Source organism: Perca fluviatilis, chromosome 10 (assembly GCF_010015445.1).
Source record: "Perca fluviatilis chromosome 10, GENO_Pfluv_1.0, whole genome shotgun sequence".
NCBI classification, from domain to species: Eukaryota; Metazoa; Chordata; class Actinopteri; order Perciformes; family Percidae; genus Perca; species Perca fluviatilis.
In genome coordinates, this window is record NC_053121.1 from 7,975,546 (window position 1) to 8,047,634 (window position 72,089).

The 72,089-nt window shown below is 40.9% G+C and overlaps 1 protein-coding gene and 1 long non-coding RNA gene across 2 annotated transcripts; one reads left to right on the forward strand and one right to left on the reverse strand.

The window, feature by feature from the left end:
• Nucleotides 1-12,785: 12,785 nt before the first annotated feature.
• On the reverse strand, nucleotides 12,786-20,399 carry slitrk4 (SLIT and NTRK-like family, member 4). The gene is made up of 2 exons (XM_039813713.1): nucleotides 19,070-20,399; nucleotides 12,786-18,263 (listed from the first exon to the last, which is right to left on the reverse strand). Exon 2 carries the CDS (start codon nucleotides 18,219-18,221, stop codon nucleotides 15,630-15,632), a length of 2,592 nt encoding a protein of 863 aa, XP_039669647.1. The 5' UTR covers nucleotides 18,222-18,263; nucleotides 19,070-20,399; the 3' UTR covers nucleotides 12,786-15,629.
• On the forward strand, nucleotides 20,001-21,604 carry LOC120566970. The gene is made up of 3 exons (XR_005640494.1): nucleotides 20,001-20,093; nucleotides 21,141-21,221; nucleotides 21,441-21,604. It is a non-coding gene; the product is annotated as an uncharacterized LOC120566970 (long non-coding RNA).
• The last annotated feature ends 50,485 nt before the right edge of the window (nucleotides 21,605-72,089 follow it).

The window sequence follows — 72,089 nt, forward strand, 5'->3', positions numbered from 1 at the left end:
GTGTCTCTGGTTCTTCCACACGCATACAAACTTTGAAAAAAATCCATCCATGCTGTTTTGAGTGAGATACGGTTTCTGAATGTATCCTGCCTTCAGTCTCCTGGTGAGCTGTTCAAAATCTGCAGGGCTTTCTACAACACAAGCCGAAACGAGCTGGCTAACCGCAACCGTTAGCATGCTAGCGTTAGCATGCTAACGCTAGCATGCTACCTCGTTCTCAATAGCAAAGCACTGCTACAACACACACAAGTTCACCATAATCTACAAAAGAACTACTTACATGTGCGCCCTTATTTAGAAATCTCCCAGATAATCCTGCCTTGTAACTGACCGAAGTTGGAGAAACAACCTTTCTTTTACCGTCTATGGAGCTAGCTAGTTGACATGATCTACATCTGAGCTACTGCGCATGTGCGAGTGCAATCAAAGATAGTAGGAAGAAGAAGAAAAGAGGTCTCACTCTGTAGCTAAAACAGAGACCAGGTGAAAAGAGGATCTGCAGCAGTGAGAGAGAGCTGTGCAGTACAACAAAAATATGGTGTTTTTTGAAAGTTAAACCCTGTAAACCTATTCTGGTACAACCTTAAAATACAATTATGAACCTGAAAATGAGCATAATATGGGTGCTTTAAAATATATCACAGAGCCTTTCAGCTACAGGCCCTCAGAGTGTGGATAGACCCCTCATCTACAGTCCCATGGAGAGAAATAGAGGAAAACCTCACTGGAAGTCTAAGACTGCAAGACCTTGTATTTGCAGGTCTGTGTAAAAAAAGTGTATGCTAGCCTATGGCCCTATTATCACTAACACATTGACCAACTTTAAACAGGTGGAGGAGCAACTACGCTACACAAATAAGTGGCATTTGAATACCCCGATTTGGCACAACACACACTTAATGTCTGGTAACAAACCTTGTGTTTGTAAACCAGTGGAGTGATAGAGGTATTTATACTCTAGTAAAGTTAATCAATGGGGAAAGTATGTTGAGTTTTGAGGACCTGAGAGCTAGCTTTGAGATCCCTAGGACATCCTTCTTCCTTTATCTTCGCTTAAGGTCAGCCCTAACATGTTATGGAGTACCATTGATCATTAAATGGCTTGTTGATTTTCCTTCGAGAGGATTGGTGTCCAGGATTTATGCTAAACTGATGCAGGTATCCATAGGAGAACTCCCAATAGTAAAGAAATGGGAGTGAGAGTTAAGCTCGGAGGGGAACGTAATTAATTGGGAGACAGTTTGGGACATTTCCCACTGTTCTAAGAACCCAAATCACCAGCGGATCCACTTCAACATATGCCATAGGACATATTGGACTCCTCAGAAGAGATTCGTCTCTAAAGGCATTCATACTCCCTATTGCACGTTCTGCCAACCTGAACAAACTGGAACTTTCCTGCACATGGTCTAGGAGTCTGAACAGGTGCAAGTTTTGGAATAAAACAACATCAATAATATCTGATGTGATAGGATGTCGAATTCCTACTGACCCGATTGTTTTGTTACTCAATGGTGACTCTAAATTACATCTGCTTGGGAGACAGAAGAAAATTTGGCTAGCTCGCTCAGCCGCGGCCAAGAAAATGATAGCTCAGTGCTGGCTCCCTCCCGCACTCGCATTTTCTAGACATAGTTATGCTTGAGCTCTCTACAGCAAGGATTAACAAAGCCAAATCATCGATTATAGACCTGTGGAAAGGCGCAGCAGCACAAGTATCAGTCCTAATGACCTCAGCATCACAAGAATTAGAGGAGAGTGACTAGGCAATGTGTGATTTCTGTTTTAGTTTATTTATTTGTTTGTTTTTTCTTTTCTTTTCCTTGAGAATGCGGAGGATGGGGGGGTGGACACATAGGTAACTCTATATTACATATTAAGTGATCTTTGTGATTGTCTCCAGGGTGACCAGACATAAAAGATATTTAGGGCAGTCCTGAATTATGAGCAGTTGTCTAGAATCCTGAAAATTAGACTAACCCCAGATTTTGATTAGTTGTAGCCTAACAAAACATTAAATACTAATCGTTGTGAACATTATTTTGGTCTTTCCCACCGATGGACACTGTTATGTCTGTTGCCTATATAAATTATATCTATTGTAGTTTTTTTTTAAGCCATGTACAGTAAGCCAAAAAGTAAAAACGTTACTCCAGGTACTGGGAGGAGGTGGCAGGAGATACCCGTGGATCATTGCTGTTTTATAAGATCCAAACAAAGCATTTTGTCAAATCTGCAGGAAAGAATTTAGAATTTCACATTCACGTCATTGTGTTTCTTTTTCCTAATGACAGACAGTTGGTTTTATGTTATGAACAAAAGTAACAGATTTTAGTGCGAGTTTTGACTTTGACGTGTTTTACTGTTGACACTAAATGTAATGTACTGGAGGCCACACCCTTTTTTTTCTTTCTCTCTCTTCTCTCTCTCTCTCTCTCTCTCTCTCTGCTGCACTCAGGTCTCTCTTGCCACCTGATTAAATAAAGGTTATGCACATATATTCTGGTGATGTAGATTTCAATCTGTAAAATAACAGCGTGTTTTTCCAATTTCTTCAGATGAGCTGTAAATCTTGCTTTCCATAATATACCACATGGTGTTTAGACTCAAATATGTTTTATATTCATACAGAACAAAACATGTAATTATTTTGAACAGACAACAAGTTAACCGTGGGTTGGGCTAGTGACTGTGATGTTATTCCAGGCCCATACGAGGTTTGTTTGGCACATTTTCCCCTGCACAAATCAATATTGTCACCCTTTGCATTATTAATGTGACATTCTGAATATAAAAACCAAACAATGATGGAATAGACAGAGAGCAAAACCAAACATTACAGGTGCAATGATATGAATGATAAAACACACAGCGACTGACGGAATGACCACTGACTTTAAACAAGATACATGATGACATTGATCTTCATCTTGATTTGCCTTCATCTACTCGATAGCAGTACAGATCCATATTCCATTATATTGCTTGAAAAAAGTGTCATCAATACTCAGTGGCCTCTATGGGTGTAGTTAAATGCTTTCTAACATTCACATCATATAATGAAGGAAAAAGAAATAGTAGGAATTTACCATCGTCATGCTGTTGTTTGACATAAAACTAAGACAAACCTCTTTAGAATTAGATGATAATAATGATTTGTTTCCTGCATTTCATCAAAATAATACATTCAATTGCAGCAATCCAAAATGTGTTGGAGTTCCCACATCAACACTGTATAACTTAAATTTAAATGACTGAAATCTATCTACTAATCTATCTATTTTTGGACTCACACACTTGTTTTTGCATGGCCATCCATCACAGCAGTGCAGAATAAAAAAAGGCAGTTTAGAGAGAGAAATTCAACACTGGGATGATATCAATGACTATGTTTACATGCACATAATAGTCTGTTTTTTGCACTTATTCCGAAAAAGACAATATTCCAGCTAAGCTGTTTACATTGCTAATGAAAGTGAATATTCCACTAATATTCCCGTTTACATGCATCCGTGCAAAATAGGATTTTGGTGGCGGACTTGTTCAACTGAGCGTCGATCTTTCAATCCTTCAACCACCGTCTTGCCATTTTATTACAAAAAAAGAATGACCATCATTTCCCTGTGGCATGTCTCTATGTGACAATATGCAAAACGGTAGCTATTTAAAAAATTAAACCCCAACAAACCCCATGCTAAAGCTAAATCCAAATAAACACTGTAAGCGCTAAATCTGGGGTGTCAGGAGTCTTTGAGCTGCCTTCAGCAGAGTCCACATTAATACCAAAGCTGGCCTGCTACATGTCCTTGAGGGGCCAATTCATTAGTTAGCTGAAAAGCCCAATCAATCACAATGTATCGGGGAAGACTACAGATCATAATTCAGCTCAGGTACAGCAAAGAGAAAAGAAGGAAATGAGACGATGGATGGATAGAAGGAAAGGCAAACAAGACAGATTGGCAGGCAGGGGGAAAGGAAGAGGGATGATTGCAGCTTTAACAGCGGACAGTTTTAAGGTGGTATCCCATGAGTTGCTTGGTGTTGCAGTCGTTTGAGGTCACCTGCCAATCATAAAGACTGTAGTATTTTGTATTTTGCTTTTCTAGAAATGGCGGAAAAGGGTTTCTTTCTGAAAATAAAAGTGAAAATGAACTGAGCATGTAACAACATACGGAAATACTTCATGACCTTTCGAACCGTATAGTCTGATAAGTGATGGTAAGCAGCAAAAAGGGCATTCATTGTATTATATGAACATTTTTATTTTACTAGATGTTTTAAATGAAAGGTTTGTTAGCTGTATTATCGCGGCTCAGGTTTCATGATGAAATATGAAGTATTGACTAAAGAGCAAAGGGAAAGGCTGTGCTGTGCTCCCCTAAGATTTCAGCAAAGGAAAACAGATTACTTTAATATACATACACACAAACAACCTCTAGGGGCAGTCCCAAAGGTCTGTATGTCTCCTCTACTTGTCTGCAATTGGTCCCCATGCCTTCATTGATTTCTCATACTGTAGATCAATGTAAAAAAAAAATAGAAACAGGTGTAGGTTTGCACCCAGAGGAAACAGCAGCAAATTAATCACAGCCTATGCTCAGATATGATACCCATGCAGCTGCTCCGGAGCTAACATGAATTGGTTTAACAATGATTTTCAAGGCTTATCTATCAAATTATAAGAGTTTTAATGACTTTCAAGGCTATTGGCTGCTTAAGTGTGATGATTCAAAACAAGGGATTTAGAGCTTCAAAGATGTAAAGTAGCTAAGTAAGTACTTTACTAAAGTCTAATGTTGAGTTAATGGTATCTTGCTTGAGTATCCCATTTCTGAAGTCAGCATTTGCTACTTACTATGCAGAAATGTATTTAGCAGAAGGCTAAACTATTAGCTAAACTACCCAGCAGTATATGCAGTTAGTACACCTTAACACCAAAACATTAGCTATATACCTATAAACACAAAACCCACGAGTCAAAGTATTTTTTTCATTGTGATATTGTTATATTTAGCAAAATGATTTGTGTACTTTGTCTTCCTCTTCTTATATCCTATCCTATAAAGGCAAATGAGCAGAATGATGAAAAACAAAAAGAAGTCGGAGAAAAGAGGGATGGCAGTGAGTATTCAAGGAAATAGCAGTTATGAGACAACCTTAAATATTTCCCAAACTGCATACGATTCGTCATAGTTTACTATTTTACCAGTTAGTAAGCAATAAATCAACATGCTAAACAAAACAAATACTTGTACTTAATACTACTTAGTACTAAGCAAGCTATCTTGTGGTACATTTTCATACTACATACTAATTCTGAGCAAGCTTTGAGCAACTGGGCTGTTAAGTTGCATAATTGTCCGACAATGCCATGCACAAAGGAAATGAAGGAGCTACTCACAGCCAGAGAAAGATTGTGGATGGCCGTGAAACAGCTCCAAAAAACACCTCAGAAAACACAAAGCAATTTGCGCTCATTGTCACGTTTAATTGGTAGTGACTTTCCAAAGTCACCGCTTGATCTCGTCATTTAAGTCATTTAAAACAGTAAAGCACATTGATTTTTTTTGGTGACTTTTATGGGAAAGGAAACGTATTCTGTAATATAAAACTTAGTATATAAAAGATACAATTAGCATGTAGTATAGTATAGAACAGACATTTTCGCAGCAGACATTTTGGTGGAGTTAATAACATTAATACTAATTGCATTCAATGTATGCGAGCTAGTTCCAGGGTGCTGGTATTGTGCATGCTGGCTCACTGTCATGGCTCACTGGGACACTTGATGGAACTGAGCCATCGTTAACATCTGCCCATTGCACACAGTGGTAAAACTACTTAAACAACTATTTTGTATATATCTGTTTCTGTATTTATTGTTTATTCTTATTAATGTTTAATATGTTTGTTTTTGTATGTATGCACCAATCACCAAGGCAAATTCAAGGTAGGGTAACTACCGTGGCAATATATTCCTTTCTGATTTCTGTAGGTTTTCCTGCTACGACAAGTCAAACTGTCTGCTGTGAAAAAGGTCTATTGGGACAATTTAGAATGTCACTGCTAATTAAACATAAAGGTTTTAATACTTTCTCCTGGTGCTGTTTTACCACTTGTTCTAATTATTTGCAGCTGTCTGTAGCTCCTCAATATCTTCTTCTTCCAATAGTGTTTATCAACAGTATGCACACTGACTGGATTGAGTAGATTTAATTTTGTCACTACTCCAGTGTGAACACACTATATACTTAAAAGGCTGCTCAGAATTAGTATGTAGTATGGAATGGAACTGGAACACAGCCAGGTCTACCTACAGCTTTCAGAATCCCTAAAAACACACTTATCCCCCAAGAACAAACCTGTCAGTTGCCTTCATGACATGCATCTGCCATAGATGGTTAGGTGTAGTCAGAGCCTGTCTATGGAGAGCCTGTTCACTCCCTATCTCACTCCCTATTAGCCCCATTGTACCAACCCGGAATTTTCCCGAGAGTGGAAGTTCTCCCCTTATTAGACATTCTCTGGTGTAGTGTTTAGGGCTCTGCACACCCACACAGGTGTTTTCATTAGTCTGGCTGATTAGACTTTAAGTCAGTCAATCTCCAAGTTAGGTGGAGCTGATTTGGGATTACACAGTAAACCTTTTTCACAGCAAACATTTGGCTTGTCGAAGCAGGAAAAGCAAAAGTGTAATTGATCAAATAAAAAATGACTGCATTCCATTCATGTCCTAGTTCCAGGGTCCTGGAATTCTGGATGCTGGCTCAAGCTTGATTTATGGTTCTGCGTTGAATCTACGCCATAGGTACGTACGTAGAGGATCCTACTCTGTAGCCTGACGTGCTAAGAAAACTACAAGTCACGGCGACTCATTTCCTGAGTACTTTTTCTCCACGAACAACATGAAATCAAGAATAGGGTTAACTTTTCCTGCTACAGCTTTCCAACCGTGGTCAGAAATCACAGGGGAGACACTTTGTTTCTCCGCCTAAACCGCCTGAGATGGTACTCGCTCCAGAGCTAATCCCTGTCACTCTCTCACTCGCTCTACCACACTCTCCCCACGCATACACACATGCCGTCTCTGCTATTCTCTTAAAGATATACACAAGAACAACGCAGACACACCAGCGCATAATAGTATAAAACCTCTCAATGGCGAATGCCACTTACGTAGGCTAGAGCGTAGGCTCTGTGTAGAGAAAATAAGTAGTATTGTTTTTTTAAATGGAGTCTGGTGCGTTTAGAGCTAGCAATGTCAGTGCTGTTTCTGGTTAAACAAAAAGGTCTTAAAGAGGTTTTTAAAAGGCCTATCTCTTTAGGGATCCTTTCCATAATATCAGACACTTAGAATAATAACCTGAGCTTGTCAGTGGCAAGAATGGCACTTTTAGTGGATGAAATTGACGATACACTTTTTCCCTATTCTAGCTAAATACCTGGACCAATTTCAAAGATTGTTGTCCCCATCAGTCACTTACACACAAAACATATGGAAACAGGGTCCAGGTTAAAAAGAAAACAGGAAAAGGAATGTGTACAATGTGTGAAACAATGCTTTGATAACAAAAATGAAATATGACAGGACAAAATAAATGACTCTTTCTGAGGTTTACTACTCTAAGCAGAAGACAAATTAGAAATGTGTGTTGCCTGAGAGAGAGGTTTTAATAGTGTCATTAAATAGTGACTTTTACTTTAATTCTCTCAATTTGTGATAGCAGGTGTCACTTTCTTTTTTAGAATTTGGATATCTCATTTGGTCAGGAACTCATTATCCTTTTCAGACCAAGCTGGTGCAAATAAAGTATTGAAAGGACAGAATTTGAATGGGAAATAAAATTAATTAATTTCCCATAGCATAGACATGGAAGCCAAATAGGCTCCGGAGGGGCTGTGGAATTCAACTGGAGTGTGGTGTTTAATATGTAGCTGCATTAAATTAAAGCCAGAAAAAGAAAAAGGAGAAGATTTTAGCACATCACACTGTGCTACTGTCCTGTGAAAAGGTGGCATGCCTCTATCAAATGTTTACACACTAATGCTGACGTTTCATGAGTACAACGTGTATATATCTACTCTTGAAACGGCAACACATTCTCACTCTCCCATCGCCTAAAATATGGACGCTTGGTCAGGGGCCTTTGGCGTTTGTTATTCACACTAAAAGTCTCCTTTAGCATCGGGACTCTTGGCGTCCTTTGGCGTTTGTTATTCACGCTATAAGTCTCCTTTAGCGTTGGGAATCTTGACGTCACTTTTGACGCACTGGGTCGGGACATACTGACTGACATGCAGCACAAGAACGGTTTAGGAAAAGATGTGGGTGGGGTTATAAAATGTATGTTTATGGACATGCGGGACAAGAACAGGAGAGTTAAGTTTAGGAAAAGATGGTGGGTGGGGTAATAAAATGTATGTTTCTGTGACACGCGGAACAAGAACGGGACATGGACCCTGGTCTCCTGGGTGAAAGTCCTGCTGTGTTGTTTGACCCATCCACCACCCCAGCCAACCTTACGGTTTTTCATACTGCTCACTACCGCTACTACATCATCTCACAGCACCGTGGTCTTGCTGTTGCTCTGCCCCATGTGTTCCATACAGACGCTGAAGGGTGCTTTTTGCATCGTATCTGACGCTTCAAGCCACTTCCCAAATGTCTGTATTTTACGAGTTGGGAGTGAGAAGAGGTTGGAAACGATGACTCTCTGAGGCTGTGATGGCCTCAGTAGAGAGGTGACAGGAGATTTCCTTTGATCGGCTTTTATGAATGTCACTAAATGGTGTGAAAATGGCAGCCAAGTAGCTACAACAGAGCAGCACTGGTGGATTTGTCCACGTTTAATGAAGCAGCTGGTGGGGAGGCGAGGCATTGTCTTTCCTCTCATTGGGGATTCATTGAGATAGTTTGCAGTAGCCAGGGAGATGCCATCCCCTTTCATCCCTTTTGACGGAAGCCAAAAAAAAAGCTCAGCTATTCCTGAACACATGGTTGGGATTCAGCAGACATGGACCACCACAGCTTAATAAGGTGTTAAAGAGGCCATGACAGTGCAATTAAAGCAAATAACACATAAAGAAACTGGCCAATGGTTCCATCAATCAATGTGAATGAAGTCTAGCATGAAAGCCAACAGAGGAACCAATGGTGGTAAATGTACAATGGTTATCAAAACAAATTCAAACAAAAGCATTGTATAAAAGTAATACAAAATTTACAATGTACTCATTACCCTTCCAACACTGCTGGTACCAACACTGGATCCATCATTATGTTGTGCAGGAAAGCATTGTTCAACCCCACAAAAATGTTTTTAAAAAACCCAACCCATTCTCACTCTGAACTCGTAAAATACGAACGCTTGGGCAGTGGCCATCAGCGTCAGATACGACGCAAAAAGCACCCTTCAGATTGTATGAAGAACGCACCGGGCAGAGCAGCAGCTATGCGGCGCTTGAAGATAACGTAGTATTAAGAGCGACAACGGTAGCGAGTAGTATGAAAGCCCAAAATTCCGCGTAGGGAGGGTGGTTGGGGTGGTGGATGGGTCAAACAACACAGGTCTTTCACCCTTTTGGATAAAGCGCGTTTAGATATGACGCTAAAGGAGACTTTTAGCGTCAACAACAACGCCAAAGGCACCTGACCAAGCGCCTGTATTTTAATCGACTGGAGTGAGAATGTGTTGAAAAAACCATACCAGTGGTTTTACATGGTTTAGCACATTCATTACAAAGGACTATCTTAGGCTTTACATCACGACTTACTATTTTGCAAAACATGCTACTGTTTTGTCAGGAAACAGGAAACTATTTTAAACTCCTTAAATGTGCTAGAGTTATCAACCCATCACACTGAGCATCAGGCCTGCATTATTTTTTCTGTCAGTACAGAAATGTGAGAGGGTAATGTAGTGCATTATTTATTTAGCATTGCACTTCCATTAAGGCAAGACACTCCAGGTGAGTAGGGTAACATCTTTAACTAATAGATATCACCATGTAACTTCCCCAGTTGATTACCTACATCAAGACAATTATTTCTCGCTTTACAAGTGTTCTGAAACGTTATATTTAGATATGCAAATGAAGCATTATCTTATGAAACAGCAGTAATTTGTATACATTTCCAGAACAGAATTCTAATCATTGGATAAAACCAGATTTGAAGTTACAGTTTCATTTTGTTGACATATTAAAATCAGTTATTTTACAGAGGGCATTGTGGATATATCTTTTCATCACTCCACAAATCACAAAATGCTGTCAACGGCCAGAAAAAATATCCATATTTTTGGGAATAAAATGTTATATAACTCTATGAAGACTATGAATGATATATGAGCTAACCCCTTCTGTAAAGACCTTCAGAAAGGATGTCAGTGCTACTGAAGTGGAGATTCAGTATGCATGATTTGTAGTTCAAACTTCACACCCTTCACATTTAGATCAAGATTCAAAATACCAATAACAGCTGTTTAGAGTACGAGGTTAAGGAGAAATCAGGGCAAGGAGGTTAAGAAATGTGCAATTTAAATAAACTCACTTTGTGACACAATTACTTTGAATTAGCAACCATCAGTTGTGAGGCTGTTTCATATTTAGATACATGGAAGTCGGCTAACAAGTCCGGTAGGAGACAGTGGACATTTTTTTTACAATACACAAAATAATGCTGAAGGATAGAGATTCCTACAATGGCTTATTAATTAATACAATATGGGAATGACTAATTTTTTTTTTTTTATCACATCTACCTTTTTGAAAAAAAAGAGATACCTCATGAATGCATTATTCCTGTTCCTGGAAGGACATACGATAAAAAGACAGTTGAATAAATATACAAGATGAATAAGAAGACACTCTCTAATACAATTACTTACAGTGATGTGCAGTAAAAACCAAAAATAGTAAAGTGATATAAAACAGAGATGAAAAGACAGAGGTAATAAGACTGCATATTCTAGTTACAGGTATCATTTGCACTCAACACAATAAAATAATGAGTGCTTTGTAAGATACATAAGACAATTTGTAATTATGAACAAAACGGTAACATTCTCTTGGGGTAAACGGCCAATTTCAAAAAATAAATTGAAACAATTTTAAATGATACACAATATTTTAAATTTTACCGAAACTATTATGCTGTGTTAAAGTGCTGTGGGGAGAGTTTGACGTCCAAGACTTCCAGGCGCTGTTTCAAAGCACTACCATTGCATACTAATCTGTATTTGAACCGATGTATGTAGTTCAAGACAGAATTCGATAAAAAAAATGTGATCATGAAATGATGAATAAGACGGTTAAATGTTGATCCCATCCAACAATGTAACTTTGGGTTCAACATTGGGGGGGTTGAGATTTCCACTTTTGAGGGAAATTTATATTTTGAGCATATCAAACACATTCTGGTGATTTTTTTTGCAAAAAAGTGTGCCTTTTCTGCATCAATTTATGGTGCATGTCTTTAATTATGGAAAGGAAATTATTATTATTTATTTAGTGGGGGGGGGGGTGTGCTGGCCAGTTTTGATTATTGGGGGGGTTGTAACCTCCCCCCACCCCACCCCCCTTGTAAATTATGCCTATGATCCCATCACATTCTTGACATTATTGTTTGCTGCTTGGCATGATCGAACACGGTAGTTTCCAACCTTTTTGGCTTGTGACCCCCTCAAACAAGGCAATGTCTTTGGCTGACAGTTCCTCACGTTTTTTTCCCCTTGTGTTATCTTCTCATTGACCATGCAACTTTTTGTTTTTCTGGATCAAAATAAAAACTTTTGTCGCTATTCCCGATGTTTTTGTCACTTTTTCCAATGCTTTCGTCGATTTTTTTCTGCGCTTTTTTTTTTGGACGGTTTTATTTCAACGTTCTTTCATCAATTGTTTTTTTTTCCAAATGCTTTAAAATTGAATATAAAACACCCAAATTCAATGAAAGTATTGAACTGATCATTTATTTTACTTGTGAAGACCATTGTTTGGAACCATCCACGTTCCTTTTTTTTGACAATTTGGTTGAAAGAAACCCAAATTTCTGATATAGAAACTTTTTGAAAATGGGTTAACAGGAGGGTTAAGAATATTAAGAGCCCTGTAGACACAACATAATTAAATGATACAATTAATCAATTAACAAGCTAAAAAGAAAACCTACCTAATGTTGTGTAGTATAATGTTTAGTTTTCTTCTGTTTTCCTATCCTGTTAATAATCTCACAACTGCTCAGATTTATCTCACAACCCTGTGGTTGGGCAAGGTCGGAAACCACCGCTGTGTGTGAACACACCAAAGTAAAAGAGGTTGTGTGTGTACAATATGTGTTTAATCTCAGACAAAATAATCCAGCACCAATACAGAAAAAAAAGAATCCTGAAGTGACAACTGATGAAAAACTGAGTTAGATGTACTTGCATGCAGTGCAAAACAGAAAATAATTCAGTTGTAGAGTTTGGTAAAATCATCATAAAGCCTTTTATAAATCCTTGGAAATATTCTATGCCTTAAAAAGAGGCAATGTTAAGACCAAACTACAAATAGAATTAATGTAAATGATTTTGTTTTTCTCTCTCTCCCTTTTCTTTTTGAACCAAACACCTCCAGAGAAAAGTAATGTTTCTGCAGTCCAGTCACACCAGATCTCACTCTCTGCTGTGTTCTTAGCTTACAGCGCCCCTTTTGGCCACTTTTAAACATGGCTCCTGCTACCCTCCCATTATAGCACTGCTTTCCAAACGAGGCAAGTGTATGTGGCTGAATTAACTAAACAGAAATTGCTAATATTACATCTTTAATATCTGACTTTTTTTGACATTTTTAGACCATCAAAAGGAGATGTGAACCACAAAAAACAGCACCAAACCAGTGTTTAAATTATGGTTTCAACCTTCAAATGTTTAGTTTGGCATGAGCATATTACTTTAATTAAAACTTTAGCTTAAAAAACAAAAAAGTAAAACCAGAGATGGTGAAACGTACACCAACACATCAGATGTGGTTATGAACTTTTGGCAAACAGAAATTATTTCATGACCTTAAGTGTAACACGCAGCAGTTTCCTTGTTTCCACAACCAGTTTCCATGAACTCAAAGCAAACATATGATGCCTAAAGGGTAGCCAGTGTTTGTACATGAGCAAAACAAAGAACAACATCCTGTCACTTGAGTTGGAGTCTTTCCAACACTGAGCTGTCACACAATCCAACTTTTTCTGGGGAAAAAAATCAAGCAGGGTATAAAGGAGTTGGCAGTGACAGTGGACGTTTTTTTCCCCTTCTTTTTTCTTAAAGTAAAGCAGCCTTGAAAAGCTAAGAGGATGTTAACTAAAAGAAATAGGGGGACACAGTGCAAATAGGTGCTGAGTTTAATACCTTGATTTCAACATGATTATACAAGAGAAAATTAACCAATATACAGGAGATTTATGACCGATAGAAAATTGTATTTATTATACTTTCCAAGATACATTCTATTCATTGTAATGTCAATAAACACTCATAATTTCAACGTAACAATACTTTTTAAATAAGGACCGGATAGAGAAAAAGAATTTCGAAATAGAACCTGTCTTGACAATATAACCTCAAACTAAATAAATTAAACAAAATTATTTGAAGCCATCATGACCGAGCATTTTTTTTTGTACTAATATTGCACATGGTGTTTTTATGATATGATTCTGCACCGATCTAACAATTTTTAGAGCTTCAATTTGTAGCCTTTTACTCATCCCGCAAAATGTTTCCACTCCCATCCCAACAACTCTGGAACCATAACAAGTTTAATGCACATTTATTTTGGTTGCATAATGTTAATAAGAAACCTTTTACAAGATACTGTGGGAGATATAAGAATAAGGAAACTGCTTGAAACTTCACAGACTTCTATCAGGCCTCGGCTTGCCGTGCGACACAATAAAAAAGGAAACATCACAGATCACATTTCACAACCCCGTCGCCCAGCGGGTCCAGTTCTTCATCAAACTGAGAGAAACCCCTTCGATCGACTCAACAGTCACTTATAGTGGCCTGAATTAGCTCTGATGTAAGTCCTTTCCACTCTTTGTGTATTATCCTTTTTTTTTTAAATAATACCAGTAACTCTTTAAATAATCCTGCATAGAAAAATAAATTAACTATCTTGTTAAATTTCTTTTACTACGAATTGAGAGCTGACAAGGGGAGGTGGATCACTGATTGAATTATATTAGCGGTTTGTTTGACAATTCTGGCTTGTAGTCTCTTGATGATGATGCTCCGTCGTACAGTGTGTGTGTGTGTGTGTGTGTGCGTGCGTGTGTGTATATAGATGTTTGTCCTTTCTTGTAATTTACAAACCAGTCCCACAGATACAAATAATGTAAGACTTATAAAATAAATTCCAGGTTACGCTTACATGGCAAGCAGCTTTGTAATTTTTTTATCCTTGGGTTTTTTTTCTTTCCTTCATTTTTCAGAAACAACGTCCTCTGACAGTGTATGTGCCGTTAGATTTCACCCAAAACATACAGTTACTGTAGTAGCAATTTTTTGAAGAGAAACACAACTCCATTCAGAAGACACTATATTTAACATGGCTCCTTACACAAAGAGAACAAGTCATGGAAATCATTCCCCCAAAAAGAGTTTGCAGTGCCTTAACAGGAGCAGTTTAGCCTCCCGGCAAAGAGCAGGTGTACTGCTACTGGTGTGTAATCCAGACATGGTGGCAGAGAGTCTGCAGCCAACTCCAGAGGCATCCCCCAGAACAAACAGATATCCCCGCAAATACAAAAAAAAAGCAAAGTAGCATCCACTGAGTCACCAACTCTGTTAATCTCATCCCAGAAGCGGTGATCTTTCCAGAGCAAAAGAACAACCAACGTGCCCTCCTTTTTTTTTTTTTTCTCTCTCTCTCTCTCTCTCTCTCTCTCTCTTTTTATTTTTTTAAATGAGGGTTGAAGACGGCGAGGTATATTCTCAAGCACTGTTTTCAAACCCTTTGATTTGGTTGGAAAAACAAAAGGAGGAGGTAAAAGAACAACAAGAACAACAAAAAATAAGAAGATAGATACCCATTTTAATAGCAGCAACAACAAAAAAATACTATAACTGTCTGGTTGCTTTTTAGGGTGTCCTGTGGTATGTATGTGGGATTCATACATGTAGTGGCATGGATAATCCAAAAGGTCTTTTACTGTGAAATAGATCCACGCTGATTCTAGTAATAGCTTTTGTAGCGTGGAGCCATTTTGTCCATCTCTGCATTGGTCATTAAGGATTTCCAGAAGGCACTTTTTCGCTGTGTGTGGGAGTGTCTGTGTGTGTGTGTCTGTGAGTGTGCATGTGTGGCTGCAGAAAGGGAGATGAAGACAGAAAGCGAGAGCTCTGGGGGGTTTATTGGTGTGTGTGCGTGTGTGTGTGTGTCTGACTTTTGGCGTGTGTGTGTGTGTGTGTGTGGCAAAAGTGGGAAAAGGAACTAGAGAAAGGCAGATGTGTTTGGCTGTCTGTCTGCCTGTAGTGTTTCTGACTTCTGTCTTATGTGTGTGTGTGTGTGTTGTGTGTGTGTGTGTGTGTGTGTGTGTGTGTGTGTGTGTGTGTGTGTGTGTAATCAATGCACTAAATCAAACGCAACAATCCCTACATTTTACTCAGCGCAGTCTGCTCTTCGAGCACCTGCAGGTAATCAGGCGTTCCTTGGAGCTTGGCTTTCAGCTCGTAATACTCACTTTTTCTCTGCTCCACCACGATCTTACTGTGGTTCCCGCCTATCAGCGACGACTTCTTCATCTTTTTATCCAGCGTTTTCTCCGGGTAGCGGATTTCGTACCCGCCCATCCCTATACTGTTGAAATCTCTTTTGCTGTCCAGGAAGTTCTGGATGAACATGCTGGGCTCTCGGTGGGGGAGGAACTCCTCGAGTTCGTCGATGGTGCTGAGGCGTTTGTTGCGCTCCAGGGTGGAAAGCGAGTCTTTGTCCTTGTCGGCGCTGTTCCGGAGGATGATCTTCTGCCTCTGCGAGTCTGCAAACTTGAACCCAGCGTCCATGTCTGAGGAGCGTCCGATCCCGCAGGTGTGGCTTTTGCCAATGTGCTCGATTGTCTGGGGGATGAACGTCTCGCCTCCCAAGTCGTCTCCCGGGATGGAGCCTTTTTTGCCCGATTTGTGACTGTGTCTGCGGAGCTGCAATGACATGGAGCCACACTCCTGATTCCCAAGACCCTCCTGCCTGCCTACTGGTTTTTTATTCCGCCTCAGGACAAAGACTAGCAGGCAGAAGGCCACGAACACAGTGAGGATCAGCACTACGAGGATGCTGAGGATCATGATGGAGAGAGGCACAGGCCCTCCCGGCGGTGCTTTTCCAACTCCGGCAGGCGACAGTGAGGTCAAAACAGGCGTGGCGCTAGTGAGAATAAACGGCGGCCTCGCAATAAGCTTAGGACACAGGATCTCATTTTTCAAGAGGCGCAGCTCAATGTTGGAGAACTGCACAGGCGAGGCACATTTCACCTCTTTGGCAGCCACTCCATCACTTAGCTTCTCTAGCCATAGTTTGAGGGCGACAAGATCGCAGGAACACTCCCACGGGTTCCCTTCGAGGTCTATCTGGGTCAATGATTGCAGCTGGTCCAAGACACCACTCACTGGTAGGGTCATGAAGTGGTTGTTTTTTAGATTCAGTCTGGCTAAAGAGACACCCGCAAACACGTAGGCAGGGAGACTCCGCAGAACATTGTTGTTGAGATACAGGAGTTGTAGGTTCGGCATGGAGTCAAATGTACCTGCTAAGATTTCTTTTATGGCATTGTATTCCAAATATAGGTACTGTAAGTTTGTGAGGCCCAAAAACATCTCTGGGTGTAACTGTTCAAGCTGGTTTCCATTCAAATACAGCCTTCTCAGGTTAGTTAGGTTAGAAAACATACCTTTTTGGACCGTGACAATTTGATTGCTGCCAAGATGTAGCAAATCTAAGCCTTCAAAGCCTTGAAAATCAGCCGGGCTTATGTCACGGATGTAATTTCCACTCAGGTGAAGTTTCTTGGCATTTTGGGGTTTGGGAAGGAGATCACCTAAATTTTTAATATTCCTCTCCTGACAGCTGACGCTGATGCCAAAGTCAGAGGGGTGGGCTTTACAGCTGCAGGGCTGCGGACACAGCAATGGAGGGGTCCGTGTCTGAAAGGAAACAATCTGTCTATTTCTTCCAAAAGGGGGTAAACCAGCCACAATACCATTACCGTAAATCTTAGATGAGTCAGTGGTTTTTGGTGCTTTTGTGGCCATGGGAGCCAGAGTGGTTGGGGACATTTTGGAGGGTGACTGGCCATTATCAGGCGGTGCGGGTGGCATTCTAACATCAAAGTCACTTCCTGTTCCCATGGGACAAAGCTCCTGTTTGTTAGTTTCTTTCAGGAGCCTTCCGTACAAGTCACTTGGTGTTTCACATATGGCCTCGCCGATAAAAATATTATAGGGCATGTTTTCAAGCCACGCCTTGAGAGGTGCTAAATCACAGGTACAATTCCAGGGGTTGTCATCCAGCTGCAGCTCTACAATGCGCCCAATATGCTCCAGAACCCCCAAATAAGGAAGCCTCTGGATCCTGTTCCCCCTTATATCCAGGTGTGTGAGCGAGGCAAAGCGAAATATGTTGTCTGGAAGTGCCTGTATGAGATTATCATTCAGGATGAGCACTTTTAACCTGTGCAGTTTGTTAAATGCTCCCTTTTCAATGTATTTTATCAAATTGTAATCAGCCTGAAGGTATTCCAAGTTTTCTATCCCTTGGAAAGTGTCTGCTCGCAGCACCTTTAACTCATTATTGTTCAGGTGCAGCTGTTTCAACGCGCTCATCCCCATAAACGCTCCACCTTCGATGTTCTGTAGTTTATTGTTCCCCAGCTGCAGTGACACGGCGTGGGTGAAGTTGAGGAACGAGTTAGGGTACAGTACGATTAAGAAGTTGTTCTGGAAGTTCAGGTGGTATAGGGAGGAGGCCGGCGGGATGAGCTGCGTGGGTCGATAGACAGTGATCTTCTCGCAGTTGGCATACAGCACGTTTTCTACTGACATGCAGGAGCAGGCGCTGCAGGTCTCAGCCATCAAGTCCGAGGCGGACGGGTCTGCCATCTGAGGTCCGTCCGACATGGAGGGGGAGGAGAGGGAGGAGGAGAGGGAGCCGGAGATGGAGGAAGAAAAGGCTGCCAGCAGGAGTACGAGCAGCATCTCGCCGGTTAGAAATCCTCCTCCAGAGAACCATTTAGTAACCTTTGGAGAGAAAAAATACAGGTGCATGCACAGACACACACACACAGAAAGCAAACCATCAAAATGCATATTTGATATTGATTATACTAAAATTGTAATATAAATTTTTTTTTTTATTGATTTTTTTTAAAAATATTAAATCCTTATCAGGGATGGTATTATTACCTTTTAATGTAAATGTATATGATTTATATAAAATATATATATTATTTCCATGCTAATTGTGCACTTTTCTAGTGATTGCACTTTTTATTGGAATCACTGATCAAGCAAGTAGCTTTGGCACAATGATTAACCCTAATCATTGGACAACACAAATGTTTAATGCAGATTATTTAATACTGCAGGAAAAGTACCATATGCTCTGGAAATTACTCAAACCCAGGAGCTGCTGCCCATCTATGCATCTAATTCTGACATTCAATGCATGAAGCATCGTCTTGGAAAGTGTCTAAGACAGCAGCACGGCTATATTCTTTACCTCTCAGCAGATTTAACATAATCAAAGTCAAACGGCTGCACTTCTCTTTTTCGTGGGGGTCTCATTTGAAGCCAGCATTAGCCGCACCACCTCCACCACTAAGCAGGCATTCAGGTTATTTAGGAAAGAAAATGTCAGAGCAAGGGGAAGATTTGGGACTGTGCCCATTGCTGACATATTGAGAGGGTTTGAGTATCACACAAAGAACCTTTTATTTTTCCACATTTGACACCAAAAAAAAAAAAGGTTCTCAAATCTAGAATTTTCAAATCCAGGTCATTCTAAAGGAACACAGATGAAATATCCAAACACAAATTGGACTTACCCAAAGCTGAGGTGCTAATGAATGCGGCTCCCTCTGGAGACACGGGGCAGCATTGGTGAGACATTGATGGAGACGTGCGCAAACAGTCCTCTGAAGCTGAAGTAGAACGCAGACAGTTGTAGGGGCGCAACAAGGTTTCTCCAGCCCCTATATCCCCATGAAGGCTACTGTATATCAACCCGAGCCGAGCAAACTGGCGGGGGTGCGCTGGAGATGGAGAGAAAGGAGGGAGGGTGTGAGGGGGGGGAGGGGGTTGGGGAGCTCAGATTTCACCCGATGCGTCTCTTGCTGACGGGCTCCTCTTGCTTGGAAAAATCACCCCTCTGGTCGTTCGGTCCCCAAGGTGGTTGTACTACCTCCATGGGAGAGCATTCATTTGGTTGCAGATATAGAGAGAGGCGATGAGAAAGGAGGGGAAAGAGAGATAGGGAAAGACCGAGACAGAGAGAAAGGGAGAGGCAGACAGTTTTTAGAGATATTAACAGCGCGTCCGGCGACTCCAAGGCGTGAAAAAAGGCGCAAGGCGGTCGGTGATGCGGTGAAATAAGTCTGTCATTCTTGGAGCATTTTTTAAGGGGGAAACTGGAGTAGGAGGATGAGCAGAGGAGAGGAGCAAAAATGGGGGAGAGAGGATGGCCAACACTGTGCGTCTGGATTTAGCTCGTTTCAGCAACCCCCAACGATCCGATGAATAAATACTGGTTTGTTTCGAGTGAAGTTGCGCACAGGGATAATGCTTCAGAGGGCATAGGCAGCCAAAACGCTCCCATCAGGTTATTTGTATCAGTATATTATTTTCCATTGGGGCAGCATAAATCCAGTTATTTGCTCTAACTCCTTTTTTTTAGCGGTCTGTTTATTTGCAGGCAGAAGAGATGCTTACTTCAGTCTCCATCCAACGGGAGGGAATTTTTCTTTTCTTTTTAAAAAGGACGGAATATCGAAGATCCTCTCCCGGACGAAAAAAACACCGGACAAGCACAGAGAGAGAAACAAGAGAGACAAGTCAGGACAACGGAAACCGGTGCGTAAAAATGAATAATGCAGTTATTTAGCCTTTAGTCAGCCGCGGTGCAAGTGAGGAGCTGGAAACTCCGCGCTTCCGTCGGTCCACAGAGAATGTCATCAAAATCAACTTGGAGAGGAAATGTGAGAATTTTTTAATTATATCCAGTCCGGGGGAGTGGAGGAAGTTATAAGAAAGGAAAGTAAGCTTGTGTTTCCCCCCATCTCCTGTAAGACAGAACAGTATCCGTGTCAGGCGCATAAGTATGCTGGCTCCTTCTGCAACCGCATTCACTGAGCAGCTTCCCACACGACTCAGAGAGGAGAATGCAGAGACATGGAGAGAGGGGAGGTGGAGGAAGGGAGGTGCGAGAGAGAAAGAGAGAGATAGAGAGAGAGAGAGAGGAGAGAGAGAGAGAGAGAGAGAGAGAGAGAGAGAGAGAGAGCGGGGAGGGGACGGGGGGTCTCTCACATCGACCGATAATGATAATAAAAACTTTGGACCTTGAAACAGATCCATTATTTTGAGCGCATACTTTAATGGCTGTATTTCTGACACTTCATTTTGATTTTATAATTATGTTTTTGGACATTTTACCTGTAACTTCCAAAGGGGATCAAGATCAAAGCTGGTGGGGGGGGTAAAAAAACGCTTTAGCTGCCAAATCGTAGCATTGGACTGTCCAATTGGAGAGAGAGAGAGAGAGAGAGAGAGAGAGAGAGAGAGAGAGAGAGAGAGAGAGAGAGTGTGTGTGTGTGTGTGTGTGTGTGTGTGTGTGTGTGTGTGTGTGTGTGTGTGTGTGTGTGTGTGTGCGTGCGTGCGTGCGTGTGTGTGTGCTTAAAACCGGTATATGGCAGGCCCGTCTCGTGAGTGGCATTTTAAATAGAAGGGGGGGAGAGAGAGAGAGAGAGAGAGGGAGAGAGAGAGAGAGAGAGGAAAGGTGGTTATTATTCAAGAGTGCTGCAGTCAGATGGGCTGCAAGAGGGGGAAAAAGGAGAAGGAGGTGGGAAATCAGTCAATCAGAGGCTTATGCGGTTCACATTTCTCTTTTTGTGTGTTTTGCAGCAGGAGAGAAGTAATCAGAATAGAGAGGAGAGAAAGAGGAGATGGATGGAGCGGTGGAGAGGAGGACATGAGCGTCTTAAGGTACCGCTACAGCCCTGCTTCTATCTATCTGTCTGTATGTCTGTTTATTTATTTATTCATGTGAGATGAGTCCTGGTCAGATTTTATAGTGGCAGCGTGGCCTGGTGCCGCGCTCTGGTCCATACAGCTGACACCCATGGGAGAAAAGAGAGTCGGACCTGAAACCTGACAGTGTTCGGCCTCGCCGGAAGCCTCACCTCTGGTTTCCTCTTGCAACAGGTGACTGAGCCAAGTGACGCACAAATGAACCCAGGCTGGAGAAAGGGAAGATGGGAAGTATTGGTTTCACCTGCAGCCCAGCCCTGTGGCATAGATGTGTTTGTATGATCCAGCGGTGAAGATAGATGTTATCTAAAGTTATTTTTCAACTGGACAAAGTAATGATGGCCAAATGAAGCTTCATGGATCTTTTTAAATATTTTCTTTATTTTTTGAGCCCACAGGATGGCGCTCTCTGTTCAACAAAGGGTTTAAGCAAACTGCATTGCCTTTCCTTGAGCCTTTTTCTTTAAAGCAAGAGTGCCATCTAGTGGGCTCAGAAAATAAAGAAAAAGGTTCACAAAGCTTCATGAAGCTTCATTTGGTCTTCATTTGTTTCTGTTTTTGCAACTAAAACACACACATTTGGCACATAATTCACATCTTTTTCTGTATATTTGATTTTGAATATTTGACTGCTGATGTAAACAACAAATTTTCTACATGGAAGATAATATATGTCAGCACTCAAAGACACAGGGTTGGTTATTTTACCTCATGTTCATCTTCTGTTGATTTTTAAATAACATGGCAAATGAGTCAACAGCAAAAACATTTTATGTCAAAGTTTCAGTACTTACATTTGAATGCAATCATTGCTTAATTCATCTAGTAATCAATAACTTTTAAGATATTATTGTGCAGTGCCCAATAAATGAATGTAAGGAATAATAATTTTCAGCACATTTTTCAGTGAAGTTTGGTTCATCACAGGTTCTACATGCGTTAATATGCGTATAGTATGCTGTCTTGTGCTTGTTGCATTAATAGTTGAAAAAGAAATATTTGAGAAATATCCACTTTCTGCCATTTTTCTGGAGCTTTCAACCACTAAGGAAAACAGCTAGTAAGCAGACATTAAGTTGGAATTGTTTTGTCAAGCTATTATGTCTTAGAAACTACTGCTCTGTCATGTTTCAAAAAAATGTCATGCATAATCACAACATGACAGAAATGGTATGCAGCATATTGTGTTGAAAAGTATGATGTCACTTGCTTATTAAGACTTTTTCCGTTTTTAGAGCATAATTGAATGTAATGTATCATCTTTAAATGTTAACTGTATTAATTTCCTGTTTGACAGACATATTGTGGCAGACAATAACCCATTGCACAAAGGAGTATACACATTAAGGGAAGAGTAATGTCTGAATAGTGAATTGTAAATGTATTTATGATGATTTTATAAATTGTCTTCCCCAATTCTACAGAGCCAGCTGGTAATTACGGACCCTTTAAACTGTAGTTATGTTTTGATAGAGAGCGCATTCAGTCTCAATTATTTCTCATTTAGCTGAATCTGGCAGACTTCTAATATAATTTATTCTAAAGCATGTATGAAACAAAAAGCCCACTCTCTTGATTGATTGATGGATTGACTCACAGCGATGTATGCAAACTGCATTCTTCACCTGCAGGACAGGAGCAAATCAAGCATTCAAGCTTAAATCTCTCCAGTGTGTGTGGATTAATATGTGGGACTGCAAGAGTGTGTGTGTGTGTGTGTATGTGTGAGACTGTGCTGATATTTGACAGTCTTGGACACGTTCCTACACTGGCTGTGAGTGGCCTAAGGGAAGCAGGCCTACGAGAGAATGAGCCAGACAATTGGCAAAGCCTCTGCTTCCGTCTCAGCTGTCGTTGGTAGTCTGGCCATGTGGCTGGGACAGTGCTTCCTGTGTCCAAACACTGGAAAAACCTTGAATCTCATGTACTCTAATCCCATTTGTTGGATTAAAATAAAGAGTTTTATTATGTGTTTAAAGGGATTCATGTGTCGCACCATTCATTTGCATTTGTTCTGTCCCTTACAGCCACTGTGACTGCTGGGAATGTCTCCTGTGCTGAGGAATTTTTGTTTGATGCGTCGCCCCCATCTGGTCGCAAGAGTAACTGCACTGTATTCATAAGACAGATAGGTCATGCTGCTCAGGTGAGGCCTGTTCTCTGTTTCCTCATTTTAATAATGTTTCGCTGACTTTTCAGCAGTGTGGTACATTGTCACACTCACTGATGAATGGCTTTGGCCTGTTTGGATCACAGACACCTTGTTGCTCCAATGCGATCTGTTTGCCAGCAGCAGCACGGATGCAAAACTCATATTGATGCCAATCTGGTATTAGCAAAAAAGTCCAGTTTATTTCTCTTTTACAGAACAAATTGAAAGTCATTTATCTCATAATACACCTGTGAAAGTTAAGATTTTGCTCTTTTGTTTTCTTTTCTCACAATTCCAATGTAGGCTACAATTTAGTTTGTACTCCTAGTTTAAAGGTTAATAATAATAATATTTCAATCAGTGTTTCTAAATATGAATTTAATCCAAATAAAAAATGTGTCTTTTCCAACTTTTATTTTTTCCAACATTTATTTTTTTCTTAAATCTCTCTAAGCCACATCTTTTGACTGCAGCTGTGGAAATCCATATGAGAGAAATAACTTGCTGAAAATGCTGGTAAAAAAAACATTTAATCTATATTTCTTTACACTCAATAGTGTCCTAAAATATGCTTTGATTAAACCTAAATCAAGTATTTAATATTAGATAATGCAGGTACAGTGCTCCTTTGTAGTAAAGATGCACATACAATATATTCATCATTAAGTATGGTGTCTATCAACAAACATGAAATGTGAGTGAATGTAAGGTTAGTGTATTGTTGATAATACTAATTCTAACAATACAGCAATATACACAGCAATCTATTTTTCTTAATTAGACTACCATTCATTTGAAAAACAGTGTGTGATCATTTTATAATTTCTAGATCGATAAACATACAGTATGTAAAATGTAGTTAATAGCATTCATTATCCACACACACGTTTTTTGGGGGTGTAAGGCAGTGCTTAATTTGTAAAGTGGGAGGTCCCGGAGCGCAGAGGGGGCGTGGATCCGGCGACTCAAAACACTGCCTACGTAACTTCTCTGACTAAAAAAACCTAAACAACGGTGTGTGTACATCAGGGCAATGGTTATTTTTATTTCAGAACACGCACTGCATTGGTGCGAAATGTAAAAAAATAAAATAAATAAATAAATACACTGCAATCGTTTTCACAAGCAGCAATTATCCATCGGACTATTAAATTAACCAAAAAAAACACCGTGGTCTGCACATTCTTGATCGGCAGAAACGTTTTTTGCTTGTTTGGGATCCGACTGGCCAGCGTATTTGTTATAATAGTTTAGCAAACTTTGTTGTCTTTTTGACATTTTTCCCTTGACTGAAACGAGGCTATAACAGCAATCTCGACCAGCACAAGCGCTTGTGTCATTAGAAGTGCAGCGCCGCGCTGTTGAAGTGTCTCCCCTCCCTCCGTCCCTCTCCCCCCTCCGTCTAACCCTGAAAATTCACCTCAAAACGCATCGAAAATGCAAACACAAGATTTTTGTGGAACTTCAATGGTCAATAAAGACTAACAAGACAGATAACAACATTGAACACTACACAAACAGTAGTTTATTTTTTTCATTTAGGCGATTCATTTTTCCTGGTGACACAGGAGGTGCTGGATCCAATAAAAAAGGTTCCGGATCCAACGTCGGAGGTGCCGGAACATGTTCCGGCGTGTTCCGGCTCAAATTAAGCCCTGGTGTAAGGACGAAAGGTAAAATCCTGTTCTGTAATGAAGTATAATACAGTAACAGTGATGGACAAATGAGGCACACACTACCCATGTTTCCATCTAATTGTCAAGTGAATTTTAAGCAAACTTTTAAAATGTCGCAAAAAAGAAAAAAAAAGAAAATGCAAATTAGAAGCGTTTCCATCAACAGGTTTAGAGCGAATAAACTAGACTACACAAAGTGTAGTTTCGTCACAAGTTGACATTGCGCATGGTTGTAGATTGCAAACCGGCTTGCTAAATCAAAGAGTTTAGAAGCTAAGTTCTTTGGCTAAATGGAGAGAGGTAGCATTGTACAAGTTGGCCACCTGTGCAGAATACAGGGTTGTGGCAGAGACATTTGGTGTCAGTAAGACAACTGTACACTTCTGCGTATACGTGGTGTGCAGGGCCATACGATTCAAGCTATTGAATCAATTTGTCAATTTACCCGACGTGGCTGAGACACAGGCTATAGCGCACCGCAACTCCACTACGCACCTTGTGCCATAAGTGTACGGAGCACTGGATGGGACCCATATCCTGTTCCTTCCCCCATCCGATGGATACCTGGACTATAGTCATGTTCGCTACGTCACAACTTATTCGGCAAAGCTGTTTCCATCTCCAATTTTGCGCATTAACTCTTAATCGAAAAAGGCAAAAACCACCTTAAGCGAGCGTAAAAACCTTTTTGCGAATTTGAGGAAGTTTTTTTTTTATTTTGCCGTTTCCATCAACATTTTCTAATGCAATTCTTCAAAATGCGCATAAAATACGTTGATGGAAACACAACTACTTTGTGGAATTCATCCTTTACAGTCTTGTAGCCTGCGGTAAATCTCGTCTCAATACATCGTGACGATCCACTGAAAAGAGGCCTACAGTCTACATACACTGCAGAGCAGGCCTCAGAACGAATTCTGAGGCCTGCTCTGCAGTGTATGAAGGTCTAACGTAAGCAGTAAAAACAGGCTGAACATGAAGTAGCATTAACATCACCATGGTTTCACTGCCTGTAGCTGTAAATGTACACTGGTGTCAGTAGTGTAGTGCAACTGAAGAAGTGTCATTATTAATCACATTAATATTATCACACAGTTCCAGTCAGGATATTTTTTTTGTTGTCAACAAAATCCATGAAAACATCAAAGAAAATGTTAGTTTTTTCTGTCAATACTACTTTCTGAATTTATACTTTCATTTTTAAAAAGGTAAGGCAATTTCCTAAAACAGCTGGGTACTGTAGTTTTTAGCAAACATTACTCAAACAGGAGTTAACAGTGTATTTCTTGGGGACTAGTTTCAGCTGCGGATTAATACAAATTTAGTGCCCAAGTACAGTGAATCCCTATTTGTGTGTACCCCAGGGGTCCACAGAAGAGACACGTTAATGTGGATAGGCTATTATCAATAGTGCTATGTCTACTGACATTACACATTATAAGCTCTTAGTGCTGCTGGTTTTCTGTCTAACCAGCATATTTCAATCATCATTTGCCCCAGGAAATGTAAATCAGTCCCTATTTTGAAACGACCTGATCTCGGAGAAATACGTGAAATGACCAAGACCTGCGGTAAATCTCGTCTCAATACATTGTGACGATCCACTGAAAAGAGGCCTACAGTCTACATACACTGCAGAGCAGGCCTCAGAACGAATTCTGAGGCCTGCTCTGCAGTGTATGAAGGTCTAACGTAAGCAGTAAAAACAGGCTGAACATGAAGTAGCATTAACATCACCATGGTTTCACTGTCTGTAGCTGTAAATGTACACTGGTGTCAGTAGTGTAGTGCAACTGAAGAAGTGTCATTATTAATCACATTAATATTATCACACAGTTCCAGTCAGGATATTTTTTTATTGTCAACAAAATCCATGAAAACATCAAAGAAAATGTTAGTTTTTTCTGTCAATACTACTTTCTGAATTTATACTTTCATTTTTAAAAAGGTAAGGCAATTTCCTAAAACAGCTGGGTACTGTAGTTTTTAGCAAACATTACTCAAACAGGAGTTAACAGTGTATTTCTTGGGGACTAGTTTCAGCTGTGGATGTATACAAATTTAGTGCCCGAGTACAGTGAATCCCTATTTGTGTGTACCCCAGGGGTCCACAGAAGAGACACGTTAATGGGGATAGGCTATTATCAATAGTGCTATGTCTACTGATATTACACATTATAAGCTCTTAGTGCTGCTGGTTTTCTGTCTAACCAGCATATTTCAATCATCATTTGCCCCAGGAAATGTAAATCAGTCCCTATTTTGAAACGACCTGATCTCGGAGAAATACGTGAAATGACCAAGACCTGGTGGTGGTGGTGGCGGCAAGTAATGTTTTAAAATTAAGTGCACCACAGATTTAGGTTACACCCAAAACACACCGCAGGCATAAGCGTTGCGTATAGCAGCATAGCGCAGAAATTTTTATTTTGGCACACACAGCCACATATAGGCTACAATTACCACAGTTTTCTCATCCTGTCTCTTTCTATCAGAGAGAGAGAGAGAGAGAGAGAGGAGAGAGAGAGAGAGAGAGAGAAGGATCGCTTTCTGGCCAGCGCATAGAAATATGTGTCCGGTATGAATGGCCAGGTGTGGGATCAAGCACGTATCTATGCTATATGCAACGCTTAGGCGCCCGGTGTATTTTCACTGTAAGCAACCACATACATCCTCACACATACACACTCACCCTGTGATCGGGGAAGAGAGAGAGAGAGAGAGAGAGAGAGAGAGAGAGAGAGAGAGAGAGAGAAGGATCGCTTTGTGACCGGCGCGGTGAAATACACGTCCGGTATGAGTGGCCAGGCGCACGATCAGGCACGTATCTACGCTACGCGACACTTATGCGGGCGGTGTGTTCCCGGTGTTAGGCAACAAAACTACTTGGTTAGGTTTAGGAAAAAATCATGGTTTGAGTTAAAATAAGTATGTTTGTAAGTTAAAATAAGTCAATGTTGACTTTTGGTTTCACTCGGGACACATACAGCTCTCTCCTGGGTGGAGAGTCCCATGTTGGTTTGAAATGAAAATGTTGACATTATTGGGATATATATATATAATTGAGATCAGCCATAAAAAAAATCTCAGAGCAACACTCTTTTGCCTTAAGTGCAGACAGAGAAGCATTTTCCATCTCTGCGGGGTCATTATAAGAATAAATTAAACCTTTGAATTTTGAAATTACATTTACAGTATATTCTACTTAGAGTTTTTACAAATTATCAATCGCTGCCTGGTGTATATGTTCCCTGGCAACATGTTTCCTTGTGTGTTGTTGTTGTATTGTTACAAATTAGACACATAATATCTCGGAGACAGAGTTGATTTAAGGGGGTGGCGAGAGGATTAAGAGGATAGGGAAAATAAATAAAAAGCATTTCTGCTATTTAAAATTAATATTTTTTCAGACTACAGTTTCTCTAATCTTTTCTTTTACTCTTTTCTTGGATAGTTAGACTAGTTCAGGTATTAAAATTGTATTGAAATTACAATGTTGACTAAGACAGGTAGACAGGTGTGTATGGAGACAACATCAACAAAAGGAAGGTAAAGTAAAGCAGAGTCTTGAAAATGTGGTATTAACCAGCCAGCCCAATCTAATTGATTAAAAAAATTGCCAAGTACATGAATTAAGGTCTTACATTTGTGAAAAAATAAGCAGTATTCTCTGCTCTGAGACAGTGTCCGCTGGAGGTGCTAAGCCAAAGAACGAGCTGCTGTCATGGACCAGTGCATCGATAAACTGGTTGCGGCTGTGTTAGTTCGCTAGCACACATACCAACATTATCACATACAGTCTATAGCACAGAACACATCCCCCGAGCCAAAAGTGACTTCCGAAGAAGAGTGCCCAAAAAGAGTGCTGCTTCATAGCGACAGACACCAACAGCAGTGAGCAGTAACTGCTGGCGGGCCGGGTAGCTGATTTAGGCTTAAAGACTGAAAGGTACGGTAGTGACAGCTATTTTACTTGTGTTTATACAATTGTGGCATTTAACAGAGTTGTTTTTTCATGTTAGACTGAAAGAGCAAAGATTTTAGTTTAGTTATTTGCACAAAATAAGATACAATACAGGGGGAACAGAAGTGTCCTTCCATAAGGTTTAAGATGAAAGGAAGGTAATGTTTTTAGTGTCCCATTCAATGAATTCCATAGCAGCGGACCCGCGCCGCTCACAAGCTGTAAATGAAAACGACACTGATGCTAGGCGCTCTAACGTTAGTAGCAACATCGTTTTTATACAGTGGGGGAGGGGTTATGTTAACAATGACTCAATTGAACCATGATTTCAGTGTTGCTCAAAACATCCTGGACACATAAATGGTGATAAACAGTTTAACACAGTGTACAGTCTTCTTACTGTACATGTTATCAACAAGTAGTTTCTAACATGTATAATGTATTTAAAAAGAGATCACTGATTTTGCTTTACCAAGACTTAAAGAGCCACTGGTCTAGAACACCTGGGTCTGTGCTGCGCATGGACACTGATATGACTGCTGAGACTGAGGTCTCACTGACACAAATCAGTGTCAGATTTAAGGCCACAGAGTTGGAGATGTCAGATTCAATGTGATTTTTTTGCTTCTTGTCACACTGTCACACTCAAAGACAAAAGTTATTGTGCCTCTTTTACCTGCAGCCCAGGGCTGGACTGGCCATCTGGCATACTGGGCATTTTCCCGGTGGGCCGACGCACTTCTGGGCCGAATCGCCGATATATATATTTCTTTTTTTGGCCGCGCCGGCCCATAAAGAACTGACAGCGGCCCATTGGTTAATTTTCTTTATTGGCACTGGCCTGACCCAATCAAATCCAGGAATCCTGGCCCTATGACACCATAGATATATATATCAGACACGAGCTGTAATAGTTATGCTTATGCTGGAAGTTTAGCATCCAAGTTAAAATGGACAAACGACCACCAAAGCACAAAGGGAGGTGCAGAGAAATTACGGGAGGAAAAGATTAAGAATCTACAGGCGGATGCCTCAAAATGTGCCAACATTTTTTTACATGTTTGGGGCTGCAGTAGCTGCTTCAACATCATCATTACTTGAAGCCGAGGAGGTGGAGAGTGACCATGACAGGGCCATGGGAGACAGTGAGGAAAAGATGGAAGAGAGAGTAGATGATGATGTGTATATGTGTTTGTGTGTGTGTGTGTGTGTGTGTGTGTGTGTGTGTGTGTGTGTGTGTGTGTGTGTGTGTGTGTGTGTGTGTGTGTGTGTGTGTGTGTGTGTGTCACGTCATAACGACAACAAGCAGTTTGGCTGTAATATTAAAGTTAGTGGCTGTCATTGTAGTTTTTGGGAAGGGTTATGGTTATGGTTATTGTATTTAGCAGACACTTTTGTCCAAAGTGACAAAATATGAATCTTTCAATAGTTACACTTAACAGTAAACTGTTTTTAAAAGTTGCTAAGCCAATATTAAGCAAAATAGTAATAATAACAATAATGGCAATACAATATGAAATAATAATAAAAATAAATAAAAAAATACCATAAATATACAAATCATAACTCTAAGAATTTATTATTTAAGTGTAAGATCAACATATTAGTCTTGAGACCCCTCTTGAAGGATCCAAAACTATCACATGAACGCAGAACACTAGGCAACTCATATCATAGAATGCACTCATATTTTAAGAGGACTGTCTGCAGGGAACGTGTCTGACCAATCACGGTGGACGTGGGCCGCCTGGGCCAAAAATGCCAGGGCCGAATTTTTGTCCCAGTCCAGCCCTGCTGCAGCCTGACCATAGCTGTAGGGGTAGGGTTACAAAATGACTGGAAACAGTGAAGACACATTATGAGTAACACTTTATTTGGCTAGTCTTTTGTTTGTCAGGTATCAGGTTGGCAAAATTTGTTATTTAGCACTTCAGTATTTGTGGCGCCTCCAACTTAAAAATAAGATAAGCCTTAGCATGGACTCTTAATGTGTAATACTTTCCACATCATTCTGACACAGTTGAAAAATATTTGAGCATCAGTTTTTGGCAAGCCAAATAAGGTGTGACACTTATTTTGGGTGTAATAATCCAGGCAGAATTATTGCATGATATCAGCACCGCAGGTCAGCTTTAACCCTGATAGTGACACCGTGTTCTGAGCCGAGTGTGCAGCCCATTACTCTCTCAAGCAGCGACGAAAGGAAAATTAATGCTTACAATGCCGGCTAGTTTTACATAAATCGGCAGTGTTTGATAGCTCATTATTTATTAAGCAGCGTGTGCCATTTATTACAAACAGCTGAAGTGTACACAGTATGTGAAAATATGCAAACACAGAGACACAGGGAAGCACGGATGGACTGTTTAGGGACCCAGAGAGGGAAGGGGAGAGGAGATGAGCTGCTACCTGAAATATATACACACACACACACACACACACACACACAAATCCCCTTTCTAGGATGTATCCAGTTGTCTGTGGTGTCTTTTCAGGGTGCAGTACTCACCATGTGAGCCTGTCATGGTTCAGTCTGGGGCTCATCTCCAGCGTCCACCGAGACACACAAAGATATAGACAGAGGTTAATTGGGCTCAGGTGCACCTCGATGTCCCGATGGGATCGGCCTGCTGCTCAGCAAAGACTCAATCCAAGCCCCAGTTTCCACATGAACACACAGGGGCTTTGTTCACATGTGCACTGTACTCTGATAGTGGGTCACAGTCTGGTTAAGCATATATGCATATCTAACACACAGCTTTGTGTGACTAGTCAGCAAATATTAATCCGAAGGTCTGATACAACCTATTTGAATGATTTCCCAAAAATAGTCTTGTGCTACAAAGCCTATAATTCTTTGTTTTACATTGCCAACCAAACTACATGGCCCTACACCAGTTTAGTTTTGATATGGAGGAAACAAACCAGATATAATGTGGATAATTAGAAGTGCAGTGGGTGGATTTTATCACCCACAAATGCTCAACTCAGGTAAGTAGAAGATCAGGCAACAGTGTCCAAGTAACAACAGGCAAAGGGAAATCCGAAAAACAAGCAGTAGTCAAAAAATCCAAGGGAATCAAGAACACAGAAAACGGAAAAATGCTTGAAGCCATCACACAAGGAAAACAGACGATCTCACACAGGAATAAGGGTAAGACTGAACTGACAAAACTACAATGAGACGCAGGTGCAACGCATAGAGGTGGGGACAGGTAATCACACAGGCGGGAAGGAGGACAAAGACCAGGAAGTCTGAAATGAGACGAGAAGGTAAGTTTCAAAATAAAACAGGAAACGGAAAACTAAACAGAAAACAGAAAACAGAAAACACAAAACAAACTAAAACAAAAACTTGACACAGAGACGAGACATGACAGATTTTGTTACCTTTGGCTAGCTGTTGTCCTCTGTTTCTAGTTTTTATGCTAAGCTATACTAATCCGCTGCTGGCTGTAGCTTTATATTTAGCGTACAGATGTGAAAGTAGAATCAATCTTGTTATCTAACTCTCTGCAAAAAAAAAAGCAAATAAGCACATTTGCCAAAATGTCGAACAGTTTTTTTTAACGCTCTCAGGTGAAATGACTGTAAACTAATGATGGCCAAATGACGCTTCATGAAAATTGTGAACCATTTTCCAAAGAAAGAAAATAAGGAAAATGGTTTACGAAGATTCATTAAGCTTCATTTTGCCATCACTAAATAAATGTAAACCATTACTGGGTTAAACTGACTAGAAACAAATAGTTAAAAGTGGTTGATGATTTTAACACGGCTTCTCTTTTTTTTTCTTATGGCATACAGAAAGTGGGACAATACAGGACTAGGTGTCCATTGTTTTTGGGTATCAGGACACCTCGTCCTACATTACCCTGCTATTTAAGGGCAGTCCTGCTGATCCTGTTCGGCATTTAAATGCTTAATAAATAAGATCTCTGTTGTGTCTGCTTCGTGGTGATCAATACCTGCCCTGTTCTTAATTCACATTGTCAAGGAAAATAACAAAACTCTTGTTTGATGCTTCATAACCTGTTCTACAATATACTGCATCCATATATTGAGCAGTAAACAGGATTCCGAATCATTTTGCAGTAGAACACTGCAAATGATTTGACTAGTGGAAGCTACAGAGATGTAATTTAAACAAGCATGTTTTCCTGCAACAACCTGAAAAACATGGGAACATTATGCATTTGAAGGAAGATAAAACCTTGTCTGGATCATTATGAAGCACATTCTGTGTTTAAATGCACCAGCTCATTAACAGAATCCATTTAAGTGCAGCATGAGGTACACTGTCTATAACCCACAAAATGCTACAGAGATTTCAAAGCAGCTAAGAGGCATTGTTAGGCATAATTACTCAGTGTCAAACGCCTTGTTAGCTGTTTCTAAATCACAGTAATGCACAGCTTTACAATAAAGTACATGGAATTCATATTTTACCATGTAAACCAAAAACCACATACATATGAGCCCATATGGGAATTGATTAAGTTTTGTGTTTCACACATTATGATGCATGTAAAATATGTTTCCAAATGTGATGTCTTACATTTCAAATTGATCTATATGTAATTTTTGTCTTTTTATAAATGCAGTAAACCACAAAGGCACTACAAAGAGGATGCACATTTTTAAATATTTACGTCATTAACGCATAGACGAGAGGTTACTATAGTTAGTTACCTAACATATTGACGTATATAGTTTGCACTGTTGCCATGGAAGTGAGTTGACCTTGAGTTAAGATTGTTATTTGCCCAGATAACAGCAGTGAGTTAAGAGTCAGCCAGTCCCAACACAGCTATCCATTATATTAACACACAGTGTCTGAGTGACAGTGCCACACATAGCTGAGTTCATAAACTATCTCTCTATATCTCCTTCTTCCTCTCTGTCTTTCCAACATCTTTTATCTCTTCCTTCTCTGTTTCTTCCCCACTCTCTCTCTCCCTTCCTCAGTGTCTTTTGATATGCTAAGCAGCACCCTATTTATAAATCATTGCAAAAGAAAACATAGTAGGTTAGGGGACAAATAACAAATGCCCCATGTCTGCTGAGAGAGAAGAGAGAGAAAGATAAAAGGAAAAGGGGAGAGAGAGTTTGAGTGAGGGGAGAAGGGGGATTGTCGGCTTTGTGGCTCCCTACGAGGCATGTCACCCAGGTTGAATAGATCTACATATCATTATCTTTCTGCAGTACATGGCGATAATGATATAAGACAGGGTAAAGGAAAAAGAAAGGAGCCATTGTACAGTGAGGCTGTGAGCCAATAAGTGTGGCTTGTAGGCTGAGAGACAAATATCTGATGCTCTGATAGTGTACACAGGCAAGCCATTTCACTGGTGCTGAGACATATGGTGGCCAAAACACTCAAAGCTCTCAATTCCAGCAATAATATCTTCATTGAACATTCAACATACATGTTATCATGATTCAACAGTTAATCAATTGTTCAGTTCTTGTTACATTGTTTTATCTTGTGCAAGATGAATAAGTGCCTTAAGATGCAGTTACTCAAACAGACACTAGATGCTGGCTGCATGAAGACTGACAATTGAATAATCCCCTGACAACAAAAGTTTTCCATGAGGTGTCTCAAAAGCAAATATCCCTTAATCTAATGTGTGTCTTGGCAGTTATTTATTAGGAGCATATCATGGCAGGAAGAGGGGTATGTTTTGAGTACGTGTTTACCGTGATTGACAGGTGATCAGTCATGGTGGTTGCAGGGTCTATGCCATTGATCAAATTTGGATTCTCACAGTCACCCCATCTCCACAGCACTGTGAAAAAAAAAACGCTCTGGGTTGTTTGCATTTCTTTAAACTAATCACAACCGTCTTGGGCGGCGCTAAGTTCTGGACACAGCGATGGTGGCTCTGCAAAATAGTCTCGGGAAGGAACTTGCTTTGGTGGAACATTTGGACCCCGCAAAAGAAAACACCACAAAAAATATTAAATGAAGTTACCTGTTACCAGACAATACAGTTACGTGAGCTATTTAAATTAGCTGGATGCATGGTGAAACATCATTTGCCCTTACCATTGTATTGCCGTGTGTGTACCAATCGGTCCGAAATGTCCCAGTTAGATAGTAAATGCAGTAAACATATTCCTTGTAAATCTTTATACAATCATTTACTGAAAGAACCAATTGATATTGACATTTTCAGTGTGATGCTTGCTAGCGCTAAGTTTTTTGTTGTTTCCCGTAGCGAAGGGATTTTGAGAACAGCAACACACAAAGAGCAGAAGGTGAGGGGCATAGCCCTGGGCTGCACGATTAATATAATCGCAATCGCAATGTAAAATATTGCATAACCGCAAAAATTATGTGATTTAAGTAAACAAAAAGGTGTGCTGTCTCTGAGCGCACTGCAGTCTCCACATTGTAACACCCTTCAATTTACTGACAGTATTAACAACAGACAAAGTCACCGTGTCTTCAATTCAATCCAATTCAAATTTATTTATAGTATCTAGGGATGCACCGATACCAAGTACAAGTACTTACATTTGGGTACCTGCCGATACCAAGTACCGATATGAGTACTTAATAATACTATTACAGTTCTAACAATGTTTTATTTTCATCAGATATTCTTCACTTTCTGACTGTAACAAAGTAAATGATGCTGTTGATGATATTTTAACATTCAACTTTGTGTTTCCCATAAACAAAGTTTACATACAGTAAATGTAACCTGAAACACATTCAGTGGATTTTAGTACCACACAACATAGTAGTAGGACAACTGAAATGATGTTATCATATGTTAGTGCTAAAGACTAAGCCTTTTTTTGTAGTTTTAGTAGTCTACTTTACTTTTATCATCATTGTTTATCTTGAAATATCTCCGAACTGCTGACATTACTCGACTACCTGCTCAACTGACGAGACGAGAGGTTAGGCGCAGGTATACTCAGTGCTTGGACCAATTCTATTCTCCTTATATATGCTTCCTCTTGGTAATATTATTAGGAAACACTCAATTAACTTTCACTGTTATGCGGATGACACCTAATTATACTTGTCAATCAAACCAGACGAAACCAGTCAGTTAGCTAAACTTCAAGCATGCATTAATGATATAAAATCCTGGATGACCTACAATTTTCTGATGTTAAACTTTAACAAAATCAGAAGTTATTGTGCTAGGCCCTAAACACCTCCGAACCTCATTATCTAAAGATATCACTACTCTGGATGGTATTGCCCTGGCCTCCAGCACTACTGTCAGAAATCTAGGAGTTATTTTTGATCAGGATATATCCTTTAACGCGCATCTAAAACAAACCTCAAGAACAGCCTTTTTTCATCTTCGTAACAGTGACAAAATTAGGAACATCCTGTCTCAAAACGATGCTGAAAAACTAGTCCATGCATACGTTACTTCCAAGTTGGGCTATTGTAATTCGCTACTGTCAGGTTGCTCAAATAAGTCCCTTAAAGGGGTGATAGAATGCAAAACCGATTTTACCCTGTCATAGTTGAGTAACGACGGTTCGGTGGGTAAATAGGACATACATAGAAGCTCAAAGTCCCACTGACACCCCTTTACTATGAAAATCTCATATTTTGAAACTGCCGCTGAAAATGGGCGAATCCCAACAAAGCTGAGTTGCTTACGCAAGCATCTCAAAATCCGGAACCTTAAGAGAACAGTCACGCCCCAATATTTACATAGGCTACACAACTGACCTGAGATCAGGTAGTCTTCTGAATCTAGCTAGGTCACGCAGATCTCTGCTATTCCATTACAAAATTCACTTCTGAAACTTTTTTATGCGAGAAATCAACCATATAAAGCTCAAATATGGGCCGCTTTACGAAAAAGGATGGCTAATTGCAAATTTTCTCCGACTGTGTGTTGGAGTTTAGTGCCGGTGTTGGTGCTGCCTGGGTTGCTACATCGCCACCCTGACCGCAGTGTCAGCGAGCTTGTTACGCCCGCAATATTTTACCGCAGCCTAATGGGTATGTGTGTTGAGTTATTTAAACAAACAATCGGGGAAATAAAGCCTCTTGTCCGCGAGTCTCATTGATAGAGCCGCGGTGAGATGGAGTCCATCAATGAGAGCTAGCTAGCCTCCTCCTAACTCTGACATTCACAAAAATACATTCAATTGAAATCCGAAATCGGACAAGTGTTAGCTAAGCTTTGTAAGACCTTGAGGAACCTGTAATATTCATGCCGTGACAAAATTCAAACTGTAAATATACTTTAGTTATGCAAAAGTGAGCAAGCTGCGATATTTCCCCATTGTAATGAATGGGACATATAGCAAGCAGCTGCTCGTCCTACAAAGACGCCTCGCGTTCATAAAAACGCCTTAAAATCAAATCGGACACAACGGTTAGCTTTATAAGACATTGGGGAATGATGTAATATAAGTGGCGTGACGAAATTCAAACTGTAAATATAATTTAGTTATGGCGACAGTGTAGCTAGCTAGCTGCGGTATTTCCCCATTGTAATGAATGGGACATATAGCAAGCAGCTGCTCGTCCTACAAAGACGCCTCGCGTTCATAAAAACGCCTTAAAATCAAATCGGACACAACGGTTAGCTTTATAAGACATTGGGGAATGATGTTGTATAAGTGGCGTGACGAAATTCAAACTGTAAATATAATTTAGTTATGGCGACAGTGTAGCTAGCTAGCTGCGGTATTTCCCCATTGTAATGAATGGGACATATAGCAAGCAGCTGCTTGTCCTACAAAGACGCCTCGCGTTCATAAAAATGCCTTAAAATCAAATCGGACACAACGGTTAGCTTTATAAGACATTGGGGAATGATGTTATATAAGTGGCGTGACGAAATTCAAACTGTAAATATAATTTAGTTATGGTGACAGTGTAGCTAGCTAGCTAGCTGCGGTATTTCCCCATTGTAATTAATGGGACATATAGCAAGCAGCTGCTGGTCCTACAAAGACGCCTCACGTTCATAAAAATGCCTTAAAATCAAATCGGACACAACGGTTAGCTTTATAAGACATTGGGGAATGATGTTATATAAGTGGCGCGTCCACATACACCAACTGTAAATATAATTTAGTTATGGCGACAGTGTAGCTAGCTAGCTGCGGTATTTCCCCATTGTAATGAATGGGACATATAGCAAGCAGCTGCTGGTCCTACAAAGACGCCTCACATTCATAAAAATGCCTTAAAATCAAATCGGACACAACGGTTAGCTTTATAAGACATTGGGGAATGATGTTATATAAGTGGCGTGACGAAATTCAAACTGTAAATATAATTTAGTTATGGCGACAGTGTAGCGCAAGCAGCGCGGTATTTCCCCATTGTAATGAATGGGACATATAGCAAGCAGCTGCTGGTCCTACAAAGACGCCTCACGTTCATAAAAATGCCTTAAAATCAAATCGGACACAACGGTTAGCTTTATAAGACATTGGGGAATGATGTATAAAAGGTGGCGGACGAAATTCAAACTGTAAATATAATTTAGTTATGGCGACAGTGTAGCTAGCTGCGGTATTTCCCCATTGTAATGAATGGGACATATAGCAAGCAGCTGCTGGTCCTACAAAGACGCCTCGCGTTCATAAAAATGCCTTAAAATCAAATCGGACACAACGGTTAGCTTTATAAGACATTGGGGAATGATGTTATATAAGTGGCGTGACGAAATTCAAACTGTAAATATAATTTAGTTATGGCGACAGTGTAGCTAGCTAGCTGCGGTATTTCCCCATTGTAATGAATGGGACATATTAGCAAGCAGCTGCTGGTCCTACAAAGACGCCTCGCGTTCTTAAAAATGCCTTAAAATCAAATCGGACACAACGGTTAGCTTTATGAAAAATCATAACAAATCAATTTTACTGCAGTTAAGTATTGCGGTTGTTGGCTCAGTTGCCCTCGGGCTACAGCAAAGTGATGTGGAAATAGCAATAGTGGGGAAAAGGTAACAGACCAGTGTGGAAGCTCAATAATCACAGAAGAAAGGAAAGGCAAGCTTCTCTCTATTACATAGATTTAGGAAAGTCAAGTAATCCAAAAAGAAGTCAGATTAGGCCACACGAAAAAGATTTGTGTGATTGGGATTTTCTGTTACATACTGAGTACAATGATTTGACTGCTTTTTAGCCTGAAAGAGGAGCTAATCTCCTTGGGGTTAGCATGCTACTACAGTCTGACAGGCCATACTCCTTGAATACATAATAAATACAAATTGTAATCTTTATATTTCTTCCCCTCACAGTCAGACACATTTCAGATCCCATTTCAACCTTTCCTCTGGGAAGATTGTCTTTTGTTTTTTTCTGAGCAGACACAGTGACAGGCTGATGTCAAAGGCTGTTAAAATTATCCATTTTGGGAGGCTACTAACCTGCTAGCCTACAGTGTTGTTGGCTGTTTATCTTCTTTTACAGGGACATCAAATGGTTTGGCAGCACCACACAGCCTGTAGCTTCAAACTAAATTAAGACTTTCTAGTTAAAACCCATCTTTAGCAAAATGATTTGAGGATTCAGTTTAATCTTCCCACAGCCCACTCGTTGGGTCCCAGCCGAGCTAAAGTAGTGTCTGATAAGCTCTGCTTTCGATCTGCGCTTTCCAGACATTCTCATGTTAAAGGACCATGAAAAGATGTTCTTTTTGACGCAAACGTCACATCATTTTCTGTACATAATATTTTCTAGTGCTTTCTTTGATTGCAGTAGTGCAGAACTACACAATTTGACCATGTCTTTCTTTTGATGTTAGCTTGATTTAGTGTACTTTTTGATTACAGCTTATTTGTAGAATGGCACTTAAAGTGAGGATATGTAACTTTTGAAAGAAGATATGACATGTTTTCTTTTCCAAATAAATAGTTTAATTCATAAGCTTAAAATGCACCCTGTACACTCAGGGGTTTCGCTGCTACAGCTTTACATGCTCCGAGCACTAACATTTCTGAGTCAGTTTCCTGACATTCACTCGTGAATGTTGAAGCTTTTATGTGTCTTAAAAAGACGGTTACCAAGAAGTGGCTAAATTACAAACGTCATCACGCCAAACACTCGTAGTTCAATGACAGCTTAGCTTTCTACTTCTGCCAATTACATTGACGCTTCAAAAATAAAAAAAGTGGTGTTCATTTGTGAAGATTATCTTGCTGAACAAAATGTGTAAGTATCATACACTTTTGATTTCCACAGAGCTTATTTTCTGCAATCATCTAAAATCCAATGGAACAATCTGTGTAGGTAACCAGGGTGATGCTAACTTCCGGGTTGGCCTACGAAAATACGTCATTCCTGCAACACTCTATTCAGAGGTCTGAAACCAAGCTAACGTAATGTTAGGATGTGTGGGGGAAAAATCTCCTTGAACCCTTCATGGTCAAAGAGCCCAAGGCAAACTTTATTGCAAATGTGAGGATTACAGTCAGTAAACCACTTCTGCCACTGTCACTTCTGCTTATGGAAAATTGTGGTCTCAGTGAGGAGAACTTGAGCTTTTCCCTCAGGTGACCACTTAATTAAGGCCTACTCAAACAGGCTAAAGTTATCCATGGTGCCTCTCACAGTTACATGTGTCACACAGCTCTCTTTATTTCCTGTGTATTGCCTCTAAAGTATCTTATTACATCTCATTTGCCATAAATGCATCTGTATTTTATCCATGTTTGGTTAAGAGTCAGTTTGCTTCTTGGTAAATTTGCTACTCGGGGGGGAAGTCTTGAACTTAAAGTATCAGCTCAATTTGAAAGCTGTTATATGCCTCTCAGTTTGTCAAGGAATTTGGAATAAAATATGTTTAATTATAGCAGTGAAAATAAAATTGACCTAAATGTCTCAGTTAAGTACATTGGACTCCCTCACCTTTCTATCTCTGGCTCTCCCTCTCTCATCATCATCCAACAATGTCCTGAATGCCTCAATAAAGTGCTCATAACCTATATTTCTGAGCCAAGTATATCTGTCACACTGTTAATTACCCATATCAGTCTCTCCCTCCCTCTCCCTCTACCTTCTGTCAGTCCCTTATCCAGCTCGGTTGTATTCAAATCAAATTGACATTATCACTAAATATCCCAGTGCTATAACTGTCTTATTTCAGAGCACTGACACCATTCTTGATCATGCTCCGCTCCTCTCTCTCATTCCTCTCCTTTTAAGAGTTCATATTATGCATGAATCAAATTTATATCACCCCCAAATGTCTTACTTAACTGCGTCTGCCACCTTCTTAATCAGGCTCTCACACCTCTCTCATAATCAACCACAGAGTTTCCACATCAGCCAAAACAAGGATAGTGTCTGTTTTATTTGTAAGAAGTAGCACATCCCATCAAATATTAACAACATGCTCACTAGAGAGGAGCGTGAGCCGCTTTGTAGTTGCGACTTGACAACACCAGTGAGGAAATTGTGTTGGAAGGGCCGGTGTTTTCTGTTTGAAGGGGCGGCTTGTAATAAGTGTCTGGGCTCATTACGGTGAGATGAGCTAGTGATGAATCACCAATCACAAAGAGCTGTAGGGTTTGTGGGCCATTTAGCATTTCGATTACATCATCATGTCTGTGTTCAATTCCGACATCTAAGGCAGCTCTGATTTAGTTAAGTACAAAGATAATTGATATCCAGAGAAGATTTTATATGGTCACACAACGTCCATGCTCTAGTTTGTTTATGGCACATGCACAGAATATTTACATGTCCTGCATATAAATACAGAAGAAATAATGCAGAGCTACCTTAAAAACCCTAAAAAGTGCATTTAAACAGATTTTGGGTGGGAGAAGAAGAAGAAGAAGAAGAAGAAGATGAAGAAGGCATGCTTTTTAAAAGCCGGTTGGGGATGCCATGAACAGTGGCGATAATAGTCACATTAATAATGGAACAGTGACTTCAAATGGTAGTCGTAGTAGTTCATGTCATATCAGGGCGCTGCAGGGCGTTACAGGATGTAGTGTGGCCCAGCAGAGCATGGATGGACGTAGCAGGAAGCAGCAGGGTTTAGCAGGACGCAGGATGACATTGCAGGGCACCGCTTAGCTCAGCAGGGAGTGCAGCAGGACCACGGCGACAGCTGCAACCAGGATCTTGGTGCCAACGTTCTCCAAGGAAATACGCTGGGGGAAAAAACATAAGGACTCCGGGGAGTAAACTCCCCAGAAGCTAGGATTAATAACAAGCATTTCTGGAACGGGATGCACACAAATGGTAATAGAAAGGGAGAGGAGAGAGCAGCTCAGTGTGTCAAAGGAAGGAAGTCCCCCGGCAGTCTAGAACTCTAACAGTGTAACTAAGAGAGACAGGTCATAAGGAGAGGTGGCCTGTTCGGGCTTGAAACTCTCCCCCGCCGGATCGGGCTGTGCTGGCCTGCCTCCTTCTACTTTTGTTATATATTATTAATCTAACAATTATGAAGAGAAGCAGGTGGGCCAGTTAGGTGGACACTGCAACTCCTCACTCCCTAACTGTAAGCTTTATCAAATAGGAGAGTTTTAAGTTCATTCTTCAATGTGGTGACAGTTTCTGCCCCCCGAACCCAGATTGGGAGCTGGTTCCATAGGAGAGGAGCCTGATAACTAAAGGCTCTGGCTCCCATTCTACTTTTAGAGACTCTAGGTACCACAAGTAACTCTGCATTCTGGGAGCGCTGTGCTCTAGTGGGACAATAAGGTATTAGGAGCTCTTCTAGATATGATGGTGCTTGACCATTTAGAGCTTTGTAGGTCAGGAGAAGGATTTTAAATTCAATCCTGGATTTTACAGGAAGCCAATGCAGAGAAGCTAATACAGGAGAAATATGATCTCTTTTCTTAGTTCTTGTGAGAACACGTGCTGCAGCATTCTGGATCAGCTGGAGAGTCTTAAGGGACTTATTTCAGCAACCTGACAGTAGGGAATTACAATAGTCCAGCCTGGAAGTAACGAATGCATGGACTAGTTTTTCAGCATCGTTTTGGCAATGTTACGAAGATGGAAAAAGGCTGTTCTTGAGGTTTGTTTTAGATAGGCGTTAAAGGATATATCCTGATCACAAATAACCCCTAGATTTCTGACAGTAGTGCTGGAGGCCAGGGCAATACCATCCAGAGTAGCGATATCTTTAGATAATGAGGTTCGGAGGTGTTTAGGGCCCAGCACAATAACTTCAGTTTTGTCAGAGTTTAACATCAGAAAATTATAGGTCATCCAGGATTTTATATCGTTAATGCACGCTTGAAGTTTAGCTAGCTGATTGGTTTTGTCGGATTTGATTGACAAGTATAATTGGGTGTCATCCGCATAACAGTGAAAGTTAATTGAGTGTTTCCTAATAATATTACCAAGAGGAAGCATATATAAGGAGAATAAAATTGGTCCAAGCACTGAGCCTTGTGGAACGCCATGGCTAACTTTAGCGTACTTGGAGGATTTATCGTTAACATTAACAAATTGAGATCGATCAGAGTAATAGGACTTAAACCAGCTTAGAGCGATTCCTTTAATGCCAACTAAGTTCCAATCTCTGTAACAGGATTGTATGGTCAATAGTCTCAAATGCAGCACTAAGATCTAGTAGAACAAGAATGGAGACAAGTCCTTTGTCTGCAGCAGTTATAAGGTCATTAGTAATTTTCACCAGTGCCGTCTCTGTGCTATGATGCTTTCTAAATCCTGATTGAAAGTCATCAAATGAACTATTGCTATGTAGAAAATCACATAACTGATTAGCAACTACCTTCTCAAGGATCTTGGATAAAAAGGAAAGGTAGATATAGGTCTATAGTTTGCTAAGACCTCAGGATCGAGGGTGTTTTTTTTAGAAGAGGTTTTATAACAGCTTCTTTAAATGACTGCAGTACATAACCTGTTAATAAGGACATATTGATCATATCTAGTAATGAAGTGTTAACCATGGGTAGCGCTTCTTTGAGTAGTCTCGTTGGGATGGGGTCCAAGAGACAGGTAGATGGCTTAGCTGAGGATATCTTTAACATTAATTGTTGAAGGTCTATAGGATAAAAGCAGTCTAAAAATATGTCGGGACTAGTCGTTCTTTCTAGCGGTTCTGCGTTTAAAGGTGAACCGTTAGAAGCTGAGGGCTAAAGGTGATGGATTTTATCTCTTGTTGTTATAATTTTATCATTAAAGAAGCTCATGAAGTCATCACTACTCAGAGCTAGAGGAATAGATGGCTCAGTAAAGCTGTGACTATCTGTCAGCCTGGCTACAGTGCTGAAAAGAAACCTTGGGTTGTTCTTATTTTCTTCTATTAGTGATGAGTAATAGTCTGATCTGGCCTTTCTTAGGGCCTTCCTATAGGTTTTGAGACTTTCTTGCCAATCCAAATGAGAGTCTTTCACTTTGGTGGAATGCCATTTACTTTCTAGGTTTCGCGAGATTTGTTTTAATTTGCGAGTTTGGGAGTTATACCAAGGTGCTAGTTTCCTTTGCTTCATCATCTTCTTTTTGAGGGGAGCAACAGAGTCTAAAGTCGTCCGTAGGCAGGTCGTAGCACCGTCTACAAATGTATCAACAAATCCATGACACATTGCTTAAATATTGCTTAATACATTGCTTAAATATAAGAATTATGTTTTGAAAAGTGAGAAAGTAGTGCTGCCTGGGTAGATCACCTGGTAGGTGCGCCCCATGTCCTGTCAATAAAGGCCTAAAATGCCACACACAAAAAATTTAAAAAATAAAATAAAAGAAAGTGTGAAAGACATAGTCATATCATTTTACTGTTGGTTGAGTCCGAGATTGTTTTAACTACTTTATACAGCATACTGTTAGGTAGTTCAGTCCAGTGGTTCCCAACCTAGGGGTCCGGCCCCTCCAAAGGGTCATAAAAACAAATCTGAGTGGTGTAAGATGATTAACCTATATCCTACTAACATATTTAACATACCGACTGGGGACCCCAAGAACAAACTACCGTAAGAAACAACCATCATAGAAAAATTTCTTATTATTTCTTCTCAACAACTTGATTAGTTATGTAATAAATATCACCTAAAGAAGAAAAACAGGTTATTATTATTTTAGGAAAGTTAGGTAATTTGCATACTGTGTAAAATGAAAATATACAGACATTTGTGTCTGCTGCATCTGTGTCTGTCTCCTTTAAAATGACTGACAGAGTGCCCCTAGCCCCCTGATTGTTATGGGGCTGCAGTATTCCCAGTTCCTTGTGTGTGTGTGTGTGTGTGTGTGTGTGTGTGTGTGTGTGTGTGTGTGTGTGTGTGTGTGTGTGTGTCCGCTTTCCATTGTTTGTCTTAATTGTCCTGTCTGTTTGTCACTCCCCTGTTGTGTATGTAAGTCAAGGTGCATGTTCTTTACCTAGATTCTCCAGTATAAAAGCTCTGGTTCTGGAAACCATAGCTGCATCCATAGGCGTAAATCCCAGGGGGGTTGGGGGGGGTCAGGACCCCCCACCTTCTAAGGGTTGTCCCTTGGATGAAGTTTTTTCTTTTCTCAATTAGAAATGATGCTAAGTAATTAATAAATTAGTCATGACAAAAAAGTTTGCTATGTTAGTGTAATATAATGTAACGTTACCTAGCTTGTTTAATAGCTTGTTGGATAGAAATGCACCCACTACAACTAACGTTAACATGGCGATAAGGCAACGTTATGTGTGTGAACTGATGTTAGGGTTAATATTGAAGATCTATGTGTTTTGCTCAATATGATGTTAAGTGGCTGATCAGTGGGTTTTCTGCAGTTATATCCTCTGTCCCTGACGAAACCTAATATTTATGTGGAGGATGCAAGATCATTTTATAATTAGTATGATTATTAGTTAATAGTATGATCGCGTGGTGAACCTATGAACCTAACTCATATTTAGACGTCTGATGTTAAACATTTGTGTTGTTAGATAAAATGACAGAGAAAAGAAAAACAGACATAAGATCCTTTTTCAGTAGGCCTACACCAAAACGCCAAGTAAGTACAATAAGTCCTCATATCAAGACAATTTGGTAACATTTTTATAAGAATGGGTGCGTATGGAAATACTAATGTCACTACAGTATGTCACAGGCAAAGGACACAGAAAGAAATGAGGAACAGTGAGACCAGGGACAGTCAGGTGTAGAGTCTCAGGTAAGTGTGTTAAGCTTAGTTAATATTTTTGGAGGTGTGTGGCTGTCGGGTTAACAGCTTAGCTTTACCAGTGGCTCACTAATTTACATTATGATCAGTTAATTTAACAAGTGTACACAAGCATTGTATTTCTTTTATATGGGGACACTTTTTCAAAATAAGTCATTATGTTTTAAGGTATTTTTGTGGCTTGATTGTAAACAACTTAAAAAATAAATAAATGGTTTTAAAGAAGAATATGTTTGGTCAATTTAGTCAGCTTTTCCATTGAATCAAGTAAAACACTGAAAAGAAGGATAATGGTACAGTCTCCATGCTACACTAATGATAGTATTAAGGCCTTCCTCTGTGTACACGTCCTCTACAAGTATAATTGTGGCTGTATTACTTCTACTTCATATGTACTACTACTTCAAAAATTGCACAAAATGGCTGCCCCGCCATGGCCATGCCCTATGACGAAAAATGTTTCTTTTAATAACTTTTCATCTTTAACGTTTTAAGATGGCACAGACCAAATTTGAAGTCGATGGGATGAAATCTCTAAGATGAGTTCGTTAAAGTATGACATGTGGAAATGGCCAAAATTGCATAATTTCAAACTTTCAATTCAAAATGGCGGATTTCCTGTTGCATTAAGGGTATGGCTCCAATGAGCTTTTTTGTACATCTTGACATGATACATATGTGTACCACGTTTTGTTAGTCTATGTTAAACGTACTGCAGGGGCTAAATCTTTTTAATTTTGTAGGGGGCGCTAGCGACCGCCAATTTTGGTGAGTTTTTGAGTATGTTAAGCCCCTCAAAAAGGCGATTCATTTACCGGGAAAAAAAGAAAGAAGGAAGTTTCAATAGGGCCTTCACCACTGTCGGCACTTGGGCCCTAATTAGTATACACGGACTGTTTTTATTATAGAGTGTCAGTTGGCCCTGCTTTGCCTCGTCACACTTAAGAATATGTGGCCTTTTCATGGCCACCTTTGTATTTGTTGCTATATAAAAAAATAAACCCTTTACCACAGGGGTGTAAAAAAAAGCACCTATTTGGTTCTATCTGATGCTGTTCTGAGTTGTTAGCAGCGTCTAACCTGCAAAGCATGAAACAAATGCTGAAACATTGCAATTCATTTCAGCATTTTTATGTTGGCAAGTAAACTAACTGCTAAATAATCACGGTGCAGATGATTGCATTATCACATTTTGTCCAACGAAAGAAAGAAAATAAGTCCCCTCAGCATTTATATTTGTCTCTGCATTAGTGCGTCTTTCAGTCCAACAGTCAACACACACCCTGCCATCTGACCGCGCACATCCACACCAACCTATAAAAACAATACAATTTAGAAACATTAGTTAGTTTTGTTCAAATGAGCCACATCAATAACATTCCCGATATTATAGCGTATGGCGCACATGGGACTCCTGTGTCGGGACACAACTTTTATAGTCAGACAGAAAGTGTAGAATAGTTTCACTAGATATTTTACACTTATTAAAAGGATGAATACTGTTAAATGTCAATATAACAACTTTGACCATTCCATTTGTTTTTATTGCCTCTCTTGCATGACATAGGCTAAGCTTGAGTGATTATTGGATCTTCAAGCGCTTAAAAAATATGAATTGCAACCGGATTATGCAAACTGAGAATATTCTATTTCTGAGTGTCGTTCCAGAGCGCTCCGGCAGCACCACACGCATGCTTTACCACAGTGATGTGAAGAAAGATGTGAGGTGAGCACTGAATTTGCATCAGTCCAGGGGTGTGATTCGAATAAATGATGCCAAGTGAAAATGAAAGAAGTCATCCACATCACCCCCAGTGATACCACTTTAACAGGTAATGATGGTGGATGGCTTGAGAAGTGCTTAGTGAGTAGGTACACAATCACAATACAGGAGGGAAACAATATGAAAATATGTGCTCTGCTTAGAATTTCAATTGGATTGCAGCTTATGTATTTGATTACATTTCCATTTTATTGTGTTAAGGAGGAAGTGATGAAAATGGTTGAGACACACAGGTATGATTACATTTGGCTTTGAAATAGCAGAAGCAAAGGTGGGTGTGCATATTTTACACACTTTACATTCAGGAGTAGATTACAGGTGTTTGACTGCCATGCTTAACAGTTTGTGTATCTGCAGCCAAAGGAAGACACCCACCATGCTTTGAGAAAACACAATCACAGACAAAGAGACATACATTAGACTACAGAAAGATACTTGGCATACTGGAGAATATGATTGTAACTGGCACACTGTAACTGGAGTATGTGTCTGAGCCCAAAAGTGATGTAGGACACCTACTAAAGGAGTTCTGGTGAAACTGACTGTTTACTGTTCTAAATTAATCCGCTACATTAAAACAAAAAGGAAATGTGAATCTGGTAATTTGAACACTGTGCTGCTTCAGTGCCTCGTCTTCTGAACACCACAGGATGGCGCTAACACACGCTGTAAGAAGTAAGTTATACTGCCCCTCTTAACTGACTTTGTTTCACAGCGAATAACGTTATCTCACATCCCATTCGCTGTTCAGGTTGCCACTTCAACTAACGTTACACATCGCGGATAAAATTGTTCGTAAAAGTCGTATTGTTTTGGGGATAATGACATGGCTGGATAGCTAGCTTGTCTTGTTGTTCAACATACTGTCAAATTATTTTTACTGATTGCCAACTGTACACAATGTGATTGACTTCGGATCTTGCTAGCATAGCGTTAGGTTTCTGGCTCATAGCTGAGAGGACTATAAATATCTCCCGTTGCTAAGGGAGGCAAGTCGTATCTAAGGTCCTTCCTATTTCCTGGAAGAGTGAACGTTTGCATTGCATAAGAATAAGAATAGAATGGGAATGATTGTTCCAGGTATTAGTCAAACCGTCAGGCGTAACTAGGGAAACAGAGTTATTGTTTGTAAAAACTTTAGATTTTGATTGTAAAAGTAATTAAAATACAAACTGTTTTAAAAATATGTTATTTGACAAGTGACCATGGTATAAATTCGAGGTGTCCATTGTCAGGTATTAATGGACTGCGCGTCGGACGCCCCACCATCGTTCCTTAATACTTGACAATGGACACCTTGTCGGCAGTGACGGACTGGGAACAAAAAACGTCTCTGGCATTTCCACCCACCAGCGGCCCACCGGTGGGGGGCAGATAGAACTTTTGACGCACGGAAAGAACACGCACTTTTGATAGTCCCAATGATGGTGAACATAAACTCCCATACTATAAACAACTGCACCAAAACATAGACATATAAAAAAAAAAGAATAAATCATCAGAGCCAGCCTCTCCATAATAATATAATATTCTGAAGTAGCCAAACTTACTTTACCTACACTCCCTCCTGCAACATTGGTCTCCATCTCTGTTGCTTCTGGTAATCCACATTCAGACCCACAGCAGGCTTGTTGTTCTGTGTTGGTTAGTTCCATAGATTTGTTATCCATGTCTATCTCTTCATCCTCCTCTTGCTTGTTTTTTTCTTCCTCTTCCTCATATTCCTCACTGTCCTGTCTTTCTCGCTGGTGTGCTGGCTCAGATGTGTCGCTAACATGCTAGCAGTATTAGTGCTAATGCTAGCTGAAGCTGCACTTGATTTGAAAAACAAATCAGTCAGTTTGCAGCATTTTTCAACATCAGCCAACAGTGCTCTCTTATATTTCTCTCTCTTTTTCTCTGCTCTCTGTTCGTGACTGTAGAGGGGAACCATGACTGTGATATCGAGTGACTCATATGTGGTATAAATACTGATCAGATTACATTACTACTAGGTTAGGGTGACCAGATTTCCCGGAGCTAAAACCGGGACACTTTGCACGTGACCGTAGTACAAAGCACACGCTTTTTAAAGCGCCCATATTATACCCATTTTCAGGTTCATAATTGTATTTTAAGGTTGTACCAGAATAGGTTTACATGGTTTAATTTTCAAAAAACACCATATTTTTGTTGTACTGCACAGCTCTCTCTCACTGCTGTAGATCCTCTTTTCACCTGGTTTCTGTTTTAGCTACAGAGTGAGACCTCTTTTCTTCTTCTTCTTCTGTACTATCTTTGATTGCACTCGCACATGCTCAGTAGCTCAGATGTAGATCATGTCAGCTAGCTAGCTCCATAGAAGTAAAAGACAGGCTGTTTCTCCAACTTCAGTCAGTTCAACGGTTGCGGTTAGCCAGCTCATTTTGGATTGTGACGTCACAGTCCGAGCCGATTTTGAACAGCTCAAAGGAGACTGAAGGCAGGACACATTCAGAAACCGTATCTCACTCAAAACAGCATGGATGGATTTTTTTCAAAGTTTGTATGTGTGTGGAAGCACCAGAGACACAAAAGAACACCCCAAATACCAGAAAAAGTGTTTTTTTCATAATATGGGCACTTTAATGTGAACATGTGCCAGCCCAGGTCAAACATAGGCTATACACAGACAGTAACTTCATTATTTTGATCGTAGGCTCCTCATCTAATAAGTGTTTTTTCCTGTAAAATTAACAAAATTGCAGCAACAGCCTTTTTCAGTTTAGTGTGAGATTTATGTTGAGATTTTTTCTAAAAAAGATTCTTTGAAGTTATTTATTCCAATAACACCAAAAGAATTAAAATGATTTATTGAAAATTTTGAGCATAACCACTTAATTTCCTGCATTCTGGTGAATTTTTATGCACATATTTCTACCTTTTTCTGAATCAATGTATACTGCAACCTGCAAATATCTGTAGTCTAGGCATCATTTAGTCCTCCCTCCTGTTTGGCGTCTTTTGGTGAGGAAGTAACCTCCTTAAATGTGCATATGACAATAATTCACCTCAATGATACATTAATTCATTTTAATTTATAATAGACCCCTGGACTGTAATATTTCAGATGTGTTTGAGCAAGATTTCTGCTCATGTCCAAAACTTTGTGCAAATTCAAAGTACAGTATATCTGTGTTCTCTGTGATTTGGAGGAGACGATGAGTCGTGACATTTTGAGAAAAATAAAGTTAGGTTAGTAGGCTATTACAAGAATAAAGTCACTATATTTCAGAAACTCTCTTTACTGCAATATATTCTTTCTTTGAAAATATTTGCTGTGCATTATTTTTTTTTTTTCCCCATGGTAGATCTCAGACCTTCTGACAGACACAGAGCCCTGTTTGGGTCTCTTGTCTCTGAATGAGACAAATAGTTTAGCTAGAGAAGTAACTGAATGCTGCTCTACATCGGAGGTGGAAAATGGAAACTACAGAAATACACGGAGCACAAACGCAACACATCTATCGCAGCATGCCCACAGCTGAGCGCGTCCATAAACCTGAAGCTGCGCTGTATTTTACAGAGAGTGGACACAAGCAGGTCTGCTTCAGAGCTCCGTGTGTCTGAGTCTGAACCGTAGACTGGAAAAGTCACGTCACAGGAACTTCAAACAAAATCATTAGCATTGCGCTCCTAAACTTTGTGTTGATGGCATCAATGTATTACACGGATTTGGCTAGGATTCCTCCCAAAACTTCACCCGGCTTTCCTCACGGAAAGACGGTTGCTAGGTGATAGCAACAAATACGGCATGGTCTGACCCCGCACGTAGCTGCCCGTTCTATTCGCCTCGGAAAAATAAACTGGACAAAGTTACATTTAGCTAAACTAAAAAAATACGGGGCTGAAGACCCGGCAAAATCGTCTGACTCCGCTCCTGGTGTAAACCGGGACATTTTAGCGTCCCGACAGGCTTTTGTCGGGACTTGGGACAAACAATTGAAAATCAGGACTGTCCCGGTCAAACCGGGATGTCTGGTCACCCTATACTAAGTGTGAAGGATTTGGAAAAGTTGGGCTATCGTTTGGCCAAAGAACTTTATTATAGATGCTTGAAAGGGGGCAGAGAGAAATTATATGGGCCGCTGTTTACAATTAAGTGTCATGTGGCTCTCTGATTGGCCGGCCAGCCCAAACATCCCATGAGGGCCCGCGGCCCCTCTGGCATCTGCCCAAATGCCAGATTACCAGTCCGTCACCCTTACTTACATGGTGGTGGCATGGAATATGTGAAAATTCTGTGTGGCCACCACGGAAAACAATGCCAAAGTAAAGTCAATGCCAAAGTAAAGTCAATGAGAAGATGACGTAGCATTAAGAGCGACTACGGTAGCGAGTAGTATGAAAGCCCGAAAATCCACATAGGGAAGTTGGTTGGGGTGGACGGGTCAAACACAGGACTTTCACCCAGGAGACCGGGGATTGTGTCCTGCGTGTTACATTTCCTAAACCTAACTGTCGCCTTCTTGTTTTACTATGCATTTAGTAAAACAAGAAAGCGACAGTTTCATGTTGTTGTCCCGTGTCCCGTAATTGTTTTCCTGAACAATTAAAACGTTATCCCGTTATCCCACCACGACCTTTTCCTTAACTTAAGGGGCCATGTTCATTTCACGGAATTGTTCCGTGGGCCAATCACGGAATTTTTGGTGATTCCGTGAAAGTGCCACAGATTTTGAGTTAAGGGGCTGTGTGTTACGAGGAGACAGAACGGACCCAAAAGCAAGGCTCGACAAAACACAGATTTACTGGGCAACAGAAACTGGATGGGAGTGGGGTGGCGGATGCCGAGGGAAGCAATGAGGGTGTTCTGGGGCTGGAGGTAAGATGGAGCAGGAGCTGGGGGAGCGCTGGGAAACCGGGGCCAGGGGAGCCGAGGAGGAGGCACTGGAGTCGGGGGGAGTCCAGGGAGGAGTGGCTGCACACAGGAGCGGAGGCAGGGCGAAACAGGGAGCCGTGAGGAGGGGACCATATGGTGAAGCCAGCTGACTGGAGGTAGCGGAGCGAGATGAAGGAGATAACTGTAGAAGGAAACACAGACAGGGTTAACACAAGCAAGGACAAACTAGTTCTCTGGGAGCTTGTACAGCGTTTCACCCGGGTGGCTGAAGCAACGATCAAGCGGAGATGATGAGTGAGTCCGGGGTTTATATACTGGGCTTGATTGTAGATGGCTGGCAGGTGTGTACGGCAGGGAGGAGTGATTACGGAACGATGAGCAGGTGTGTGCAGTCAGCTGGCAGGAGAAGGCGGGAGGAGGAAAAAAACACAGGAAACAGAAAAAGGCAGGCAAACAGAGGAAACTGACAGTGGAAATCAAATAGATCTAGGAAACAAAAACAAAGACTCACAGCCAGCCGACCCCAACCATAACACCGTGTTCATTTCACGGAATTCTGTGAGATCAGGTTGGAGGCACAAATTTGGCCCAATAATGCATGTTTACTAACTTCGCTTCTTCCTCTGTGTCCTTGTGCTTTTATCGCCTCACATATTTCCCTGGATTGTGGTGCCAGATCATGGTTACAGGCTCTACCGTGGTCCTGTTGGATGGCAACGGCTATTATTAGTCATAGTTCTATTATCTTTACTGTTTCTGTAATTGTCACTGTTAATCATGTCATTCCATTATACTCACTGCTATAAATATTATGGGTCATATTTCTGTATTTATTGTATGTTGGGTATTTCTCTCTGTGTCTCTCTCAGGTTTCTGCCTCTTAAAAGGAAGTTTTTCCTTGTTGCTGCCTTGTTATGATTTTACACTATAAATAAAATTGAATTCAATTGGTAGTTAATGTAAGAATAGTTAGGGTAAGAGGCAAAGGAGCACGGGTCATGCCTTCGCTATCACAGGAAAATAAATATTGTGTACATACAGGACTGTGTCAGGATGTGGCACAGACTGCAAAGCAATGGAGCATCAGTCAAGTGGAGAAAAGGAGGACTAGAAAGGCAGGATTGTTTCATGATGGTTTTATTGGTTTGGGATTTTTAGCTAGTTACAGGGCTCCAGACTGCGACCAAATGGTCGCATTTTGCGACCAAAATTTGAGAGTGTGCGACTGAATTTTACATCCAAATAAATTTGCCCCTTTTTCGGTACCTGAGAGTGCGTAAGCGCAAGCTTATCTGTCCTCTCTGAAAATTGACAGAGAGCAGAGCTCTGACACAAACACACACACTCGCACACACGCAGAGCTGCAGACGATGCAAACTACGTCGGCTCTGCAGTTTTGTTGAAGTCACAGTGAGTCACGGCGATGCCGATAAAGTGGTTTCAAGTGTGGTTACAGTTTTTCATAACGTCACGCAGACAGCGTTTGCTGCGATATTATATTAATGGCGAGCCGAAAGCGATCGCGGTGCTGTTGACGGTACACTTCCTCGGAGACGAGCATCCAGGCACAACAGTGGTTTCTGTGCCCTGGTGAATGACTGACAGGCTGAGGTTGTAAGGCAAGGCAACTTTATTTCTACAGCACCTTTCAGCAACAAGGCAATTCAAAGTGCTTTACATGAAACATTAAAGAGCAATTAAAAACGGTCATGATGAAAATAAAACAAAATATACAAATACAATAATAAACAAAATATATATATATAATTTTACTGTCTTGACAGCGATGGGGCTGTCAGTTTACCTTATATGTTGCATCTTCAAAAGTGACACTGAATTTGAAACAGCACATTGTAATTTCTGCATCTATTATCAAAGTATTTATTAGTAATACAGTGGAAATTTGTAGAAATTTTCTGGTCGGGCCCCTAAAATTTTCAGTTGGGGGCCACTGTGCTCTTAGTGAAAAAAGGTAGTCTGGAGCCCTGCTAGTTAACATCAAGATTTTCCCAGGAGATAAAGATTTTGTAGGAAGACAAAGCTTCATTTTCATACTTGAAAGGCACTTTAATGAGAAAAATCTAGAGAACCCTTATGATTAGGGTAGTAGTGTAAATCTTGGCACACAAAATGGAAATCATAAGACCTTTTGGGCCTTTGATATTCATTGCTATAACACATTACAGGCTGCTAATACCACAATATGTTGAGGTACAGTAATGAAGACCCCAAATCAATCATTAGTACGGCCCAAAAATACTTTTCTGGGACCCCCAGTTTGTGAACATTGACTTAACCCTTGTGAAGTATCAAGTGAAGTTCTTACAGAGAAACAAATTCCACATCTAGGCCCTGAAAAATTGAAAAACAAAATGTACATATTCATAGGCAGACATCCAACCGCCCACTCAACCATGTCTGCTTTGATGATATCAACTCACCTACGCTTCAAAATCATGCATGAACCATCACAGGCTTGAATTTATAAAATCTACACATATACCAAACCTTGTCTTAAAACATGTACGCAAATGCAAAATACACTTTTACACCTTCATCTCTCACTTTGATGTAAATGTCACTATGTGTATATAGGTCTACTGGGTGTTGATTTGCTCATTATATACACACTTCCTCATCAACACTAACCACAGTATCCATCCAGTATACCACATGTCAATTTAAATGGAAATAACTAGAGTCATGGCTCACAGCAGACATGGACAGGAGAAAGAGTTTCGTCTGGAGAGACATCCAGAAAAAGACATGAAAAATAAGAGGCAAGGTTAAAGACATGTAAAGGTCAGGGGGAAAAAGAGAAAAAGAATGGTAAAGCAGGTTATACTACTGCTACCTTTACCATAAACAACCTGAGCTAGTAGATGTTACGTTACTTAAAAAAAAAAAAAAAAGCCTTTGGGAAGAAAATTGTAATTCTTTTAAGATCTGCCCTGTGGTGTATACTTTTAAAGGAATAGTTCGAAAATGTTTTTTCTTTAGATCAGAAAATATTCATTAATATTACAAACGTGCATGGCACTAGGATATGTCTGGCAGACACATAGAATAATGATACATGGTAAATACTGAGGATGCAGAGCATTCAGCAAGGGGTAAAACAGAAACATTCCATCCCTCAGCTTTCAGAAATGAAGCAAGATCTACATGGCTCCACTGGGAATCACGTGGGATTAGTTGGTGAGTGTTTTTTGGATTTGCAGGACCCGTGGGACTTAACATGGGATTTGTTAGAATTTATGTCAATGGAAAAAGGGGACTTTTGGAAATATCAGATTTATTGGGTTATCCAAGAAACCCAACCAGGGAAACCAATGGCACCTTTATGAATTAAACAAAGCTTCAATGAGGATTCTGAAATGAGATTCCTGAAAAGCTTGCCTTTGGCTTCCACCATTAAACGTATGTGTACCATGTAAAATGCAAATGGTAGGCTTCCCAAGATGCTTATGAAAAAGAATTGTATTACACATTTTGCCAGGTATCAAATATCCACACCAAAAAAGTGGCTACTCATCTTTTAACAGAACTGCAGTGATAGAGCAACCGGGGTCTAACTTTATTTTATTCAGCCATCACACCTATCAGTTATGGTAATATGTGGTCACTAGCTTCATCATAGAGATTGCATACACAGGGAATCTGCTAGTTATATTTTGCACCAGCATCTGAAGCCACGGTGCTTGAGTATATGATAGGTCCAAATATTTGATTTAAATAATTTGCTTACCGATGCTGAAACACAAGTAAACCAACTGCAGTGAATGAAAAGTATGACTATAATGATATTGACCAGTTTATGAAAAGGTGATTCTACAGATCAAAGCCCAACCAGGGTGTGTCAAGAAAATGCAATGACATTTTATTTCTAGGGAGAACCTCTAATTTTCACTTCCAAAGAAACAGTTCAGATGAACAGTTAAAGGGATAGTTCAGAGTTTGTGAAGTGGTGTTGTATTAAGTAATTTTATCTAGTCAGTGTATTACCTACAGTAGATGGTAGTCGATATGCCCCCAGTTTGGAGAAGCAGGCAGAAGAACACAGAAGCTATGTGCAATGTACTGCTTTGGAGCAACAAAACTTGTTTTAGCTACCTAGATAACGCATAGATAATAGCTTCGGTTCCCCATCGGAAAGGGCTGTCTTTTTATGTGACTATAATACATTTAGCTGCTGCCCCAGTCCACAGCAGTACATTGCTTAGCTTCCGTGTTCTCCTGTCTGCTTCTCCAAACTGTGGGTGTGCCGACCAACATCTACTGTAGGTTATACACTGACTATGGGTAAGTACCTCATTTAACCCCACTTCAAAATAAGTAATATATCCCTGTAAATTGCAAATCTGTTTGAGGCTCATGTTCTGCGGCCCCGAAAGAAACCCTCCAAGATATAATTTTTACTTCTATAGCTGCATCACAGTCCAATTTTCATAGTGGACAATCTATAAAAATTTAGGATTACATTTACATCCAACATTCATTGCCAAAAAGTTGACTTTGAAAGTTCAAAAGCCTTGTCATCTAATGTAATCCACTTTACACATTTTCTCCCAGGACAGTAATCCTTGCTGAATCAACCAAAGTCTGACTCTAAATTGGAACAAAACTAAATCCAGTCTCACATAAGTGTTATATATTTTATATATATTTAGTCTGATTCTGTTATATAAACGTACTGTCAGGCTCGAAATGTTCACTTCTAAATTCCTGGACAAGCAGGAGTCATGTCAAACATTTCCTAGTAGTGTTGGCAGCCTCCCATGGACCTAACCAGGGAGTGAAAGAAGATGGGAAAGTTGACTCATTGTTAAAGTTCCAATATCAACAATCCTTTGTTACACCAGGGTTATTTTACCTTTTAAAGAATTAGAAAGCATTAAGGAGAAGAAAGTATGTTCTTGCTAACATAATAACAAATAAAAAATGTGTTGTTACATGATAAACAACAAAACTTTGCTAATTATGTTGATCTATCATGCTGTGTAGTGCTAATGCTGAGGAATATTATAAATACATTATTTAATTTTGCTTTATGTAACATTTAAGAGATCCTGTCTGTATTTTGTCATAGAAATAATTTCATTTTTGTACTTTAACAGTTTGTTTTTGACTAAAAAATTGCTTTTATCTACCTCCTGTGTAGGCTTTTGACTACAAAATTGCTTTTATCTATCTCCTGTGTATGTGTGTGCACAGCGTACAGCACACACAACAGTAGAGCTTGATGAATGAAAGGTCGGCTCTGCACTCTAATAGCTTTGACTTGCTGACATTTTCTTTCCGGCCTTGAAGAAAATAGAGACACACACACACACACACACACACACACATACCCAGGATCCACCTACACATGCTCTTAAACTCACATTATCACGCAGGCATGTACTTTACGGACATGCATACTGAACCACACAAGGATGCACATACTTGGGGAATACAGACACTTGTATAAGGACTGAGTTGTGCATCAGTTAGCCTGCAGGTATCTTCAACATTGAGAAACTGCAGTATTCAGCAAGCTTGTATAAAGTGTTGCTAATAAGCTGGCTGTTTCGCAAGTTTCACAATTTGATTATTTGCTATATTAAAATATGATGCTTCAGAAAAGAAGTGACAATGATGGAGAGGCAGAGAGAAAGCATACTCCCCAATTCCCCCGCTCTCCCATCGTTCGTTCTCCTCCGATGTATCATAGTAACAGAAATGTCAAATCAAGCGTCAGCGTTAAATACTGAAGTGCCTGTGAGCTGCTTGCTGCCGTCTCCTGCTGCTCAAGTGTGACTTATCATTCTGCCGCAAAGGAAGACATCTAGAGTTCCAGATACTTGTTGAAAATTATGAGAAATGTGAGCAAGAGGCACATCATTAGGGCCTGTGCTTATCATTTTAATCATTTATTTTAAAATTAATTTACCATTAAGAGTTCAGAGAGACAAATGACTATGTAACACAACAGCAAAGTGTTGCAAATTATTTCCCACATAAAAATGTAACCAATGAAATAAGTAGAAAGTAAACAGTATTTTTATTTTAGAGCTATATTTTTTATATACACAGTATGTTACATTCAGATTTAGAATTACATTCAGTGTATTACCGGTTGGCCCACCGTGACCGTTCACCCTGTTTTAGTGAGACCCTGGATCCAAATAAGGGCAGGGGGGATTTAAAGCACCACGTACGAAGTGTAACACATAACACATAAAACGCGACAAGGTGGCAAACAGAACAACAGAAGGAAGTGAGACGGGACAATAACAGAACTGACAAGACGGGACTGGACAGAACAGTTGACAAACATCAGAATGTATTATTAATAATTGGGTAGAATGATCTACGATTCATATTTGGTTGATCACGGTTTTCATGTTTGATGGGTGTTGGAAAAACATGTTATGCATAAGTGTGGATGGTGTTGCTAGTGTGTGTATGTGTGTATGAGTAAAGTGATAACTGTAAGGGAGAAATAATGAAAAGGGGAGGAAAAAAAAAGAGAAAAAAAAAAGGGAAATTAGAATAATTAGATTATATAAGTAATGTACAGCTTGTAGTTATATTTTTGTTGAATTCAGAAACGTTAGAAATGGGGACCAGGTATCTTCAAAGGATGATATATTCTTCTTTCTGTGTGCCTTGTGTTTTTCCATTGAGATGTATTCTGAGATTAAATTTGTCCAGTGATTGATGAATTCTTTGATTTCCAGTTTTGGAGGACTACTTTTTTAGCGACAGCTAGAGAAATGAACAACGGATTCCTGAATTTTTGTGGGATTTGGATTTCGGAGATATCACCAAGGAGACAGAGTGTTGGAGTAGATGGGATTCTGTAGCTCAGGGTGGTGGACAGTGTCTCGGTGACTGTGATCCAGAATGAATGAACTGGTTGACAGAGCAACATGGCGTGCAGATAATCGTCTGTGCTACCTAAGGTGCATTGTGAACAAATACCTGTGTTTACTAGGCCCATTTTGAACATTTTACTTTGGGTGATGTGAGTCCTATGAATAACTTTATATTGTATAAGCTGCAGGTTTGTATTAGTGGTCATGGAGAAGGTATTCTTACAGATTTGTTCCCAGTATTCAGGGTTGGGAGAGAAGACCAGATCAGTTTCCCACTTGTTTGTTGGGAGTGTTATTGTTGTGTTTAGGTTGGAAATCATTGTATATAGCCGGGAGGTTAGTTTTTTGAAGTTATTAATTTTCATAAGTTCTTCTGTGAGCTGAGAGGGTTGTAACGTGTTATTGGTGATTCTGATTTTATCTTTTATTTTAAGTCTAAGTTGTTGATATTGAAGGAACTGTTCTCTCCCAACCCCATATTTCTCTGTGAATGGTTGTTCTCAAATAGGTGGTGAAGGTGTGTGATTCCTTTTTGTGCCCATATGGAGAAGTAAAAAGGTTTGTTCTGTAACATGAACACTGGATTGTGCCAGAGTGGGGTGAATTTGTTTAATTCTAGTGATGATTTTGTGATTTGGTTTGTTTTCCACCAGGCTGTCAGAGTTGAATAGATGGTAATGCGTTGGCAGAAGTTGGATTTCTTGATTGATTGTGAGAGGAAGGGGAGATCTGCAATTGGGATGTTTGTGCATTGGTTTTGTTCTAGTTCCAGCCATGGGTAATTGTGCTTATGTATATTAATCCATTTAATATAAACAGTCTTTTAATTTGGTAGATGAGGGAGTGTGTAGGTAGACGTTGGGTTACATGCTGCCAGTCCGACATGCCGCCACTCCGACATGCTTCTATTCAGACGTGCCGCTATTCCAACATGCCGCTATTCCGACATGCTGCTATTCCCTAACCCCTAACCCTAATGGAAACAAAAATTGTCGGAGCGGTGAGACGTTTGAAAACAATGGAGTGCCGCCACTCCGACAATTGACCTCTCGCCGGCCCCTCCCCCAAAACGGCAATTGTCCAATCACACATCGTAGCAACCGTTACTATGTGAGTAGGTCCGACAAACACTGACTCCAAGCAAGATGGTGAAGCGGTGCGCCCGCGGCGTTTGTAAATCGGACACTAGATACCCCGAATGTCTGGAGGATTCATTTGCACTAACGTGTTTACTATTTGGCAGCCTGAAAACTGGTATTAAAGGCTGTAGAAAGAATGCGGAATGAAAAGAGATCATGCGTACAGTCTTACCAGTGTTGACCATCCGGACTCCAGCTGAAGTTTATAGCCTACATCCTTGACTCATATATTCTATAGTCCTAATAGTAATATACAGGCTTATATTGCAATCTCTTAGGCCTACATGTAGGTGTACTTATATTTAAAATAAACACACAGTAGCTGAGTTTATGCAGTGTCTTTAATTTTACTCATGTTTTTTCATGAGTCAGAACGAGGCAACAGCTGAGGGAGAGCTTGTGTCCTCCGCCCCCCGTGCTTGACCCTGTCTCCTGACAGCAGAGGGGCTGGAAAAACAAGCCGAAATAACTCGGTCAATGGTACAAATAAATCGTTCAAGTTCAAGAGAAAACGTTTCATAAATGAGGGCCAACGTGAGTGGTGCCTACAGTGGATAAAACAGTGTGGACGGCCCCCGCTCCCCTGAACGTTACAAAGCATAAATACGTCTGCTCAAAGGTAAGGCTAACAGCTAACTAGTTACTGTGTTGTCTAGATCTACTAACTAGAGGCAAGAACACAAATTGGACCAAAGTTATGATTACCATGGATATCATTGCCAGAATGTTAACCTACTCTCTAAGCTAAGTTTAACGAGCCCTTTAGCTTTAGCCAACATTAGTTAACATGTTAGCTAATGCTAGCTACATTAGCTGCTGTTGTGTTGGGTCTTTGAGCTCCCCAACTTTATTTTTCGTCAGTTTACAACAAAGTCGAACATTTGAATATATCCCTCCACTGCATACTGTAACCCCTTTTGCCTTGATCTGGAGTATATCGCGGAGGTATTGCTCCAAAAAAGGTCACTGACACGCACGGGTATACCTCTTCCCGTCATGGCAATCTGTCGCGCTGGTCGTGTTTGACCATTTGTTTGTCGGACGTAGCAACAGTAACTAAGGGGGGCGGGGCTTGGCGAAAGGCTAATTAGACGTCAATGTCGGAGTGGGGGGGGTGGCGGAATGGATGGCGGAACCCTAGACATTGGAGGGTCAGTACAGACATCACACAGGGAGAGGATGGTCTGACTGGATATTAGCCACTCATGAGACGCACTTAGGAGACGCCAGGAGAGCAATGATGGGTTTCATGAGTTATGCCATTTTTTGTTTGATTAGTTTTTTTTGCACTTGGAAGCTCTTCCTTTCACACTTTTTCCAATAATATAGAATTTGAACTACCAACCTCAAGAGGAGCAGGCTAGCCAAAGCCAGAGGAGACCTACCAGCCACACAGCTATCACCACCAGTATTTTCATAATACATCCAGTTACTCGGGTGACACAGACTACAACCCCGCAGGGCAGGGAAACAGGACATGCTCAAGAAAGACAAACAGGCACAAGGCCCTCAGCTTTCAAGTTAATTAGGTGGAAGATAGGCCATGTTTTCAAATTCCCTGCTGTAACCCAAACTTTTGCTGCATAAAGACCCGGTCACACCAGCATTTAAAATGGTGCTGACAAAACAGAGAGCCCAGCGAGTACAAAATGTATGAAAATATAAGCTTACTGTCACAAGGTGAGCGTGTATCTGTGAGGATGTATGTAGTGGCTTACAGTCAATGGCGCAAAAAGTGGGTATGCGCTATATGGGGGCGCATAGTGGCTGAGCTAGCAGGTACGAGTAGTGAGTTGTCGTCTATGGAAAAAGATGAATAAAGCAAAAAAGCTGTCGGGGGCTAAAAACAGAAAAAGAAAGAGGGAAAAGGAGATGGCATGTCAAGGGATGCGACAGCAGTTAAATAAGTGGATGGTGAAAGGCAACAGGTAGGATGTAAAGCAGGGACGTCACTAGGATTGAATGACAGGGGGGGCTTAGCCCCCACAGTATTTGTAACTTGCGTTTGCAAAATCTTTGCACTCATCTTTCGTTACTGTATTAGATCTACACTTATGTCAACAACCAGTCAAGAACCCAATATGCTAAGAAGTAAAAAGTGACAGATATATCCTCTTCTTCCATTTCTACTATGTTCCTTCTGTCTTATCCTTTAAGATAAAACAAAACCCTGATGCTAATTTCATGACTTCGAAATGCAAATTGGTCACATGAAACAACATCCAAAATGTCCAAAAACAGACAGAGGCCAGACAGCTAATAAGTTCGTAAGTTAAACAAATTTGACAAATAGCAGTACAAGAAAAAGAAAAAAATAGGCATCCCATGCATACTTTATCATGTAAGATATTAATATGGATCCTTTTTAAAGTGGCCACTGTCTAAATACAATAACCTGATGGCGGAAGGAATAAAAGATTTGGGGTAATGATTACTGTATTTACTGTATGTAGGATCGCTTTCATTTTATTTTCACATGTGTATCTGTGGGCATGTGCTCATCTTTAGCCTAGTCTTTAGGCAACATCTACATATTTATTTAATTTATCACAGCCAATTAATGAAGAAAGTTAAATTGGTGAGAATATAGCTAGGATATATAATACATTTAATGAAATAATTTAGTCTAGGCTATGCATAGTACCTAGACCTGCCAACAAATGCTTATTGTTGTTGACCGACAATTGACCGTGATAAGCCACAACACAGCACCCACGGGAGCACTACCAATACCCTGAGCCGCGCGGCCCTTCAGCCGCTGCTTGAGAGCGAGAGGCAGCAGCCAGAGGAGGCTGAAGCGGACCCTCCTCTGCCAGCTGACGGCTGACCTCTGCCCGCTGCCACTCGCTCGCTCTCTCTCTCTCTTCATCCGTAACGTTGTCGCCTGCTCTGGCTCAAATGAATAGCCTACATATCATCATCGAACTATAACAACCTTATCCACATTGTTGAAATCATTTAAATATTGAGCCATTACATTGAAATTCTAACAGGAGCCTATAATTTCTGTAGCCTACTCCGTAACAACAGACGCCTTTTTCTCGTCTCTCTCCACACCTCTGTCTTCAGACTTTTGCGTTTTTACCCTTTAGACGGTAACGCGACGGTGGAGCGTTTTTAAGATTTCCACTCTGGAGGGTGGTTTCACTTTTTTGCGTTTTTAAGTCCCAAAAACGCCGTCGCCGTATAAACGAAAGGCACATCCGATAAAATATTTTTTCGTTTTCACCCGAGAGCGTCATCGTGTAAACAGGGCCTTAGGCTGCTGTGGCTGCTGCTCTCTGTCTCTGCTCTCCCCCTCCCCTCTCTGTCCTTAATTGCAGGAGTGAAGTCTGGTGTGCAGGAGTCAGGGTTTCAGCTGCAGCCAATCTACACCAATCACCTCTGCTACATATACCTGGGGCGTTTCCAAATATGTGTTCTTCTATTGACTTGTGTCCCTGTGAAACTTCATCTCGTGTTGCCAAAGTACTGTCCCAATACACAAGTTCGCATTTCGCCAAGAACAGTTAAAATTCCCGGATGTATTCTTGACACGCCCATTTACCGAGGATACATCGGTTGGTAACTTGTATGAACTTCGCAGCACCTGTATCCCAACATTCATTTCGGCATTCAATAATGGTTGGATTTCCAGTACATAGACAGCCCAAAAACGTCATCACTAAATTCACTTCTGAGAACTTTTTAGGCGAGAAATGAACGGTTTATATTTCGAATATAGGCAGTCTTGCGAAAATCTTTGCCGAATTGACAATTTCCTCCAAAGTTTTCGGAGTTTTCGGAGCTCCTTAAAATGACGCGGCCGCCAGCTTGGGCCTGCAGGGGCCGCTTGCTCAGCACTCGGACAGTCACACTCGGAGATCCCGCTGTAAGACGGAGGTCTTTTAGACCGGTCCCGTAAATAAGAGGCTTTTATTTTGCCGTTTCGGATCGTTTGTTTAAATATCACAACACATGTGGTTAATTGTCTTTTCGGAGTTAAACTCAACAAGCACACACACACACACACACACACACACACACACACACACACACACACACACACACACACACACACACAGCGCAGCAGGCAGAGGAGAGATATACCATAGATAGACTGTATATTATTAGTCTATGAGATTTACCCATTTCTTTTCGGGAGACTTGTTTAAATTATGCCATAGGCTATAGCCTACATTATATTTTGTATTTAGTTCATATTTTTGGTGTATTTGTTTTCTGATTTATTAGAAGTTGAGTTTCAGTCTTTATGATAAATGAACAGTTGTACATAAAGTGGTAACATGCTATGACATGTTATTTAGACTAGACTTTATAATTTGAATTTCTAATTTCCATCTCCCTGGGCATATACAGTGCACTACAATAATATAGAAATTATAATTCCACATAACACTAATAGGAACACATAGGACACACCAGTGCATATGCCTATTTATTTGTTTAATTTAAACTGACTTAAACTTATATGCTAATAATCGTAGGGATCACGTTCCACTCTTTTGAATAAGTAAGGGGTGTTTGAGCTAAAACATAAACACTAAAATTAAAGCTAAAAATTAAATGCTGCACAATAGTTGTAGCATTATGAGGTTTTCTTGTCCGGAGATTGTTTTAATACAAAGTGGTAATATTGTTGTGGTTTTTATTTCTAGCTGGTATTTTGGAGCCTTGCAGGTAGCCTCTGTGCTGGGAGTGTTGAGCAATAACAGGAAGATTGCATCGTCTCAAACTGTTAACAGCGTTTTCTGTGCTTGTAAACTTGCGAGTTAATTCTTCCAAGAACAACCAGCAAGAACGTTCTCCCCAAGAACACAAGTCCGTACTTTGCATTCTTGGTATTGAGAAACACCCCTGGTGGTACCCTTCGAGTACCTGGTGATGCCTTTTGGTTTGTCAAATGCCCCTGCTGTTTTTCAAGCGCTGGTGAATGATGTCCTTGGGACATGTTGAATCGTTTTGTTTTTGTCTATCTGGACGATATCCTAATATACTCAAAGTCCCTACAGGAACATGAACAGCATGTGCACCAGGTTTTGCAAAGGTTGGGAGAAAAAAATTGTTTGTGAAGATGGAGAAGTGTCTGACACCTCTTTTTTGGGTTACATAATAGCTCAGGGAGAGTTGCGGATGAACCCAGCTAAGATCTCTGCTGTCACAGACCGGCCTGCCCCCTCGACCCATAAACAACTTCAACGGTTCCTGGGAATTGCGAACTTCTACAGGAGGTTTATCAAGGACTACAGTCGCATTGCTGCACCCCTCACCGCTCTCACCTCCATCTCACTACCATTCACATGGAATGAAGGGGCCGAATCAGCATTCAAGGAGTTGAAACACTGCTTTGCATCGGCCCCCATTCTGGTACAGCCCGACCGTTACCGCCAGTTCGTCGTGGAGGTGGACGCATCCGACACTGGGGTAGGTGCGGTGCTGTCACAACGTTCGTCTGGAGATAACAAACTGCATCCTTGTGCTTTTCTCTCCCGAAAACTTTCACAGGCAGAGAGAAATTATGATGTCGGCAATCGAGAACTGCTCGAAGAGTGGCGGCATTGGTTGGAGGGGGCGGAACAACCCTTCTTCATTTGGACGGATCACAAAAATCTTGCCTACATCCAGTCGGCGAAGCAGCTGAATCCCCGTCAAGCTAGGTGGGCACTGTTTTTTGGAAGATTAAATGTTTCTCTGTCTTACCGTCCTGGGTGCCGCAACGTCAAGCCTGACGCTCTGTCTCGTGTTCATTCTGCTGTTGATACTGTTAGTAACCCAGAAACCATCTTGCCTCCTACCTGCAGTATTGCTGCCATCACATGTGACATCGAAGGGATTGTTAGACAGGCTCAAAACCTACAAGCTGACTCAGGGAATGGCCCCCCCTAACTGGTTGTTTGTTTCTGAGTCTGTTCGCTCCCAGGTACTTCAGTGGGCTCACTCGTCTCCCTTTACCTGTCACCCTGGAGTTACTCGGACCCTGGATTTCCTGCGTCGGAGGTTCTGGTGGTCCAGGATGGAGGTGGACACTCGTGCTTTCATTGCTGCTTGTACGGTATGTGCACGAAGTAAGAACTCCACCCAGGCCAGCGCTGGGCATCTACGACCTCTGCCTATACCCAGCCGTCCTTGGTCCCACAAATTCATTGGATTTTGTTACTGGACTTCCCCCCTCCTCTGGAAAAACTGTCATACTCACTGTAATAGATCGTTTTTCTAAGTTTGCTCATTTTTTGGCCCTGCCTAAACTGCCCACTGCCAGAGAAACCGCTGACATTTTGGTTGAATATTTGTTCCGCTCTCATGTTCTACCCACTGATATTGTCTCTGACAGGGGTCCCCAGTTTATCTCCCAGGTATGGAAAGCTTTCTGTAAAGCTTTGGGCATCACAACCAGCCTGTCCTCTGGCTATCACCCCCAGACCAACGGGCAAGCCGAGAGAGCGAACCAGGAGATGGAGACCGCACTCCGCTGTGTCACCGGGTCCAACCCTGGGTCATGGAGCTCCATGCTTCCCTGGGTGGAATATGCTCATAACACCTTGACTAACTCTTCCTCTGGTTTGTCTCCCTTTTTGTGTGCTCTTGGCTATCAATCTCCCCTGTTCCCTTCTCAGGAGAGGGAACTGGCGGTACCCTCTGTGCAGTCTCACATGCGCCGCTGTTTCAAGGTCTGGAGGAAGGCGAGGGTAGCTCTGTCACGAGCATCGTCGTACAAGCAGAGGCAGGCCAACCGTCACCGTTCTCAGGCTCCCGTTTACTCTCCTGGGCAAGAGGTATGGCTTAAGTCACGTGATCTGCCATTAAAGGTGGAATCCAAGAAAATGGCGCCGCGTTTCATCGGTCCATTTAAAGTGGTGTCTATTGTTAACCCCTGTGCGGTGAAACTACAGCTTCCTGCCTCCCTACGGGTTCATCCCACTTTTCACGTTTCCCAGATTAAGCCTGTGTCTGTTAGTCCTCTCTGCACGCCCTCTCGTCCCCCTCCTCCGCCCAGGGTCATGGGTGGGGGTCCTGTCTACACTGTTCGTCGGCTGCTGGACGTTCGCTGTCGGGGCCGTGGGTTGCAGTACCTCTTTGATTTGGAGGGTTACGGTCCTGAGGAGCGCTCCTGGATTGCCCGGAGTTTCATCGTGGATCCTGCACCGGTCCGCGATTTCCATCGTCTGCATCCTGGTTTGCCTGGTCGGCCGCCGGGTGGCATCCATTGAGCGGGGGGGGGGGGGTACTGTTAGGCTGCTGTGGCTGCTGCTAGACAGCTCTCTGTCTCTGCTCTCCCCCTCCCCTCTCTGTCCTTTAATTGCAGGAGTGAAGCCAATCTACACCAATCACCTCTGCTACATATACCTGGTCAACCTACCACTGCTCGTCGGATCATAGTCTAGACCACATGTTAGTCTCGCTGCTGATACCACCTGCTAGTTGCTCTCTGTGTTTTTTGGCCTGTTCTAATTGTTCTTTTTGTGCTACAGTATTGGAACCTGACTCCTGCCTCCACTTCACTCCTGCCACCCACCTATCCTGCTTGCCGCAACTGGACCTCTCAACGGACTTGACACCACCACTTGGACTACACGGTATTATTCCTGCTCTGAACCCTGGACCTGTACCCCTCTGTGGACCTGGACCTGGACCTGTTAACGCTACTCCTCTGTGATTCTACCGGAAAACCCAAACCCCACGCTCACAGCTGTACAATCTCCGGAGTGACGTTGGCGTATTTGTAACCAGAGGTAACTCCGCTAAGGAGGCAATCAAAGATTATAAACTAAAAGCAAGTTGGTTTTTGGTGTCCCACGGGGAACCTGACTGTTCTATTTTGTTTGGGAGTTTTGCTAGGGATGTTGAAGTGACCGGTTGTGATTTTGAGAGGAAAAGGATCTTTTGAAATTTAAATTGTGGGGTTTGTTTGGGCTGGGTTGTATAATACTGTATTGAACTGAAATTACCGTTTTGTGGGTTTATTGTGTCTGCTGAAACCTTACGAGTTACTCTGGTTGTTAGTCAAACCTTTACAAGCTTCATGAAGCTTAATTTGGCCCTCACTAACAATCAGAGAATGGATGACCTACAATTTTCTGATGTTAAACTCCAACAAAACTGAAGTTATTGTGCTGGGCCCTAAACATCTCCGAACCTCATTATCCAAAGATATAATTACTCTGGATGGTATTGCCCTGGCCTCCAGCACAACTGTGGCTCAGGCTCCTCTCCTGTGGAACCAGCTCCCGGTCTGGGTTCGGGGGGCAGGCACTATCTCCACATTTACGAGTAAACTTAAAACTCTCCTCTTTGATAAAGCTTACATTTAGGGAGTGAGGAGTTGCAGCGTTCGCCTAGACCGGTGGGGGAGGGTGTGTCACGGCGCATATCTAGTCCCTATCTCTGCTTCTCTGCAGCCTTTAGCTATGCTGTTATAGTTTTAGACTGCCGGGGGACTTCCTTTGACACACTGAGCTTGTCTCTCCTCTCTCTTTCCATTTGTGTGCATCCATGTCCCAGAAATGCTTATTACTAACCTAGCTCTGGGGAGCTTATTCCCCGGAGTCCTTATGTTTTTTTTTTGCCCAGCATGTTTCCTTGGATTAGGGTGGCACCAAAATCATGGTTGCAGCTGTCACTGCTGCACTCCCTGCTACGCTCTGTGGTGCCCTGCCGTGCCTTGCAGTGTCCTGCTGCATCCTGTTGTGTCCTGCTACATCCTGTAACGCCCTGCTATGCCATGAACTACTACGACTACTATTTCTAGTCACTGTTCCATTATCTTTATTGTGACTATTATTGACGCTGTTCATCACACCCCCAACCGGCACCATCAGACACCGCCTACCAAGAGCCTGGGTCTGTCCGAGGTTTCTTCCTAAAAGGGAGTTTTTCCTTGCTTGCTCTTGGGGGAATTACTGGAATTCTTGGGTCTTTGTAAATTATAGAGTGTGGTCTAGACCTACTCAATCTGTAAAGTGTTGTGATCTTGTTATCTTGTTGATGATTGTGTCTTGTTATGATTTGATACTATAAATAAAATTGAATTGAATAATAACATTCAAATAAATAAAAATGGAAAAATCATTTCACGACTATTTCACGAACTGCCGTGACACTGGGTTGTGTAATCATGTCCCCTTTATGATGGAGTGTCAGATCAGTGGGTGGTGGGTCAGGGTATGGTACCTGGACAACTGGAAGGAGCTTGCCTTCACAGCCTTTATTACACCTGTACAGGTGCAACTTATATGAATATGGGTGCTAGATATAAAAATGTTTGCTGCTTCCTTTTTCCTCACAAAATAAAAGGAAAAAAAAATTTCACTGTCACCTCCTCCTAATGTATGTATTATAACTTGACCCTTATGTCAAAAACGGCCTGTAATCACAGTCTGGAAGGTACGTTAGGAGTAGAGCACAGCACCGGACCTCAAATAATGGCCTGTAATCAAAATGTTTATTCTCAGAACACATTTCCCCCTCTATTTCATCTGGATGGCTCTAGGGATGGCAATGTCGGTTGATTGGTTGGTCCGCCACTATACTATGGTGCAGACTGACATATGAACATAAGAACTATTGATTTGCCATAAAATCTTCGACAGACACCCGTAGTCCTCAGAAGATGAATCGTACTGACTTTGCTGATCCCCTGACTTTTCCTCTAGTGCGAGTTTATGATAAGTTTGTATACTGATGCACTCCCTTATATATTCACAGCCTCTAGACCAGTATCAGTTGCTATATTCTGCCATAAGTAGTAAAATGCTTTGCAAACATTTCTCAGCTTATAATACAATGGTTTAACTGTAAAGTAAAGTAATATTCAGAAAGGCACGTATAGATAAGATGAGAACAGCCGTCCAACGGCAGGCAGCTCCACGTATGCACACTTGTAGTCAATCTGTGATTTATAAAGGGAACATTGCTTACAGGTGTGCGTACACACGGTTTTATAAATCTGCCTTTTTTTTGGCGTTTGCCATTTTGGGCTTTTGGGCATACGTACACTTATAGTAAGGATCCTACGCACGGTTTTATAAATGAGACCCCAGAATGGAATCTGTAATGCTTGATGAGCTTCAACTGACCGAGAAAGAACAGTAAGCTGCTGCTGGCAAAGCTTGCTTCCACTACCCCGGCCTCCACCTTCCCGATTTTGGGTGTATAACTATGTCTGAAATTGTTTTGATGTCTTGGATTGGGCCTACTCTTGTGTACAGGGGGGTCTCAGCAGCGGGCTCCCTGTGTCATCTTAGCATGCAGCTTGGCTGATCCAGGGAGCATCAGAATAGAGCCTTTACGCCAAGTATAACTATTTCCATTTGTTGCAATAAATGGTTAAATCTATGAAGAGAGTATTCCTGACTGAAATAACAAAAAGGGACAAATCAGAAAAATCTAATCTAAGGCCCTCGCACCTCTGCGCGCGTCGGGATTAATGGTGGACGCCGCTCCTTGCGACCGTGCACTCAGACACTGCAAATCGTCACCAATGAAAAGGGAACTCCCTTCTGAGTTCGATGATACCTGAAACTCTACCTTAAACTGGTCACCAGTTATGAAAGGGACGTGGCTTAAGCATAGGGGGCGGGCCAAACCATCACCAATGAATAAGGAACTATCTGCTGAGTTCAATGACACTTCACACAAGACTCTACCTTAAATGGTTCAAATGTTAAAAGGGGGCGTGGTCTGAGTAAGTGGGTGTGGTTAAAGCATAGGGGGCGGCTCAGTATCACATGTAGACCACACATTATAAGTTTCATGTAAATCGGATGATGTTTGTCATATAAGGCTGATTTCCTGTTGCCAGCTATGACCAAAAGTCATTATTGGCCTGTATATGTCCTCAGGCCTGGACTCTTGTTTATTGTGGGAAATTTCAAGCAGATATGACAATGTACACTGTAGTTACAGCCACTTTCTAGTTCATCGCTAAACACTCAAAATGGCCGCCACGCCATGCCCACACCGTTTGATGAAAAGTTTTTCTTTTAATAACTTTTCATCTTTAAGGTGTTGAGATGGTACAGACCAAATTTGAAGTCCATCGGATGAAATCTCTAGGAGGAGTTTGTTAAAGTATAGCACCTTGACTTTTAGGCCTACTTCCTGTTGCCACTAGGGGGCGCTATGACTTTGAGTCTTTTTCATCTCTAAGGTCTTAGCCAAATTTGAAGTCAATCGGTTGAAATCTCTAGGAGGAGTTCGTTAAGAAATGTGGAAATGGCCAAAATCGCACAAATTTCAAACTTTCAATTCAAAATGGCGGACTTCCTGTTGGGTTTAGGGTATGGGTCTAATGAGCTTTTTTG

Bases quoted from the DNA above. Each gene is read 5' to 3' on its own strand.
- slitrk4 (XM_039813713.1), bottom strand. From the start codon at position 18,221: ATGCTGCTCGTACTCCTGCTGGCAGCCTTTTCTTCCTCCATCTCCGGC.